Raw genomic sequence first — 72,089 nt, 5'->3', positions numbered from 1 at the left:
CACTAAGATGTCATCGATGAACACGATCACCGACCGGTCCAAAATAGGCTTGCACACCCGGTTCATGAGATCCATGAATGTTAACGGTGCGTTGGTGTGCCAAAAAGGCATCACCACAAACTCGCAATGCCCATAACGAGTTCTTAAGTCCGTCTTTTGTATATCCTCCTCGCATACTCTCATCTGATGATATCCAGATCTCAAATCAATCTTGGAAAACTAAGATGCCCCCTGCAGCTGATCGAACAAATCGTCGATCCTTAGAAGTGGATAATGGTTCTTGACCGTCAGCTTGTTCAACTCCTGGTAATCAATACACATCCGGTGTGAACCATCCTTTTTCTTGACAAAAAGGATTGGTGCTCCCCACAGCGAGCTACTCGGTCTGATAAATCCCTTCCACAGCAGCTCTTGGAGTTGAGAGGATAACTCTTGCATCTCTGGTGGCGCAAGGTGATAAGGTGCCTTGGCAATAGGCGCCGCGCCCGGAACTCCACCTGCCTCTCAAGAGGCACACCTGGTAACTCCTCTGGAAAAACATCTGGGAACTCACACACTATCGGAACCTTAGAGATAGAACTCGGCCTCTATAAAACAATCTGCGTATCCATCACGTATGCCAAGAATCCCATACAACCCTGCTGTAAACTCTACCTCGCCTTGGTAGCAGAGCAGAAGGCTGACCCAGATCTGGTACCCTCGCCATACACTTTAATAAATCCCCCACTGGAGTCTCGTATAGTCACCAACTGACGCTTGCAGTCGATCACGGCTCCAAAACGGCTCAACCAATCCATGCCCACGATGACACAAACATCCCCCATCGCAATCGGTACCAGATCAATTGGAAACTCGACACCAAAAATCTCCAGCACACATCCTCGGAACGCATCAGTAGCAAAAACCGCATGCTCGTCAGCTATAGAAACACTCAAAGGTTGACTCAATGCCTCACGTCGGATACTGATGTGATGACTAAAAGCTAAAGACACGAAGGATCGACTCGCACCCGAGTCAAATAACACTATAGCAGGTACATAACTCACAAGAAATGTACCTAAATATAGCACATAATAAGCACAATAAATCTCAAAGTAAATAAATAAATAAGGAAATACGTACCAGCCACGACATCAGGTGCTGTGCAGACCTCCTCTGATGTCAGCTGAAAAGCTCTACCACTTGCCCTCGGAACCACGACCTTCACTGGCCGACTATCAGTAACACGTAAAGCAGCAGGTGCAGATCCTTGATGAAGCTGGGGGCACTCAACCTTTCAGTGGCCGGTCTAGCTGCAGTTTAAGCAAACTGCAAACCCCTTGGGGTAATCCTTCCCCATATACCCTTCCTTGCCACATTTGTAGCAAATCCCCGATCATCAAGACCCATCATGACTCTTGCCGCACTTTCCACAAGTCCTCAAATTAGCGGGCTTAGCCTGCTTCGCTGTCGACTGCGACTACGCGGACCTTCGGTCTCTCCCCTGAGACTCAGTATCCTCCTAGGCCTGAGTCTCCAGCTCGATCTCCCTCCTCCTGGTATTTGCCTAAAGCTCAGCAAATGTCCAATAAAAAGATTTCGCCACAAACTCTCGGATATCCCTCCTCGGAATGCTCAAATACCGGCTCATGTGCGCCTACTCAGTCAACACATGCTCAAGGCAGAACAGTGCCCTCTTGTGAAACATCTCTGTAATGTTAGTCACCGACTCTGTCTTGTGCTTGAGATACAGAAACTCATGGTCCAAACGTTCCCTCTCCACCGGGGGAACATACTCATCTCATAACATCACAGTAAACCTCTCCCACGTCACTACAATGTGCTCTGTAGGAGTAAAACTGGCTGTCATAAACTTCCACCAGTCCTTCGCTCCCAAGCGAAGCTGGTTCAACGCGAACCGTACCCTCAAATGCTCTGGGTATGAACACCCCTCGATACCAGAGATCCATCTCATCATAGAAATCGAATCCTGAGTCCCATCAAACTCTGGTGGCTTCGTGTTGCTGAACTCCCAGTACAGCAACGAGTCACCTCCCTGTGGCCTGGCAGCAACAGCCGCCTCAAAAATTGCAGCATATCACTCATCAAACATCTCGATCAAAGTGGTCTTAATAGACCCAAACATCTCCGGAATAGCCTCTCGTATGGCTACGGCCAGCTCGCCGTGAATCATCCTGCGAATCGCATCATCATTAACTCCACTTCTCTCTAGGTTGTGACGTGTACCCACTATAATGTTTTTGTAAACACAACACAAAATCATCAGAGACTCGCTCGAGCATACTCACACTCGACTACTCATCCCTACTTGCTTCTTAGCATCCTAAGGATTCTTACTTGGATTGCAGAACATACCAGGTGCTTCAAGTAGTAGGGGCCCAATACTACCTTCCACACCCCACTTGTAGTCATCACAAGTCCTCCTCCTATGATTCTAATTCACAAATACTCTATATCTCACAAATCACATACTACTCTCTCAGTAGACCCCTCTCAATCTCATCTAAGTATCTCTTCCTAGATTATATCCCGACTCAGAACTCAGCACATACTCAAGCAAATAATATACAACACTGATCAAAAGCATCTCCTAGGCTAAGGCATCAAAAATAAGGCAACTCTATCCCTAGATTATGAAATACCTAGCCTACTCCCTAGCATGCAATTCTAATAAAATATCTCATAACACAAAAGTAAGGGTATTTTGGGAAATCATCATTTGGACTCTGGCTGATTGTACACACCGCTCAAACTCGTATTCTATTAAAACTCTTTCTCATTTTATAAAAATCATTTCTTTTTAAAAATTTTGTCAAATCCTCAGTTTGAGTTAAAACACACCCGGAGGTGTATCCGAATCCCTCAAACCAAAGATCTGATACCAACTTGTAACGACATAAATTTTCAACCAAATTTTCATTTTTAAACACAATAAAACACATGTCACATTTACTTAAAAATCTCAAGTATCAAATTTCAACATATATTTCAAAAATTGTTTCTTACAAATCCAGGATCCACCAAAAACATGTCTCCAATGAGGGTGTGTGTACAATCAAGCCGGTACCTTCCCGCGATCCTGAGAAGTACCTGGAACACATAAAACATAACACGGTAAGCACGAAGCTTAGTGAGTTCCCCAAGATACCACACACATCACATTAGGCACTCAAGGCTAACTCAATACGACCCTCCGGTCAATGTGTTCCAGTGGAGACCCTCCGATCCCACAACTCGGGTGGACCCTCTGGTCCTAACTCAATAAGCTCATAATAATAATGATACTCAGCATAAACCACCAGAAAAAATGCAGAATATCACAATACACAGATAAGCACATAAGAAACCTCGGTCACACAAAGTTACCACTCATGGTAAGTATAGTCAGAAGACTCACCTCGCAAGAAATTGGCTAATCTCGAACTCAAATCACCGGTCTAGCCTCCGCCTAACACATACAACAATTTTCCCTAATTAATCACGACTCTTAGTAAGCTAAACTAACCCTTCTACAAACTCAAAGAAGGGTAAAAGACCATTTTACCCCTCAATGGCCTTAATAGTCCACAAATTGACCAAACCCTAAAAGTCAACCAAAAGTCAACGGCAGAGAGTACGCTGTGCGTACCAGCTCTCTACGTTGGGCGTACTTTCCTGTCATGCATGCATCGGGGATGCTCGACCCCTACGTTGCGCGTACTGGGATTACGCCCAGCGTACGTCTCGGTTTCACTCTTCTAACTCATTTTGTATTAATCAGTTAAGATCTTGGCTCATATCACATATATGGACTCCATAATAGCTCTTACTTCGTAAAGTCAGTGACTTTAAGCCTTTGCATTGTTGGAATGGTCACAAACACACAAAACACTCACTCTCTTGTCTCAAAAGCCCATATCTTATGCATGGCTTGATTCCAACATCCAATATTGGATTTTTATGACACTACCCCACTAATTACACTCAAAGGGGGTTGATCATAGTCTTTGGAGCTCAATATCTCATAAAGTCTCCAAGTTTTGGGACAAAACCCTAAAATACTCTTCTATGATGCATAAATCAAATGATTGAGAAAGCTTTGAGCTTTATACCTCAAAATGAAGCTCCACACTCAAATAAGCTCAGATCCAAAGCCTAGAATCCCACTCCTTCTTCTTTAAGGCTCCTTCTTCACTCCAAAGAAATACAAGAATACTATCAAGGCTCTCAAAAGCACTCACAAGCTCTAAGAACGAAAACTAGGGTTTAGGAGGGTTGTTGTCTGAGAATGGTGGTCAGGAATGAAGCTATCATATCCTTTTAATAGGGATCTCACCTTAAATTAGGGTTTTCACTCTGGGCCTAGTACGCCCAACGTACCCTCTGGTACATCCAGCGTATTAGGTGGCTTCTGCGTCAAATGCACACATATGAGTACGCTCAGCGTATACTCGCGTACGCCCCGCGTACTCATTCACCACCTTTTCTGATAAAGGGACCAAAATGGACAAGTACTTAAAAGACCAAGGGTTACATGGTATACCTGGACTTGGGATGTTACATCAGGGAATTGCCAGCTAGCAGCTAGAGGATTATCCATGAGATTCAGCTTTGTGAGGTTGGTTTCCTTCTGTAGGAATGCGTCGTAGGCACCAATTACGACATGTGTATGTATGTCAGTATGTTCTGTACTAAGGATCAATGTCGGGCGGGGCCAGATGAATGTTTATATGTATGTTTCCAGACTATTGTTCGATGCTTGGTGGTACCCGAGGAAGGTATGCATGCTTAGTTATACTTGTTGTCTATGTGATACTTGTATGTGCTTGCTTAGGTAAGCAAGTGTGGGCAGGGGCCCGTATCTCACCACTAGCTAAGTATGGACGGGGTTCCATATCTCATCACAGTAGAGTAAGGGCGGGGCCCATGATAGGCAAGGCCTTAGGACTAGAATATATAGAAATTTGTATGATTCTTTATGTGATAGCATGATTAAGTGTTTGTTATTTTCTATATGTGTATAGCGGGCGAGGCCCAGAGAAAGGCGAGTCCTGGTAGAAACATATATGTATACCGAGCAGAGCTCGATGCCAGGTAAAATCTGGTTCCAGATACTGTCTGATTCCAGGCGGGGCCCGAGGAAGGGGCAGGTCCAGTTTATGTGATTATGTGTATGGTATATGGTAGCTTGGGGAAACTCACTAACCTTCATGCTTACAGTTTTAAGTTTTGCTTTTGGGTACTTCCGGTAGCAAGGGGAAGAGCTCGGGATGACTGAAGTGCACACACCATTATTTGGCTTGGGATGTTTTACTCTGATATGTTTTGACATATGTTTATGATACTTTGAGATACATGAATTATGATTTTTATGTGATGAATTGTTAACTATGGTTTTATTAATGTCTTAAAATGAAATTTTTTTGGACCGTATTTTTGGGATGTTTCAATAAAACTCCGGTACGATTCTAACTCGAGTGGGACGTCTAAGATGTAATGACTCGTCAATGGGTTCAACAGGAATATCTTCCTCAGGTTGAGCGCTAGTGTTAGAGGTTCCTTCACCGCTTTATTCTTGAATCTCTTCAAGATCAATTGTCCTCCCACTGTCCTCTTGGCATATGAGTTCCGTCTCGTGGAAAACTCCTCTCCTTGCTATGAAGACCACGTTATCACTAGGTCTGTAGAAAATATATCCAAAGGATTTATGTGGGTAGCCGATGAAAATATTGTTGGATATAGTGTCTAAGTCCGTAACTTTATTTGGTATGTACTTGACTCGACCCGGCCTGGTCCATTTGGGTTGAATGGCATTGCAATACTTGGATAGACAAAATGAGAGAAAGTACACTTGTGATTACTAATATTATAAGTTCTAATATATTAATAATAGTATTATTTAATTAGTATTGATCAAGTATTAATCTAGTATTAATTTGGTGATCAAAGTGAGACTAATTAAATATATAGGGTTGATTATGACAATCATCAATTCTTTTATGGTGGATTAATGATCCATGGTTTATGGGTTTGGTTATAACCATATGGAGCTCCATGGATAGTCCATGGGAGTTACAAACCCACGGTTCATGAGAAATGAAGAGTCATGACAATTAGGGTTTACATTTGTAACTCCTAATTATGACACGCTATAAAAGAAACCCTGTAGCATGCAAAATCGGCACTAAAAGTGTTTCTAGAGAGGGCATAACCGATTTTCAAGTGTAAGAAGTATTCTCTCAAGTTATTCCAATTTTTGTAGTGTTCTGTGAAGCATTTGAGGCACAACATTTGGGGTGCTAGGCTCACAAAGTCTTGAAGGAATCCAAGCAACAACAAGAGAAAACATAGATTCAAGGTTATTAGGGTTGCATGTACACTTAGGAAGTGTTAGAATGCTCAAAAACCATCAGTGGTATCAGAGCCAGATTTGTTTTCTGTATACTTGATGCAATTTGCAAGAAAAATCGTTTTTTTAATCTGCCAGTTTACCACAAGGTGGTAAATTTTACCACGAGGTGGTGACTGTTTAGTGAAAAAAAATTTGTTTTTGGCTTGTTTTGGAATAGAATCATTACCAGAAAGTGTTTTTGTTCTTCAAACTTGATTTTGATGTTATGGTAATGTTTATTCTAATCCAAATAAATGGTTATTATCAAAATTTCAAGTTTTATATGGTTTATTTATGATTCTTGAAATTGTTGATATGAATATTTGTTCTTATGAGTTTTAGAAGATCATAGGAATTGTTTGTAACTTGCATGGTTGATTAATTCATGATCTTAATGGCAATGATGGTGTCCATAACTTGTCCTCAAGTTATAGATAACCAAAATTCACTTCTTTAAATTGTGATTAAAGAACTAAAGAGGTTTCATAAAATGAAGAGTCTTCATTTTTATGAACCATTAAAACTCATATGTTACAAATTGAATAGACTTGGAATAGTTTCAAATCTTGCCCTCAAGTTTTGGAATTTGAAAAGTCTTACAATTTAATACTTTAATTCCAAACTAAACCTTAGATTTTTAAAAAAGTTTTAAAATCAACACTTATACTATTATTATAATTTTATTATATAGATATGTATAAGAATATGTCATTCTTACCATTAGTAGGCCTCATTCACGAAGCAGGTCTATAGGGGGGATAAGGTTGTTGCCTATAAAATGGGGACTTAATGGGTGTTCACTCTCACCCACCGCTTCCTTGATCGGTGGAGGGTCGTTAGCCGAATGGGTAGGATACGACTTTAAATACTCATTAAAAGTATATTAAATTATAAAGTAACTATACATTATAAATTTCCAATCTTAGTTACTTTAGGAAAATGTGAAGTTGGTGCTAGCCCATAAAATTACACTTTTTACCTTACCAAGTCATTAGTGGAGCGTGTGTGGATAACCGACACACTAACATGGACTAGTAAGAGTGGCAAAGGGTAACTTGACCTTATTATAGATCGGTGGAGCTGTGTGGCTAACCGGCACATCGATTAGGTGATAAATTTAAGGGTACCAAGTCAATTTGTATGGTTATTCACACCTTGTTTGTGATCCTCGGCATCCCAGTCACAAACTTGAGAGGGCACAATCGAGATTCAAACATGCCATTGAAAGTTCAATGTATCTCAAAAGATATAGGAGTTTCAAATCAAATTAAAAACTTAATTATATTTCGTTTTTATGGTGGAAATTGGTAAATCGTCATTTACCTACCTTCAACTATTTTATAATTTGGATTACGACATCCATCTTCCAGTTATAAATAGGTTGTTGGGTCCTAGCCTTAATATTTCATATTGGGTGTTATATTAAGGACTTTAAATCAACTAACTTGAATTTCTCGCATTATAGATGTCTAGTTTAGACAGTTATGGTCTTCCCAAATCTTTAGGAACAAGCTTCCTAATGAAGATGATATCCCAAATGGCAACCAAGGTGAATTATCAGTCCCTTTGTTGTGCATTGGTGGGACTGGAAATCATACTTCACTTCCTCCACCTCCTCCAATAAATCTCCCTATCCCACAAGTTTCAAGACCTGATAAGTTCTAAGTCAATCAATCCCTATTGGCAAACAAAGTCTATATGTGCTTAGGTGTTGGAGATTAAGTCCCATATTGAAAAGTCGGGAGAGTCGGGTGTCGAAGTCTCGAGGTAGCTGGAGGTTGACTTGGTTCTTCAGTCACTCCCTGATGACAGATCACGAAATGACCCTTAATGATCTTACCTATTTGCTTGATGATGCTGAATCAGTAATGATTTGGAGCATTGGTAAAGCAAAATTTAATTGGAAGATCAACTTCCCAAACTTCCATGTACATTGACAATGGTAACATTGGAAGTCCAGAAAAACTTTCTCTTCCCAATTGAAAGGGATTGGCCATAGTCAACTCGGTTGACCAAATGGTAAAGAGAAAGGCTAAGTCTGTGTACCATTTCCAAAGAGTCCATATGTTTCTGTTGCCAAAGGAAGGGCATTGGTTGCGAAGCTGCCAAATTTACCTAAAAGTCCATAAGGATAGTAAAGTCAAATGTGTGACTCTGCTTTAGGTAAAGTCCATTATCTAACTTTATTAAGTTTCTATTCTGAGATTCTTATTGCATGATGTGACTGGGTCACATATTGATGTTTTAAGAATCAAAGAAGAGTGAAGAAACTTAAAGGAAGTATATGTTGATTCTGATCGTGAAGATGGATTTCGATCGCATGGTTCGATGATCAGAATTTTGAGTTGTTACTTAAGAGTTATGATATATTTCTTAGGAATAGATAACAACAAGTTTTCCATATGGATTGTAAGGATAAGTTTTCCGCAAAGTTTTAAAATAAAAGAAAATGCATTTGATTTTATTTATTTTAAGTATCCTTACAATGGCATTTGTGAAAAAGATTGTTGCTTATATGTTTCCATTGATAAGCAATATGGGTAAATGGATTTGATTCTTTCATTAGTGGTAGTGTCATAATTTACCAAATAAGGAAAGATTCTCATCACCCAAGTTTCAGTTGGATAGAAACTTGGAATCATGCAAGTTGTATTGTGTGATGAATGAGAATTTTCATCTTTGGTAAATTAAGACTAATTCATTGTTCACATTTGCATGTGAGTCAAGCGTAGGACTACAGGATCGGGTACATTAAGTTATGCTCTGGTCGGGTCCACCACAAAGGTAGATAAGATTATTCGTTATGATTTACTAAAGTTTAGTAAATATGGTTATGCTTACGAGTTTAAGTGTAATTCTGAAAACATTGGAAAAGTTTCAATGTATGGCAGAATGAATAAGAAGAATCAAATAAGGCAGAAAGATAAAATTTTCTCCAATCTGAAGAGATGGGAGAGTACTTGTGTGTTTTGTTTTATGATTATCTTAGTGATTATGGAACCATATCACAATTGATCCTCTAAGGACACCATTGTGTGTTTGTTGCCTGAGGAGAGGAATCGTGAATTGTTGAAATGGTTAAATCAAAAGATAATTCATACTTCGTTCCAAAAACAAATCTTGGAGTTATAGTCCAAGATTGTAACTTGAGTGACATAGTCTTTAGAAAGTTCATAACACTTGTCAAATGTAGAGTAAGATGTTTCCTATTCTTGTACATTTGAGATTGGCAAGTTGTGATGTTTTGGATAAAACAAAGACCAGCTAAGACCAATAGTGAGAAGTGTTTAACTTGATAAGAATCTGCACTAGCTCTTGAATATTTGTATTGTCAAGGAATGGTTCTTGATAAAGAGAAGTCTTATATGTCAAGAGGACAGTGGGAGTCTAAAAGATTCTGAAATAGTTTCAAGAACTAATCAAGTGTTTTGTAAATCACTAGCCCACGACTTGAGTTTTGTAACCTATCGTGTTGACGTATTCTTATTTCTGTGTCTATTCCAGTTAAAAGTTGATTATGCTTGTCAGTTCTATGAGTTCTCAATTGTTTGCATAACAACCCGGAAGCAAAGGTGGGCATTGTGCTACCACGTGGCAAGAAAATTAAGATTGAACAAGTTCAGTCTGTATGAGTTTGGATTTGTCACTAACCTTGTCTTGTGATTATGGTTATGAAAAATTCACATGGATAGGAACACATACACCATAAAAATCTAAGTGTCATAAGGTTTCTCTTCGATTCATGAAAATGATGGTAAGGAAACTCTTTCACTAAGTAGATTTTGAGTAGATAGCAATTGTGAGAATAACAAAAGGTCTAAACATTATGATTACGACATCCCTCTTCCTAATTGTTTAGATTCACACGTGAGCTGTCTAATGAAAGGTGTATGGTTTTGATAAAGTCTTATCAAAGAAATTGTGTATCAGAAATCTGAACGTTGGTAGAAAAGTCAATAAAATGTTGGTTTCTAAAAGTCCAGCTGATCTCTGGATACATGTCAAAGCTAGTGGGAGCATAAGTGTTATGCTAGTAAGATAACAATCATTATGCTAGTGTTAAGTGTTGCAAGTCAGCAATATTAATTATAAAAAACAAAAGTTTCAATTTGCCTTGAAAAAGTTGTTTTGCTATAATTAAGGGAGAGGATTTTATACTTCACTCCAATTCTACAAGCTTAGATTGAGAGTTTAATCTACTTTAGTCAAGAATATATACGAATGTTATGCTGGAATGGTTCAACATAAGGAAATTCTATATGTGTTGCGTTCTCAAAATTCGATTACGATTATGACATCCCTCTTCATAGTTCGAATTATGAAAACATGGCAAATAAAATTTTTTATAGCATAAATCATGTCCCATATGCTTTGGGTATAGGTTTGATTACATGTGCTATAATATTCATCCATTCTAAATTTTCCAAATGCCTAGGGCATTAAGATGGAAAAAGGAATAGAATTGGAAATGACTAAAATGATTAAGCAAAATTGTCGAGGACAATCTGAGGTTTACCAAAGATTGGTTGCTCATGGACAATTAGAAGTATAGAGTAAGGACCATATTGACATATTTTGAAAAGAGGCAACTATTGTTCAGAAGTGATGGTTAAAATGGTAATATGGAATTGTCTCCATAGGTGGAAGTTATTCTTTGAATCTGTGTAAGATTAAAGAACTTAATGCTAAGAAGGATGTTCAAAGGAATGTACTTTGAATTTGAGACTTCATTTCCATGGAATTCTTTTCCATTGGAATACTTTGTAATGTCTGTTTCCAAGTCTTTGTGATTTCTGTGCATAGTCATTACAAGGGGATCATTGCATATAAGTTTAGAATCTAACATATTACAGTAAATGGCAAGAGTTTGGTATTCTTGCATTTACAACAAGGATTGGAATTTTGAAATGAGCATCATTGGAATATTGTCAATTGATCTATTTCACAAAGAGAGGACCATATGTAAACATAGTATGCATACTTGGAGTATGGCATAATTGTTGTTTGGAAAAACATAGTGTACATGCTTGGAGCATGGGACAACTAATGTTTTAATTCAAGCATAAAGTTGATTAATCGAAACATAAATAATGAGTAATCAATATGGTACTTAAATAAAAGTGTTTTTTATTTACACTCAAAGTGTTGGGGCCATATAAGATTAGTATTATTCTTGTGTTTCACTTTGCATGTTTTGACTTCCAGAATAATTATGTTATGGTATATATCATATTATTCAAACCATCCACAGTCAGTCATATGTTGGAAGTAGATATGAATCAAGTCTGTCATGAATTTGGCTTGTATGATTTGTCTAAAGTGCTTTAGACAATGCAATGGTTGCTACAACATTCATGAGTACTCATAAGGTCTGAGTATTGGATTCAACCCACGCTCACTTGCATCACTTCATGGAATTTATCTCGAGTGATCGTGAGACGGTAATATCATATGAATCTTCAAACCTAGAGATATGAGTTGTTGACTATGAGTTGGTTATTCATTGATTGTACGAAACCGCATTGGTAACTCGATGTTATAAAACGTGCCTTTGTGAATAATTCAACAAGTAGTTAGTACAAGCATATCAGTCGAAGTTAATCTGTTCCTTCTAGAAATAGAAGGGATATCTGGGCCCCTCGATGATTTGTTTTTGACCTATGTACCGGGCCCGGTCAGAACCTAATTGATGTGTTCAATTTAGTTCTATGTCGAAACAAATTAGAGATCGAGAAACAAATGCTGGAAAATAAGTAAGACCATGTTCCATGTGTTTGTCTGGCTGATATCATGAGAACAGAGGATTATATGATCACTTATCTTAAATGGCGTATCATCATCATCTCAGTTCCGAGAGACTTTGAAAGAGCTACGATTGCTAGTCGGATTTTGAAGTCATATTTGCAAATATAGTTATTAGACTTATCCAAGTGGGAGACTGTTGGATATAGTGTCTAAGTCCATAACTTTATTTAGTATGTACTTGACCCGACCCGGCATGGTCCATTAACTTTATTTGGTATGTACTTGACCCGAACCGGCAATACTTGGATAGACAAAATGAGAGAAAGTACACTTGTGATTATTAATATATTATAAGTACTAATATATTAATAATAGTATTATTTAATTAGTATTGATCAAGTATTAATCTAGTATTAATTTGGTGATCAAAGTGAGACTAATTAAATATATAGGGTTGATTATGACAATCATCAATTCTTTTATGGTGGATTAATGATCCATGGTTTATGGGTTTGGTTATAACCATATGGAGCTCCATGGATATTCCATGGGAGTTACTAACCCATGGGTCATGACGGAAGAGTCATGACAATTAGGGTTTACATTTGTAACTCCTAATTATGACACACTATAAAAGAAACCCTATAGCATGCAAAATCGGCACTAAGAGTGTTTCTAGAGAGGGCATAACCGATTTCAAGTGTAAGAAGTATTCTCTCAAGTTATTCCAAGTTTTGTAGTGTTGTGTGAAGCATTTGAGGCACAACATTTGGGGTGCTAGGCTCACAAAGTCTTGAAGGAATCCAAGCAACAACAAGAGAAAACATAGATTCAAGGTTATTAGAGTTGCATGTACACTTAGGAAGTGTTAGAATGCTCAAAACCCATCAAATACAATGTTCACTTTGAGTTTCAAGCTTGTCGTGAGTCTCTCATCTTACGACAACTTCATAACCCCAAACCTTAATATGTGCCAACAAGGGAACATTCCCTGTCCAGATCTCGTGAGGTGTTTTGGCAACCTTCTTAGTTGGGACTAGATTAAGGATATGGGCAGCATTATCTAATGCATACCCCCAGAATGAGATCTGTAGTGAAGCTCGACTCATCATGGATCGAACCATGTCCAACAAGGTTCGATTACGCCTCTCAGCCACACCATTAAGTTCTGGTGTCCTTGGTGGCGTTAATTGTGAAACAATTCCACATTCCTTAAGATAGTCGTGGAACTCGGTACTAAGATACTCAACATCTCTATCAGATCTAAGCATCTTTATCTTCCTACCCAATTGATTCTCCACTTCTTTCTTAAAGTCTTTGAACTTTTCAAAGGTTTCTGACTTATGCTTGATCAAGTATATATATATATATATATATATATATATATATATATATATCCATATATGCTCTAATCACCAATAAAAGTCACATAGAAGCGGTGTTTTCATCCCTTGTGGTGGATCTGAAGGGCCCAAACACATCTATGTGTATGAGATCCAACAATCCCTCACCTTTTTAACAAGTACCAGTGAAAGATGATTTAGTCATCTTCCCAAGCAAACACGATTCGCACATGTCATCTGACTTTAAGTCAAATGACTCCAACACTCCATCTTTTTGGAGTTGGGCGTTGCGCTTCTTGTTGACATGTCCAAGACAACAAAGCCACAACCATGCCTTGTCTAAATCAGTAGACGAATCAATATGAAATACATTATTTCCTAAGTTATCTACAACCATCACAGTTTCATATACACCATTACAAGGAAATGCTTCAAAATAAAAATTACCATTAAAATAAGCATTTATAGAACCACTTTCATATATTAAATGAATATCTAAAGCCTTGTCTCTACAAACCATGAAAAGTAATAATAGTCCTCGTCTTTTCTGACGAGTAGCAACAATCATTCAAATTTAAACCTAACCCACTACTAAGCACTAAAGTAAACTATGATCTTGGTAACAGGCGACGATTTCCTATTTCCCATTATCAGGTTTATCTTCCCATGCTCATCCCTATTTCTTCTTAGCCCCTGCAAATCAGAACAAATGTGAAAACGACATCCTGTATCAAGGACCCGAGAACTAGCATGTGATGAGTTATTAGAAAGAATAGTATAAATACCTACGAAGGTAGGATTTATCTTCCCATCCCTAATGTCATACAAGTACTTCAGGTAGCTTCACTTCCAATTCCCCTTTTCATGGTCGTAGAATCATGTTGCTTCTTTTGGATCAGAAGAGGGAGGTGCAGAACTGGTTTTACCTTCGGATCCACTAGAAGAAGATCCATCATGAGACTTTCCCTTCCAGTTCCTTGAGGGAGCTTTCCTCTTTTCCCCTTTACACGTCCAATTTCCAGGAATAGGGTAGCAGTAGGAGTGGAATCGGCAGCTTTGCTTTTTAATCCACTTTCAATAGTTCTTAACAAACCTTGAAGTTTGCTCAAGGTGACTTCCTCTTTGCTCATATGATAAGTCATCTTGAACTAATCATAGCAGGGAGGCAAAGAGTATAAGACTATTTCTATAGCCAAATCTTCATCAAATTTGACATTCAACTTGAGAAAATGATCCACATACCTCTGCATTCTTTGCGGGTGGATCGTGATGGACTCTACATCCTTCATTTTGGTTGTTATGAATCAGGTGACAATTTCGTACCTCTCTTAACGTGCTCTTTGATGGTACTTTTCTATCAAGTCTTGGCGTATCTCGTAAGACAAAAATCCTCATAGAACCGATGCAGCTCGGGAGTCATAGTGGCCACCATAATGCACAACATTTTGGTCGCTTCCTTGCAACTGACCCTATACCCAGCCATTTCTTTAGGAGTAGTAATTTCTTCATTTATCTCGACGAGTTCCTTCTTGAGAATGTGTTCCTTATCCTCGTAATGTAGGGCCATTCTGATGTTTCTAATCCAATCATTGAAATTCGATCCATCAAAAGTGACCCTCCCACAAATGTTTAAGAATGAGAGTGGGTTCGAGGAGTTGTTGTTATTGGAGGTGGAGCCAGAAGCGTTGATTGGGCCAGACATCTGAAAAAGAAGAAAGAAAAGTTTTTAAATAGATAGGAAATCCTTAATATAACACCCAAATAAAATATGAAGGCTAGGACCCAACACAATAACTCACAATTCATAAGAGGGATGTCGTAATCCAACTGTAAATTATTTGAAGGTAGGTAAATGACGATTTATCAATTCCACCTCGAAAAACGAAATTTAAATAAATCAGGTTTTTATTAAAAGAAATACCTAGATCTTTTGAGATTCATTGAACTTTCAATGGCATGTTTAATCTGGATTATGCCCTTCAAGTTTGTGACTGGGATATCAAGGATCACTAACAAGGTGTGAACAACCATGCAAATTAGCTTGGCACTCTCGATGTCATTTACCACCTAATCAATGTGCCGATTAACCACACATGCTCCATTGATCAATGATAATTTACGAGCTACCCATTGCCACCCTTTATTAGTCCAAGCTAGTGTGCCGGTTAACGACACATGCTCCACTAACGACTTGGCAAAGTGCAATGTCCAATTTCATGGATTAACATCAAATTCACATTTTCCTAAAGTAACTAAGATTGAGAATTTATAAAAAAAAACATTTAGTTACTTTATATTTATCATTATACTTATTAATGAGAGAATTAATGTCCTATCCTACCCATTTGGCTAACGACCCTCCACAAATCAAGGAAGTGGTGGATGAGAGTGGACACCCATTCAACCACCATTTTATTGACAGTTTCCTTATACCCCCTTATAAACCGGCTTCGTGAATGAGGCCTACTAACGGTAAGACTAACCCATCTTATACCTATAAATAAATTGAACTTTTAATGTTATAATAGTATAAGAGTTTATTTTAAACTTTTAAAAATACTAGGGTTTTAGAATTTAATATTTCAAAATTAAACTTTTAATTAAATTTTAAATTTCAAAACTTAAAGGTTGTAGTTTGAAACTTTTCACAATTACTAGATCAAATTTTAAATAATTAAATTAATCACATCATTTTGTCATTATCTTAAAATTGACCAAATCCATATATTTTGATAAAAAAATCAGATTACCATTCAACAAATTCAATTTATGGTGATAAAAACAAATTATGGTAATTATCCTAATCCAAAATAAATCTAGAATTCGAAAAATCAGCTAACCGACGAGTCAAATCGTCAAGTTAGGGCATGGAATCGCCGAGTTCATCCAACTCGTCGAGTTCATCAAGAAGATTTCGAATCTGCTTTGTTTCGTCGAGTTCATCAAGAAGATTTCGAATCTGCTTTGTTTCTGGTTTGGACAAATCACTATTACATCAAATACAACAGAAAAACATCCTAGAGCTCTGATACCACTAATGGGTTTTGAGCATAACAACATTCCTATGTGATCATGCAACCCTAATTGCTTTGGATCTAAGTTTTTCTCTAGTTATACATACAAATAGAAATTCCAAAGCCACAACCCTAATAATAACATAAATTTGAAATCAATATGAAAACTAGGGTTAGAAGAATACATTGCTTGCTATCTAGTAATAACAAGAGTTTCCTTGGATGATCTTGACTCTTGAAAGCTCTAGTGCCTCAAGTGTTTCACCTCTAATGGAGTCAAAACACTAATATCAAAGGATGAGAGGAGAGAGGTGATGAAGCACTACAATTTTTGGCCAGGGTTCTTTTAGAATGCATGGGGCTGAAAATCACATGCTAGGGGTCCTTTAAAAAGCTGAGGCTGCTAGGGTTTTCAGGTGAGACCCTAATTTTCTTGCTTAGGCCTTAAGTAGTCCATGGACCTCCACCTTAGAAATCTTGGATGAAATTCTATAGGGCCTTCTATAGATTTCGTCCACTCCCTTCTAAAGGAGTCCATCAACCCAACTATACAACTATCATTGATTTGCATAACCAGTCCCCGTCTTTTAATCAGTTCCTTTAATCCAAAAATTAATATCAAATTAATTCTATTAAAAACTAATTAAATAATATGATTTCCAATTAATATATTATTCTTAGAATATATTAATAAATCATTCATTAACCTATTTCTTCAAAAGTCATCCTGTCAAGATGCTATGGTGAAGGAAACCTAAAAAGGACTATGTTACTATCAAATCAAATACATACCAAATACAGTTATGGGCTTAGACACCTAATGCAACAATTCTGCCCCTCCCTCCTCTGATCCAAAAGAAGCAACGTGCTTCTACTTCCATGAAAAGGGGCATTGGAAATGAAGCTCCCTGAAGTACTTGCAGGACATCAAGGATGGGAAGATAAAGCCACCTTTGCAGGTATTTATACTATTCTGTTTAAAAAACTCATCACAATCTAGTTCTTGGGTCCTTGATACAGGACGTGGTTTTCACATTTGTTCTCACTTACAAGGACTAAGAAGAAGTAGGGATGTGGAGCATGGGAGGATGAACCTGATAATGGGAAATAGGAAATCGTCGCCTGTTACCAAGATCGGAGTTTAGTCTTTAGTGTTTAGTAGTGGGTGAAGTTTAGATTTGAATGATTGTTGCTACTCGTTAGAAATGATGAGGAGTATTATTTAAGTTCATGGTTTGTACAGACAAGGCTTTAGATATTCATTTAATAATGAAAGTGGTTCTATAAATGCTTATTATAATGGTATTTTTTTGAAACATTGCCTTTTAATGGTGTATATGAAACCGTGACGGTTGTAGATAACTTAGGAAATAATGTGTTGCATATTGATTCGTCTAATGGTTTATACAAGGCATGCTTGTGGCATTGTCGTCTTGGACATGTCAACAAGAAATGCATTGCCCAACTCGAAAAGGATGGAGTGTTAGAGTCATTTGATCTAAGGTCAGATGGCACGTGCGAGTGTTATTTGCTTGGAAAGATGACTAAATCACCTTTCACTGGTACTTGTGAAAGAGGCGATGGATTGTTGGATCTCATACACACAAATGTGTGCGGGCCTTCAGATCCATCACAAGGGATGCAAATCGCTTCTATGTGACTTTTACTGATGATTATAGCAGATATAGATATATCTACATAATCAAGCATAAGTTAGAGACCTTTGAAAGGTTCAAAGAGTTTAAGAAAGCAGTGGAAAATCAATTGGTCAAGAAGATCAAAATGTTCAGATCTAATAGAGGTGGTGAGTATCTTAATATTGAGTTCCACGACTATCTTAAGGAATGTGGAATTGTTTCACAATTAACACCTCCTAGGACACCATAATGTAATGGTGTGCTGAGAGGCATAATCAAACCTTGTTGGACATGGTTCGTTCCATGATGAGTCGAGTTTTGGTACCAATCTCATTCTGGGGGTATGCCTTAGAGACTGCCGAACATATCCTTAATCTAGTCCCAACTAAAAAGTTTGCCAAAACACCTCATGAGATGTGGACAGGGAAGGCTCCCTCGTTGGCACACATCAAATTTTGGGGTTGTGAAGCTTTCATAAGACGAGAGACTCATGAAAAGCTTGAACCTCGAAGTGAGTGGTGTATTTTCATCGGCTACCCACATAAATACTTTGGATATCTATTCTACAGACCGAGTGATAACATGGTCTTTGTATCAGGGATAGGATTTTTCTGCGAGAGGGAACTCATATGCCAAGAGGACAGTGGGAGGACAATTGATCTTGAAGAGATTCAAAAATCAAGCGATGATGGAACCTCAAACACTAGCGCTCAACCTAAGGAAGAGATTCCTTTTGAACCCATTGATGAGTCGTTACCTTTTAGACGTTACAATAGAGTTAGCGTTCCACCTGTATTATATGGTTTCCATATAAATACAGAAGGTTATACATTTATCAGTGATAGTACACTAATAAATTTGGATGAACCTAATAACTACAAGGAAGCCATGGCGGGCCCTGAGTCTGCAAAATGGAAAGAGGCAATGGACAGCGAGATCCAGTCCATTTATGACAATCAAGTTTGGAACTTGGTTGACAATGTACCAGGTCGAAAGATAGTTGGGTGCAAATAGATCTTCAAGAAGAAGACCGACAAGGATGGAAAGGTGCACACGTTCAAGGCACGGCTGGTTGTGAAAGGCTCTACTCAAAATCTGGGGGTTGACTATGATGAGACCTTTTCGCCAATGGCCAATATCAAGTCTATTAGGGTTTTGTTATCCATCGCTGCTTTTCATGATTATGAAATCTGGCAGATGGATGTCAAAACCGCTTTCCTTAATGGGAAGCTGGCTAAAGATGTTTACATGTGTCAGCCGGAAGGTTTTGTGGACACTAAATACCCCAATAGAGTGTGTAAGCTTGAGAAATCCATCTTGGATTGAATCAAGCTTATCACAGGTGGAATCTTTGCTTTGATGAGAATGAGTCATGTGTTTATGTCAAAGCTAGTGGGGGTATAGTTAGCTTTCAAGTATTGTATGTTGATGACATACTACTCAAAGGAAACAACGTTCCAACCTTGCAGGACGTTAAGTCCTAACTTGGGAAGTGTTTCGCTATGAAGGATCTAGGAGAAGCTGCTTATATTCTGGGGATAAGGATTTTGAGAAATATGAGTAAAAGACTAATTGGACTTAGTCAAAGCACTTACTTGGAAAAAGTGTTAAAGCATTTTAGCATGGAGAATTCCAAGAAAGCAAAGTTACCTATCCAAAGCAATACCAAGTTGAGTAAGACTCCGAGTCTGAGTACTGATGCTGAGATAGCAGAAGTAAGTCGGTTGTCATATGCTTTCGTCATTGGATCGATCATGTGATGGGTTTTGGTCCTAAGAACATCCTATGTGCTCATACAAACCCTAATGCTTGGATCTAGGTTTCTCTATTGTACATGCTTTGAATCCAAGACTATAAACCCTAATTCTACCATATAGAAATCGATATTAACATATAATTAGGTTTATGATATTACCTTGATTGTTGTGTAGCAATAACAATCCCAATTCCTCCTTGAATTGACTTTGGAAGACTTAGAGTCACAAGTGTCACTCCTCTAATGGCTTACAAACACCAAGAGCAAATGGAGAAGATATAAAGAGAGAGAAGAGGTATAGAATTCGTCCCTTAGAAGCCTTGGGAAGGTCTGGACGAAATCAAGAGCCAAAGGGGGTTTATATAGGTGTAGAGATAGGGTTTCAGTCCTTATCCTTATCTATTTGCTTGCTTACCAAGCAACCCATAAGATAAGCCTTGAATCCTTATCATAGTCAAATTCTAAGGTCCTTATCACCTCAAATTCGTCCAACCTATCCTTAAGATAATCCTTACCTTATTTTGTAACCATCACATAATTACAATTCAGCCCCTCTAGTTTAATTAATTACATTTGACCATAAAATTAATTCTTAATTAATTATTGACCAATATTAATTAAACAAATATGATTTCTCCTTTAATATATTATTCTTATAACATATTAATAAATCATAATAACCTCTCTCTCTCTCTCTAGTTATCTCTCCAATCAAGTTACTTTGGTGAAGGCAACCCAAAAGGACCATGCACCATCGGGTCAAGTACATACCAAAATAGTTATGGACTTAGACACTAATCCAACAGTCTCCTACTTGGATAAGTCTAATAACTATTCTGCGTATGACTTCAGATCCTGATCTGCAATCGTAGCTTTCCAAAGCCGATTTCAACTCTGATCATATCAGATACACGTGTCCTTAAGATAAGGGATCATATATTCCTCCATTCTAGATATCATATAAGATATGATTTCAGATCATTCTCTTTGTACTATATCTTGATTCCCGATTTATGACGACTGACTAATTGAACAAATCAAATTAGCCCTAGCCCGGCCGAGCATTTACGTTTGTCATCAAAAAATCATCGAGGGGACCAAAGATATCGCTTTTATCCTTCTTTGGATAAAAGGAACGGATAAACTTTGATACAATGCTTTCTTGCACTCACTTACCGAATTACACACAACAATATGTTTTATAACACCAAGTTACTAGTGCGTTTACATATTATCAATGTGCAACTGATTTGCAAGATACAACTCACACATCTCAGTTTCAAGAATATAAGATGTTATCGTCTCACCAATCACTCGTGATACAATTCATGGAGTGATCCAAGTGAGCGTGGGTTTAATCCAATGCTCAAATCACATTCATAAGCACTCATGAACGTTGCAGCAAATATTTGCTTATGTCTAATACTCTTTTAGACAATCCACACACCAATTCACGACAGTCTTCATTCATATCTACTTCCAACATATGAACGACTGTGGCCCGTTCGAATAATTCGATTATTCTTAATAAACTCAATTATTCTGGAAGTCAAAACATGCAAATGTGAAACACAAGAATAATACTAATCCAATATGGCCTCAAACCTTTGAGTATAAATAAAACGCCTTTTATTTATCACCATATTGATTACTCATTATTTGTCGTTTCGGGTAATCAACTTCTTACTTGAATTACAACACTTGTCCCATGCTCCTAGCATCCACACAATGTTTACCTATGGTTCTTACTTTGTGAAATAGATCACATTGAACACATTTCCAATCATTCTCATTTCACAACTCCAAATCCTTTTCATAAGTGAAAGAATATCAAATTCTTGCTACTTATAGAATATGCTAGATTCTAACATTCTATGCAACGATCCTTTCGTAATGTCACTGCACCAAAGTCACAAAGACTATTGCCAATGATATTACAAAGTTCTCTATTGGAGATTGTTACAATACAATTTCTTATATGTGATGTCTCTTATTCAAAGTAAATTCCTTTGAACATCCTTTTGCATAAAAGTTTCTAATCTAGTCATAGATTTTCAATATTCAATTCCCAATATGGATACATTTCCATATTTTCCATATGACAACTTATTCTTAATAGAATCTTATCTATTCCTAATAATGTCGATATGGTCCATCCAATATGAAAACATTTCCATATCTTCCAATACTATACTTCGAACTACTCACAAGCAACCAATCCTCATCGAACTTGGATTGTCCTTTGATAGTTGTTTAATTATTTTAGTCAAAACGGATTCTAGTCCCTTTTCCCTCTAAATGCGCTAGACATTTGGAAAATTTTAGAATGGTCAAATATTAAAGCATTTGCAATCGATCCTATACCCGAAGCGTATGGGACACGACGCATAATGTTTTATTTGCTATGTTCTCAAAATTCGAATTGTGAAGAGGAATGTCGTAATCATAATCGAAATTTTAAGAACACACTATGTACCCTTGACTAAATTTATTAACATTTCTCAACCTAAGCCTGTAGATTTGAAATGAAGCATAATATTCTCTCCCTTAATTATAGCAAAACAATTATTCCAACCTTACAACTTTGCAAAGAATGACTCTTGTTTTCTATAATTAATATTGCCAACTTGCAATATTTTCCTTAATAATCATACAATCATAACATTTATGCTCCCACTATCATGATGATTATTATAAAACATAACACTTATGCTCCCACTAGCTTTGACATGTATTCATAAACATCTTAACTTTCAGAAAAACAATACCTATTGAATTTCTTAAGTCCATGTTTCTAATACTTAGTGCTTTGATAATCTTTTATCAAGGCTTCTTGAACTTATACACCTTTGCCTTAGATAGTTCATATGTGTGTGTAAACAATTGCCAAACCTCACAATTCAAATTATGGAAATGGATTCCGTAACCATGATTGAATTCGAGAATGCAATTTTACAATTACTATCTTCTTAAAATCTTTCTTAGTGAAAGCATTTCCCTACAATCATTTTCATGAAGGAGGAAATATTATGACACTTAGATATTAAACGGTGTATGTGTTCCTATCCATGTGAATTTGTTAAAACCAAAGTTTACGACAAATTCAAACTCATATGGATCGAACTTTCTTAATCTTGATTTCTTGCCTTATGGTAACACAACTGCCCAACATGTCTTCCAAGTAGTTAAGCAGCTCACCCTTTCCTATCAATGTACCTTTCATTGATTAAGGTGCTTTGCCTTTTATGCGTTCAAAATGAGAACTCATAGAACTCACATGCATAATTAACTCGATTGGATTGGCACAGAAACAAAATAATGTCAACACGATAGGTTGTAAACCTCAACTCGTGTGCTAGTGATGATTGATAAGGTTGATTTGATTTGTTCTTGAAACCTTTCAAGACCATTAAGACTCCCACTTACTCCTTGACATATAAGATTCTCTTGTCAATAAACATTTCTTGACAAACAAATATCCAAGAATTAGTGTAGCTCATATTAAAAATACTTCATAAATTGGTCCTAGTTGGTCTTTGTCTTATCCAAGACATCACAACTTTCAACATTTGATGAATGTTATAAACCTTAATTTTTTTACTCGATGTCACAATCTTAACTTTAAGACTTGTTATTGGAACGAAGTATGATTGACTTATTGATTTAACCATTTCTTCAATCCTCGATTCCTGTTCTTAGACATACAATTGTACTAAGACTCACTTTGAGGATCAATTGAGATATGGTTCTTAATCATTAAGACCTATCATAAAGCATACAAGCTACTCTCCCTTCTTCTTAGAATGGAGAAACTTTTATCTTTCTGTCTACTTGATTCTTCTTATTCGTTTTGCTATTGATTTAAACTTTTTCAATCAATTCATAATTACACTTAATCTTGTAAGTATAATCATATTTATTAAACCTTTAGTAAATCATGACGAATATCATTGTTACTCTTATGGTGGACTTGATCAACACGCAACTTTGTGTGCTCGATCTCCTTCACTTGACACTTTGTCAATGAATTAGTCTATTTTCCAAATATGAAATTTCTCATTCATCGTGCAACCAAGTTGCATGATTCCAAGTTTCTGTCCAATTGAAACTTGGGCGATGAGAAACTCTCCCTATTTGGTAAATTCTCGACATTCCATAAATAACATAATAAGAACCAAATCCATTATAGAAACATTTTAACATCAATTTTTCATACACGCCATTGCAAGGATAAATAAATAAAATTTAAAATCAAAATTTATTTTATTGCGGAAAAAAATTGTCCTTACAATGCAATTCATTGAAAAACTATGCTAATACATCTTTCTTAGCAATCTAATTGTAACTCTCAATAGTAGCTCAAGAATCTAATCTTCGAGAAATGCGATCGAAATCCATTCCTTCACGGTTAGATTCTGCTCACTTCTTCCCTTAAGCTTCCTTTCTTTTCTTCGATCCTACAAAACATCAATTGTAATCTTATCACATTATGTATTAAGAATCTAGAATAGAAGCTTAAAAGAGTTAGTTAATGGATTTTACCTATATTAGAGCCATACGTTTCGACTCTCCCATCTCTTAGATCTCTTAGGTAAATGGGGCAGCTTCGTCTCCAATGCCCTTTCTCTTGGCAATAAAAGCAAATTGACTCTTTTGGAACATGACATGGAACTACTTCAGACATTGCCTTTCTCTTATGATCAAACTTTTCGATCATAGCATGTCTTTCGTTGTCATTTTCTATATCCATACAGGTCTTGAAGGCAGATTCACCAATCAATTTTGCTTTTCTATTGCGCCAAACCATTGCTGATTCAGCAGCAATAAGCATATAGGTGAGATCTATAAGGGTCACATCGCGGTTCATCATATAGTACTCTCTTACAAACTCACTATATGAGTTAGGAAGTGACTGAAGAACCCATTCAACAGCCATTTCCTCACAGACAACGGATCCCAACATTCTTAACCTATCAATGTGTGACTTCATCCCTAGGACGTGTGCACACACCGGCTTTCCTTCCTTATGTTTACTTGCCAAAAGGGCTTGAGTGATCTTGAACTTTTCAAGCCTTTGAACTTGTGGGTTAGGGAGAATAATTGGAGGAGGTGGAGGAAGTGAAACATGATTTCTTGTTCTTCGATCGAATCGTGGAATATCATCTTCATGTGGAAGGCTTGTTCCACGAGATTTGGGAAAACCATAGTTGTCGAACAGATTTGGGAAAACCATAGTTGTCGAACTCTGACATCTACAAAATTGGGAGAAAACGAATTCAAGTTAGTTGATAGATTGATTCCTTAGTAAATCACCCAAATGAAATACTAAGGCTAGGACCCAACACAATATTCTACAACTCGTAACCCTAATTGCAGAATATTTGAAGGTAAGTGAATGATGATTCACTAATTTCCACCACGAAAAAGAATTTAAGTTTTAAATCTATGAAAACTCCTAGATCCTTTGAGATTCATTGAACTTTCAATGGCATGTTTAAATCTCGATATGCCCCTCTTGTTTGTGACTGTGATGCCGAGGATCACAAAGCGGGTGTGAATAACCATGCAAACTTACATGGTGCCCTCACATGTTACAGTCACCTATTCGATGTGCCGGTAAACCACACACGCTCCACTGAACTATGACAAACATTGAGTCACCCTTTGCTACCTTTGCTTAGAACCATTTAGTGTGTCGGTAAACCATACACGCTCCACTAACGTCTTCGCAAGGGCACAAAGTGTAATTTCATGGAATTGCATCAATTCACTTTTTGCCTAAGTAACTAAGATTGGGAATTTTATGAAAACATTTAGTTACTTTAGTAATTCGTTATACTTATAATGGAAGGTTTTGTCCCATCCTACCCGTTCGGCTAACGACCCTCCACTAGTCAAGAGTGCGGTGGGTAAGAGTGGATACCCATTCAATCGCCATTTTATAGGCAATTTCCTTGAACACCCCTTATAGACTAGCTTCGTGAATGAGGCCTACTAACGGTAAGACTGACTTTTACTCATACATATATATAGTGTTAGACTTTTAATGTTATACATAGTATAGGGTGTATTTTACACTTTTAAAATATTAGGTAGTCAAATTTAACAATTATACTTTTAATTCAATTAAATTTTAAACCAAAAACTTTATGGATTTATTAAACCTCTTTTAATTATACACCTTAATTAATTAATAAAACCATAAGGGTGTGATTTGAACTTTTTCAAAACTATAATAAGGTTTTAGAATTTAACATTCCTAATTAAACTTTTAATCAACTTTTAAATTCCAAAACTTGAGGGCAAGTTTTGAAACATTTCAAAACATTAGGGTTTAGAATTTAAATATACATCAAAATTAAACAATTAATCAAAATTTAAATTCCAAAACATGAGGGCAAGTTTTGAAACTTTTCAAAACAATTTAGTTTTAATCTTTCTTAAAAAAATTCGAATTTATGACATTTAAAAAAAATTAAATATTAAAACTCTTGATTTAATAATTATCTTTAATTAGACTATTAATTTAATTATTAAATCATAAGGGATTATCTAAATCATGAGGATAATTACCATTTATACATTTAAGATATCCTAATCCTTTAAATATCTCTATAGATTCCGAAAATAAGGATAGGATAATGCAAAATCTATAATTACCATATTTAACAATTAGAAGATAATTACAAGATATGGGATAATCCAAATCCCTAAAATTTAGGATCTTATCTTGGGGAGGAGGCTAATTTCGAAAATCAAGGGATTAAAACAAACCCTAGATTTCGAAATTTAAGGGTTTAAGGAAAGGATTTGAAGATCTTATTCAAACTCTTGCAAATTAGGGTTTGCAAACCCTAATCTCGAAAAAACCCTAGCCTCCTAGGGTTTATTGGCAATAAACCCTAATATGTCAAGTTCATACAATTGAATTTTTCATACATATCAAGCATCAATACAATAGAAACCAGTCTAGGCTCTGATACCACTGATGGGTTTTGGTCCTAAGAACATCCTATGTGCTCATACAAACCCTAATGCTTGGATCTAGGTTTCTCTATTGTACATGCTTTGAATCTAAGACTATAAACCCTAATTCTAGCATATGGAAATCGATATTAACATATAATTAGGTTTATGATATTACCTTGATTGTTATGTAGAAATAACAATCTCAATTCCTCCTTGAATTGACTTTGGAAGGCTTAGAGTCACAAGTGTCACTCCTCTAATGGCTTACAAATACCAAGAGCAAATGGAGAAGATATAAAGAGAGAGAGGAGGTATAGAATTCATCCCTTAGAAGCCTTGGGAAGGTATGGACGAAATCAAGAGCCAAAGGGGGTTTATATAAGTGTAGAGATAGGGTTTCAGTCCTTATCCTTATCTAGTTGCTTGCTTACCAAGCAACCCATAAGATAAGCCTTGAATCCTTATCATAGTCGAATTCTAAGGTCCTTATCACCTCAAATTCGTCCAACCTATCCTTAAGATAATCCTTACCTTATTTTTGAACTATCACATAATTACAATTCAGCTCCTCTAGTTTAATTAATTACATTTGACCACAAAATTAATTCTTAATTAATTATTGACCAATATTAATTAAACAAATATGATTTCTCCTTTAATATATTATTCTTATAACATATTAATAAATCATAATAACCTCTCTCTCTAGTTATCTCTCCAATCAAGTTGCTTTGGTGAAGGCAACCCAAAAGGACCATGCACCATCGGGTCAAGTACATACCAAAATAGTTATTGACTTAGACACTAATCCAACATCATGTATGTAATGACATGTACTCGCCCTGATGTGGGTTTTTCTTTGAGCATGGTTAGTCGATATCAAGGGAACCCAAGTAAAGCTCACTGGATAGTAGTTAAGAACATTCTTAAGTATCTGCGAAGGACCTAGGACTGGGTCCTTGTACTTGGTGGTAGTGATGACTTAAGAGTGACAGGGTATAATGACACCAACTTTCAGACCGACCGAGACAACTTCCGTTCTCAGTTAGGCTGGGTGTTTACACTTAATGGAGGACCAATTACTTGGAAAAGTTCCAAGCAGGAGACCGTAGCTGATTCAACTTGTGAATCGGAGTATATAGCTACGAACGAAGCGTTAAAAGAGGCTATATGGTTAAAGGACTTCATTGGAGACCTTGGAGTTGTACTAGCCATAAAGGAGCCCATGGATCTTTTTTACGATAATGAAGGAGTGGTTGCCTTAACCAAGGAACCAAGGGATCATGGCAGATCCAGACATATTGATAGAAAATACCACTTCACAGACATCGGGTAGACGAATGACTCCTCGTCGTTAAGAGGGGATCATCATAAGAGAATCCTACAGATCCTCTCACAAAGGGTCTGAGTAGGATCAAGCATGTTCAGCATGTGAGGAGCATTGGTCTGAAGGACTATATTAGTTTTAGTGATTAGATAGAGATTTAGAAACTTGTAACAATATAAATGTAATTAACATTTGATGATTCAGTAATGGAAGATCTATTTATGAGTAAAGCTTACTATCTTTTTTAATTGTTTATTTTGTGTTTCACTTTTGCGTGTTTTACTTCCAGAATAATTGAATTATTCAAATTATCTACATTCGATTAGACTTTGGAAGTAAGTAGTGAATTAAGACGGTCATGAATTGGCTTGTAGATTGTCTAAGTGCTTAGGCATAGCGAACGTATGTTGCAACGTTCATGAGTACTTCTGAAATAGGATTTGATTATTGGAATAAACCCACACTCATTTAAATTACTTCATGGAATTTATCATGAGTAATTGTGAGATGATAATACCATATAATCTTTAAACCGAGATATATGAGTTGTTATTTACGAGTTGTTTGTGCATTGATAATGCATAAACGCATCAGTAACTTGGTGTTATAAAACGTATTATTGTGTATGATTTGATGATTAAAAATAGTACAAGCATATAAGTTAAATTTTATTTGTTCCTTTTATCCCAAGGGGTAAAGGCGATATCTTAGGCCCCTCAATGATTTTGTGTTAACTTATGTGTCGGGCCCAGTCATGACTAAATTGATGTGTTCAATTAAGTTCGTTGTCAAACAAATATGAAATCGGGAAACAAACTATTAGACATTGATAATGATTCTGTTCCATGTTCTTGTCCACACGATATCTTGTAGAATGGAGGATTATTTGATCCCATATCTATAGGACGCGTCATTGACTAGATCAGAGTTCGACATCGGCTTTTAAGAGCTACGTTTGCTAATCAAATTACGAAGTCGTACTTGTAATTTTAGGTATTAGATTTATCCAAGTGGGAGACTGTTGGATTAGGCGTCTAAGCCCATAACTGTAATTGGTATGTATTTGATTTGATAGTAGCACGGTCCTTTTGGGTTGCCTTCACCATAGCAACTTGACAGGATGACTTTTGGAGAAAGAGGTTAATAAATGATTCACTAATATATTATAAGAATAATATATGAATTAGAAACCATGTTATTTAATTAGTATTTAATCAAAAATTAATTTGGAATTAATTTTAGGATTAAAGGAACTGATTAAAAGAACGGGGAATGGTTTTGCAAATCAATGATAGTTGAAGAGTTGGGTTGATGGACTCCTTTAGAAGGGAGTGGAAGAAATCTATAGGAGGCCCTGTAGAATTTCATCCAAGGCTTCTATTGTGGAGGTCCATGGATTGCTTATGGCCTAAGCAAGGAAATTAGCATTTTCACTTGAAAACCCTAGCAGCCTCAGCTATATAAAGACCCCCTAGCATATGATTTTCGGCCTATGCTTTCTCAGAGAACCCTAGCGGATTTTCATAGTGTTTTACCTCCTCTTTCATTCATCCTTTGCTATTGGTGTTTATGACTCCATTAGAGGTGCAACACTTGATGCACTAAGCTTTCAAGAGTCAAGATCATCCAAGGAATTCTTGTTTTTACTAGATACCAAGCAAGGTAATCTTTTAACACTAGTTTTCATATGGATTTAGAAATGTATGCTAGTATTAGGGTTATTGCTTTGGAATTTCTATTTGCATGTATAACTACTGGAAAACTTAGATACAAAGCAATCAGATTTGCATGATCACATAGGAATGTAGATATGCTCAAAACCCATCAGAAAGTTCCAAAAGTAGTTGCATGGTGGATTGTGGTTGGTTGACACATGTAACAATTGGTTATTTTAGGTCAAAGTATGTCGACAGAATCACTGCAAACTTGGTTGTATTAAAACCTAATGTATGTAATCTGTAAGTCCCTAATCTGCCCGTGTATCAATCAGATCCGTTTGATGGTGCGGAATCCCAATCAAACGGATGATGTCAGATCAAATAGAAGAGAAGGAGAAGAAGTAGATGATGAATTTCAATGTATTAATGAATAGAATGATGATCCGGATACAAGAGATTCACACACACACACACACACACACACTAACACACAATAGTTCTTTTGTCTCTCTGGCCGTAAACTCTGTAGGGTTCATCAATATCTAATCCTCACCCTAACACCTATATTTATACTTGGAGAACATGGGCCGGATAACATGGGCCGTAAATGGGTTTACGGCCGTAAACTCCAGAAATATTACAGAAAAATATAATTGCCCAGAAAAGCAAAGTATAAACCATATTTTGACCCAACAATCTCCCCCTTGGTTTATAAGTTTCTTTTCTTAATTGATCCAACAAGCTCCCCCTAAAAGGTAGCTGGCTTTTCTTGTTGATCTTCATTGGAAGCGTGGGATCAACATTTATCTTCAAATTCTTCACAACTTCAAGATGTACTTGATGAATCTTCAATGAATGACTTCATCTTGAGCACTTGAACTTTTCTTCAAGATTTGACTCTGAACGCACATTGGGTGAGGAGACTTCTTGTACTGATTCTTGAAAGATGGCGCTTTCAGCTTGAGAATCTTCAGAGAGAACATCAGAGAGAACTGAACTTCTAGATCACTTCAGCAGGTACAAAGATAGCAGTAGACTGATTGAGGAGGCTTCAATGTAATCCGTCACATAATCTTCAGTTTCAGCTTCAGCTTGCTTCTGGGGTTGAAGGATTGAATGTTGAAAGAATGATCTTCATTTCTTGCTCCTTCGAATGAGAATTCTTCAATACTCACGGACGAATCCTTGGCTCTGAAATCGTCGACACAGTCTCCATGAGTCTTATCTATACCTGAAATCACTTTAAGACAAAACAGAACTAAAAGAAAACTTAGCACACAAATTAAAACACAAATATTTTTGGAATTTTCATATTTTCTGAAAAAGAAATAAAACTTTTTTTTTTTAATTTTCTGATTTTTGTTTTGGTTTTTAAATTTTTTAATTCTCCCCTAATATTTAAATCAGAAGAACACTATGAACAAAGTTAACAAAAATAAAATTAATAGCTAACTTTGAGAGTGATTTGGGATCAATGTTGTTGGACAGCCTTATTCCACTTGTCGGTACCCTTATCTTCACATCTTCGTCTGATCGATCGCTAGTATTGTGGTCCACTTAAACACGAAACATTTGTTACAAGATTTGGACAATTTACCAATGACATGATACATGCATATATCTAATTATAAGTTTATTATCATGATTGGCCCAAATTCATAAATAAATTTTCCTTATGACCATTTAACTGACTACAACCAGGGATATTGTTGTCCACCTAAATCGAGCAGCGAGATCTACAGACAATCTGTATGTGTTCAATTTTAAGTGTAATAGAACGTGTTTCCCACTTCCTGGCATGCCCCAACAATCAAGAACTTCCAGAGTATTCGTTACACCGGGTGGGCAGACAACCATTCAGAGAGAGGATAGATTCAGAATTCTATTACTTATTGTTTCAGAGGGGTTGAGAAGTAGAAGGTTTCATATGCTGTGTACCAGATCGGATTAGAAGTCATGCAAATGAGACATCATATGGCTAACAGATGAGAGGAATTTCATATATATATATATATATATATATATATATATATATATATATATATATATATATATATATATATATATATATAGCCTGCAGAGAAATAAAGTTGCATATGTTGTGTACCAGGTCGGATTGGAAGTCAACCAAAGGAGACAACATATGACTAACAGACGGAAAGAAAGAAAATGATATTCTACAGACCTAATTTATCGGAATTTACCAGTCGCCCTATCCAACCAGAATTAAGGACAAAATCCGCACATCGAGGAAAAGTGAATCCACAGTTCTAGATACGGGTTATTTAATGTGACCGGTAGATTCCCATGTATATCTCCCTGCTCAACCTATTCGAGCGTCATGAAATCAGGTTAAACGGATCTAACTAGGTCAAAGTTTGTCAAGTCCTTAAATTCATTAGGTTCAACTCTCCCTAGTCAAGTCCATTTAAAATCTTTTGTGCCTACAAGCGCATTGACCACAGAACGTAGACGATTCAACTTAGGTACGTTACGCCGATTCAGATTGCCCGTTATCACTTGCTAATTTCATTTCCCAAAACATCTCCTGCAAGCACTTTTCAAAACCAACATATATTTTTTTCATTTTCTAATTTTCTAATGTTTTTGGATGTTTTTTTAAAATTTTCTAATTTTTGATTTGTTTTTATTTCTCCCCCTAAATTTTTGCATAGGAGAGAAACGAAAGTAAATGCGCAAATTTAAACTATGCTAAAACAAAAATTAGTCTTTAAAGCGAATTAACTTAAGAAAAACCTAGGTGTATAGAGAAGAAAACGCAAACTGTAATTCACCAATTGAATCTGCATTCAGAAGGTCTGAGAACAACAAGCATAATCTCAAAACAGATCCGAAAATTCTTCATGTCATTAAGCACTAACCCCATGAGTGATCCCTTCCTTTCTTCCCTTCCCGCAAAGGACACATACTCTCAAATAATGTTCTGAGTGTTGTACAGTTGAGAGATGTCCCCAATCATATGCCAGGAGCAGCCACTACCAACAAACCGAAGTCTACTGATATGCCTCCATAGCTGCTCCGACACAGAGTGGGATCAATTGGTCTTTGGAACCCAGTCCATTTTGAAACTGGGTCGACCTTTGTCATCAACGCACGATACTCTCTCCCATGGCATATCCTGCTTATCACAAACAAAAGATGTAGAAAGATTAGAATCATTAATTGATTTGGGAGTTTTCACCTTTGGTACCCATCTATATTCAGGTTTAACCCATTTCTTGTTCGATCTGATGGGTGCCTCGGCACTTGATTTGGAACTTGAAGTCGGCTGCCTAGATAACTTTGACCTAACTGGTCTTAGCTTCACTGGAGCATCTCTTGAACTAGACTTCTGGGCCAGCATTCCCTTCTTGTTCTTGGGAGTTGGATGCTTGACCTTGGGAGTTGGATGCTTGGCCTTGGGAGTTGAATTCTTGGCCTTCATGGCATTCCAGTCGGCATTGTCTGAACGTGACTTTGAGGGGTTTCTTTTGAAAAATCTCCCTCTTGGCGCGTTCTGCCAGCCTTGTGCATAGTAGGGAACATATGCGCGATTAGGACAATTTCTGGCAATGTGTCCAGGTGTTCCACAGTGAAAGCAAGTCTTTTTCTTCACTATGAAGTTATCTCTTCCTGCCCCTGGTGGCGTGTCCTTGCCTTGTCTCTTATTGTTCCCAGATGCACTCTGTTGCGCTGGAATTGGAGGCCTATATTTCTCAACGGCAGGTTTGTTAGGAGTAACAGAATTCGAAGCAACAGATTCTGAGTTCAAGGAGTCATTGGTTTGTTCAGTAGTGCTCTCCTTGTTCTCATCTTCTGCTACTTTACCTGCACATGAAGTAGAAACATTAGTATTTTCAACATTAATAACTCTTCCTGACACAAATCCAGCTCGTTTGCCATATCAAAGATGTGGCTCCCTGTTAGTTTCGTCCTGTGTCATAGGGATGGATGTGTAGTTATGATTATAAGGAGGAGGTACACTATCATACCCTAGACCCTTGTTTTGATTTTCTTTGAATTTTAATTGGGTTTCATATAAGGACTCGACTGTCTGACTTGACGCAGTATAATTTTTGAAACTAACATTTGTTTTTCCATACTTAATTTTTAAAGCGTCAAGTTCTTCAGTTACAGCAGCAAGTTGTCTCTTAATATAATTGTAATTTTCACACTTGTTGCTATACTCTTCCTGAAGTTTCCTAAAGTCTTTGGTTTTTGCTTCTAATTCAGCCTTCATGGGGTTCTGTCCTTTCCTGAGTTGATATCCTTTATATCTCAGGTCCTCAACTTCCCTTTTTAATAAATCAATTTGTTCCTGAAGAAATTTAATCGTATCTTCACTAGATAGCGTACATGAAACTTCACATGATTGAGAACATGAAACTTCATTGACCGGGAGATTTGTGGAACTCATTGTTTTTCGACAATTCAAAGCGTTAAGTTCTTCAATTATATCAGCCAGACTAAGACGATTGAGATCTTTTGTCTTCTTGATGTCAGCCACATCCATATCCCACGATTTCGGAAGTGCATTTAGCAGCTTTTTGTTTATCTTAGATTTGGTCAAGACGATCCCAGCTATATTCATCTCAGTAGAGAGCGTGGTAAATCGCTGCAACTGAGCTTCCAGGGTTTCTCCAGGGATATAATCAAACATTTTGAAGTTTTGTCTTAACGTCTCCTGACGACTCTCTTTCAAGTTTTCAATTTCCTCGTAAACTTCAAAAAAACTATTAAAAGCACAACTAGAAGTCAAAAGTCAAACTTAAATTTAAAAATTCCCTTTGACTATAAACCTCAAAAGTCAACCTTAAAAGTCAAATTTAAAAAGTTAAACTCAAAAGTCAAACTTGAAAAGTCAAGCTTAAAAGTCAAATTTAAAAACTTAAACTTAAAAGTCAAACCAAAAAACTAAATTTTAAATTTTAAAAGTTAAACAAAAAAGTCAAAGTTTAAAATCAAAGGTCAAACTTGGAAGTCAAAGTCAAAATCAAAAATCAAAAATAAAAGTCAAAAAATAATTTTTTTTTTTATTTTTTATTATTATTATATTATTATTATCATTATTATTATTATTATTATTATTATTATTATTATTATTATTAATTTTAATTTTTTTAAAAGATGAAAAAGGAATTGAATTTTGGGTTAGAAGTGTCAAAATAGGAAAACTTGATGCGAGAAAGACGGGTTATGAATTAAATGGGGAAGGAATGTATCAACTTGTGGCCTAGAGGAGTTGGTAAGGCGCTGGACTTCTATGGAGGAGACCCGAGTTCGAATCCCCACACCCCAAAATCGCTTCACGCCCCTTTTTTTTAAGTGTATGCGTGCGAACTTCGGACCCTGATCGAAGTCTCGCACACGCTGCTGACCGAGGCTAACCGTGAACCTTGGGCCGCAAACTCCGGGCCGTGAACTCTTCGGAACCCTAGCCGCCGGCCGCAAACTCCTCGCAAAAAACACCGATTTTTTGACTTGTTTGCTCCAAAACTCGATCAAAAACCTTTTTTTATGAAAAACACGAAGAACGAACCCCCCTTATTTTTCAGATATCTATCCAAAAACGCAAGAATATTTCGAAAATAAGATCAAATAATGCCCCAAATCAGACAAAATTGACTGATACAACTTGGCTCTGATATCAATTGTAAGTCCCTAATCGGCCCGTGTATCAATCAGATCCGTTTGATGGTGCGGAATCCCAATCAAACGGATGATGTCAGATCAAATAGAAGAGAAGGAGAAGAAGTAGATGATGAATCTCAATGTATTAATGAATAGAATGATGATCCGGATACAAGAGATTCACACACACACACACACACTAACACACAATAGTTCTTCTGTCTCTCTGGCCGTAAACTCTCTAGGGTTCATCAATATCTACTCCTCACCCTAACACATATATTTATACTTCGAGAACATGGGCCGAATAACATGGGCCGTAAATGGGTTTACGGCCATAAGGTGTTTACGACCGTAAACTCAACCGTAAACATGACCGTAAACTCCAGAAATATTACAGAAAAATATAATTGTCCAGAAAATCAAAGTATAAACCATATTTTGACCCAACATAATCTTGTGTTAATAAAGTATCTTAAATATAAAATGCTCATAATTAATTTTAGAATGTCTCAAGTTGCTCAACAAACTGTCTATTGTTAAGGATCGAGACAAAAATCTCAAAAATTGACAATAATTGTGACGCTAAAAATAAATTTTGCGTCGAGAATACCTAGGACTAATCTATGATCAAATTGGATATATTATACTCTTAGGACTTCGTAGATATAAAGAACGTAAAAAACGGAGATCATCAGAAATTACATCCATTCTAAAATACCAAATCAATATAATACTGATTTTCAAAATAAACAAAAACCGAATTGATCCGTTGAGGTACTTGTATATCGCGTATGGAAATTCTGAGAACATTGTTGAACTCATACATAGGTCTAGTATTTTATTTCATAATCATAATATTTTTAATCTAAGCTACAAGTAAAGGCCAGCCTGTATCTCATCCATCCTAGCACAACTCAAATACTAACGACGAAAGAATCCTTGCTCCCCCTAACCTTAACCTATAAAGGGTTGCCATCATTACTCAGCTCAAAACCAGGAATCCAATACCTTGTATGACTTCCCAACATACAAAACCATTTTGAATCACAACCAATATGACTCCACTTTGCAATCTAATCCGAACGAAATCCTTGCGACCCTAAATTATCCTGTTCACCAACATTCACATTTTTTATCTATCCAAGATCCTTTGAGCTCCGAGCTAATCTACTGATTATCTAAAACGCTAGATTTCTGATCGGTTGTTCAAACCGACATCCTTTCAAATGTCTGCACCACGAGACTCTATCTGAGAGTTTGTCTGGAAAAGATACCCTAATCAACTTGTATATAAGGCTTCAACAACCCTCCTGTTCCAACCAGGGATATCATAACCAACCATCAAACCAATTTAACGTACCTTACTTTGCTCTGAATGAATGTTACACGCCCAACTGTAGTCTTACATCACGACCGATCCCATACCGCCCACAATCTTCCTTGATCCCATACCGCCCACATCCACTGTCTTACTACCCAGCCTACCATGGCCTAGTCCCACGTAGAGGTAACTACGAGCCAAATTGTAAATTCACCACACTCTCACAGCTGCTCATGGACCAGGTGAATGCTACAGGTCACCCAACAGTCTTACAACACCTCAATCACTATCTGCCAACCTAGTGAATGCTACGACCACCCTGCAATCTTACAACAATTTTATCACTACCTGCCAACCTAGTGAATGCTACGGCCACCCCACAGTATTACAACACTTCTATCACTACCTGCCAACCTAGTGAATGCTACGACCACTCCATAGTTTTAAAACACTTCTATCACTACCTTCCAACCTAGTAAATCATGGGTCGAAGCCTCATTTGACTATACTCCAATCAAGTATTTGGGTCATGCTTCAAGTCCTAAAGCCTTTTCAGACAAGAATTTACATAGAGGCTCTATCATAACCCTCAACCTGAACCTATTCACATACCCACCATGCGCCACCACTGATGCACAAGGTAACCTAAAATCTCATTCCTTGTGCAATCCATTAGTCCAAGCGGTTCTCCCCCATTTGGATTCAACTGCGATCTTGCAACAACAAAATTGATAGATTTCCAATCTATCTTGCAACCTTACTACTCGAAGTTGTCGACAACTTGAGCTTACAAGTACTAGCGTTTCATTACTATCCAATCCTAGCGAACACACACCTACCAAAATTGAATGAATAATCCCCTAAATCTCAACGAGCTAAATATTCTAAGCACTTTCCATTGAATCCACAATAATTCTTCGGTGACTTCATCGGATGCCGAAGAACAAAATCTCAACTATCGAAACGGGTACCCAACCAATTCAACGACCTACTTGAACTAGAGTACTTCCCATGCGAACCTATAATTGACCACACTTCGAAGGTATGAACTTGACACTTACCAATCTTACACCCATGATTAAATGAATTCCACATGGCGTCGTATCCACGAAAGACCCCAATAAATTTTACATTCAAACCTAACATGCCCACCTTGAGGATTCCTTGAGTTCCTTATTAATACCACCAAAGATTGAACCGGTTGCTAGTCTTCTCTCACTTGAAGCTTTCTTTGATGTTGGTCAGTGCCTCCTATATCAAAATCCAAATCTAGCTCACCCGAATATCCTCTAAGTATGCCTCTCGGTATGCAAAATGGCATATGAATATTTTCAAAATAAAGTGTATGAGACGTCAACTGGTGGAACTCGGATCTCCTCGACCTGTGACTGCAATGATCAACTCCTCACCATGGGAACATCCACCTTGCCCTCATGACCATCAATAATACTCAAAGTGGCTGGAGTAGGTACCCTCACTGCTTCCCTCATCAACTCCATACAATCGACCTTCTTGTGGCCCACTTGGTTATAGTGGAAACATAATGGACTCATCCCATGGGGACAATCTTTGCTGACATGACCAAGTCTGCCACACTTGTAGCAACCCGAACCCCCCAGATCAACAAACTTCATCATGCTGCTTCACGCACATGTTGCACTAACCTCGACTCTGTTGGCCTCTCACTCGCTGATCAGAAGTATTAGGTATCTTTGTAAGACCCCCAATTGTCTGCACCTATTCCGGATTCCTCTTCCCGAGGTGCTCCAAATTCATCTCCCGCTTTCTGGCTCTAGTAATCATATCATTCAGGATCTTACACGTTGACAAGCTCACAAACTCCCTAATGTCATCCCTCAACATATCATGATACCTCAGCTTCTTCATCTCCTTGTCTGCTGCATACTACATAGCCAACAAAGCCCTCTCTCGAAACTTGACAGTGATCTATGCCGCAGCCTCAGAAATCTGGCAAGCCCTGAAACCCCTTCGCCAACTGCTACACTTCAATTTCTTGTGCAAACTCCTCCTGGAATCTTGTGTCAAAATCTTCCTAAGATAAGGCCACTACGGCTACGAATCCCAATGCCCTACTGACCTCCTCCCACCAATCACGGGCGCGGTCCCTCAAAAGACAAGATGCAAAACCCACCTTCGCCCCCTTAGGGCAGAAGCTCGCCCGCTGAGCATTCTCCATGTTCCCATTTATTAAATGCATTTTACATGCATCTTTTAGCATAATTTCCTTGAAATTACTTTATATAAAGTTAACTAACTCCCGATTATTCTGATGTATTGTGTGTTTCGTGATTATTTTGTAGAATGCTCGTACTGCTCACATTTCTTATGAATTTCAAGGCAATTTAGAGCACATGGATGATTATGCGAGTTCGGGATGCAGTTGTGGACGCATTGGAGCTTAAATGGAGTCTAAAGGAAGGATGTTGAGGAATGATCAAAAACAACTTGGAAGGAGGAACGGCAATCAAAAAGAGACAAAAATAAATACATGTGATCACATGTCTTATCCTTGCGATCGCAAATTTGAACATGAGAGCGCATGTTTGGCTCGTAGCTTGACTTCGGAGATATTTTGTGCTAAAAATTCAAATGGAAGAGAAAAGACTGTTTATGCAATCACAACTACACTCCATGCGATCGCAAGTTAGCCAAAATGCTTTAAAACGGTGACGTACTTCATTTAAAAGGCCCGAGACGTGTTTTCCTAAAAACATGCGATCGTAACTTCCGTACAAGCGATTGCATGCATGACGTTTTTACTACTATACATATAAATACACCCGCATACTTGTCCAGTAACCCTAATTGGCGATTCTTGACGATTCCAAGGCGATTTTCAGAGACTTTCAAGTGAAAAACATAAATCTATGGGATACGATTTGATTTCTTTTCATAGTTTAGTAAGATTTATCGCTTAGATTCCGTTTCTACTATTTGTAATTGGTTTTTAGCCATGTTTTCCTAGATTTTGGAAAACTTGCAACTCTCACCCAAAAGTCGAAACTTTTTACAAATTGGAAATTATTTCGAAGATTTTTCGTGATTGTTTTTCCGTGAAAGTTTTTCGGGTGTTTCGTTTTTGGTACACATCAAGGGGGAGTTTTGTGAAGATTAATCATCGGGCGCTTCTGACCCTTAATGGGTTTTATAATCATTTTTTGATTATAAAAAGGGGGAGAATGAAGAGTGGGTATTCGAACCGGGGTTTTTAGGTATTCATTTGTGGATTTGAAGACTGGCGTTACATCGAGGGGAGTTTGGTCTTAATCGTACGAGCTCGTTGGATATTGAAGCCGAGATATCCAATCCTAACTTTGAGGGGGTGAATGTTGTGTACAAAGTTATCCATGTATGACTTTGTAAATGGTTTGACTTTTGTAGACCCACTTGCATATGGTAAGGTAGCCTTGTGACAGGAGATATATATATATATATATATATATATATATATAGAGAGAGAGAGAGAGAGAGAGAGAGAAAGAGAGATGTAAACACCTCTATATAAGGTGGGTTCATACCACTTGTAGAGGTGTGCTTGAGAGATGTAACATTGAGAGTGTTAGTGTGAGATATTTATTTGTCTAGATCTAGCTTACACTTTTTTGTAACACCGTTCATGATCGAATGCATCTCTTAAACAACGAAATCACCGTTTTCTTTGTGTGTTCTTTAATTCTGCATGCCAAATCAATGCTCATAATTCACATCACATGTCATGCTAAAAACTCAGATTTCAGTTTCGCAAGACGCAACCTTTTCATGTGATTAATCATTAGACACGATGTCTGACTGTGATTATTGTTTAGTTTGATCAATTCTATGTTTAATTGAATGTTTGATTTTCATTTCAATTTTTGTTGGCAACTTTAATTTTTTGTAAATCATTCTTGTTATCTGATTGATTAGATCCGTAACTGTCTAGAGTTATCATTAAAAATTAACAAGTATTGGATTAATTTCGTGTTTAGGAATAACTTAATATGAATTGATCAAACAAGTTTTTATGCCTCCGAGCTTATGAGAGATATTGGTCTTTACTAGGAAATTACATTGTGTTTAATGCTGCTTTTCTTTGTTAATCAAGAGCTTGTTTGGTTAATTTAGTAAAAAGTTAGATTTAATTCAAAGAGCTTATTTTGATTAAATGATTTTTGTAATAGAGGTTGTTAGAGCTTGTTAATGAACTTCAATAACATTTTAAACAAGTGTTCAGTCAATTATCGTGTTGAAAGTCTATTGCATGATTAGGGGAGTCACCGCAGAACTGAAATTGCTTTCTCTTATTGAATTTTTTGAATCCTTAAATTGAGTTATTTCTTTATAATTTTCTGTTTTTATTAATTTTAATTTTCAGAAAAGAAAAATCCCCTCCCCCTTTTACGTTTTATATACTTGTCAACAATTAGACCGTGCCTTACACAAAGAGGCATATACTTTAGGACATGTCCTTAAGGATCCGACCCTGCTTAGTTGTACTAACTGTTAGTGCAATAGAGCAGATTTCTATTTATTTTTATTTGTTTAAGTCATGCACAACATCGGTTTTAAAAAATTAGCGACGTTGTCGGGGACACGGTAAACATTAATAGTTTTATGCCAAAATCTTCACGTACAAGTGATCTAATTTTTGATCCAGAGATTGAGAAGATTGCTAGGAAGCTAAAGAAGGAGACAAAGTAGAAGGTAAGAACCTCAGCCTCCTCTCCCCCATCACACTATAAAGCACCCACACCACAAGGCACTCCCTTGTGGAACAAACCTGAAGCCTCATTCCATCCCTTTCCAAAAGCACCCCCTCCTTACCTTCCAACAGTCCATTTAAGAATTACTCACCTACCTCTTCCATCAAATCTGAAACACCTGAACCTTCTGATTCATATCCTAAAACATAACCAACTATGAGCGAAAATAGAGATGAAGTTGAAAAGACTCTTTGCGAATGGGAAACACAATAGGTTACCCAACAACCTCTATGTATCACCTTTCCAGAAGCTCAAAACTTTGAGCTCAAATCTGGTTTAATCCATTTGTTGCCCCCATTCTAAGGCCTTGAGAACGAAGACCCTCATAAATTTCTCAAGGAATTCCATGTTGTCAGTTTTGGAATGAAACCTCACACAGTTAGTGAAGACCATATCAAACTAAGGGCATTCCCCTTCTCAATTCAAGATACAGCAAATGAGTGGTTATATGACCTCTTGTTTGGTTCGATAACAAGCTGGAACGAGCTCGCCAAACTTTTTTTGGAGAAATATTTTCCTGAGGAAAAAGTGTCAAATTTGCGCATAGAAATTCTTGGTATAAATCAACGGAAAAGAGAAGCTCTCCACACTTATTGGGAGTGATTCAAGAAGTTGCTAGTCCGATGCCCACAACATGGCATTAGTTATTACCAGTTATATCAATGTTTCTACGAAGGCTTAGTATACATGTAAATTTGACTTATGAATGCATCAAGCGGAGGGTCGATTTCATACATGACACCTACAAAGATCCAAACATTAATCGAAAAGCTGGCCAATGAATCAAAATATTCAGTAACTGAAGAAGAGTGGTGCCCGGACCAGCCAAGAGGAGTCAAAGAGATAAGCAACGCCCACCTGGAATCTCAAATTTCAGAATTGACTAAGGTTGTCCTTCTACTCACAAAAGTAAAAGGTGTCAAACCAAAAGTCAAAACTCACGGGATTTGTTGCAAAACTGGGCACCTAACTGATATGTGCCCAATACTTTAAGAATATTCTCAATCTGTCCAAGCAATGAGAGTATTTGAGAATAGACAATTTGATCATCATCGCAACAACCAAGCTTGGGGGGTCCTCAAAACAACAATTTTCAGCCAAGGCCTCAACAGAATTTTCAGCAAAGAAATCAGTACCAGACTCCACCTGGCTTTTAACAACCCTTTCAGCAAAATCACCACCAGAGAAATTTTCAACAACCACATGTTCAACCACAAGCTAGTGGTTCCAACATATATTGGAGGTCATTGTTAAAAGTCTTGCTACCAATACCCAAGCTTTTCAAAATGAGACCAAGTCTAACATCAAAAATCTGGAACAGCAGGTATCACAACTCACGAACTCTTTGAGCAAACTGGAAACACAAACACAAGGAAAATTCCCATCTCTAATAGAGAAAAACCCGAAGCACAATGCTTGTGTTGTTACTCTCAGAAGTGGTAAAAACTACAAAGGACCAAATCAGTAAAAAGATGAGGAAAAAGAGATTGTAGTTGAGCAAGAATCTAAGGCAACCGAAGAGGCATAGAAAAAAGACAGACCTGTTGAAGTTGAGGTGAAAATTACTCCTCCTCCCTTTCCCTCAAGACTGAAAAATATGAAAAAAGAAAGGGTGGAGAGAGATCATGGACTTTTTTAGAAAAGTCGAGGTAAATATTCCCATTCTTGATGCTATTAAACAGTTACCCCGATACGCAAAATTTATGAAAGAATTGTGTACTTGAAAAAGAAAATTAAAGGGTAATGAAACAGTTAAAGTAAGCGAAAACGTTTTAGCTCTTTTACAAAAAAGGTTACCCCTAAAGTGCAATGACCCATGAGTATTTACTGTTCCTTGCAAGTTGGGGAACCTTTTAGTGCCACGAGCCATGTTGGACTTAGGAGCTTTTATAAATGTTTTTCCATACTTACTTTTTAAAACTATTAGGGTAGGGCCATTAAAAAGAACATAAGTTATCACTTATTTGGCTGATCGTTCTCTGGTACACCCAAAAGGTGTGCTGGAAGACGTTCTGGTTTAAGTGAATGAGCTGATATTTCCATCTGATTTCTACGTCTTAGATATGGTAGATGACGAGTCACCGAATTCCACTTCCATTCTTTTAGGGAGACCATTTCTAAAAACTACCAAAACCAAAATGGACGTCTATGATGGTACCCTTTCCATGGAATTCAATGGTGATTTCAACTTTAATATTTATGACGCCATGTGTTACCCTGATGATGTTTCAACCCTTAATTTCATTGATGTAATTGAACCATTAACTGTAGAATATTTTGAGATTGCTAACCGTGAGTCACTAGTATTAGTACTCTACAAAATATGTCTATTAATGCAGCTTAGGTTTTATCAGAAAATAATGTTATTGACAAACAAGTTCAGGAAATGGCAACTCATATGGACCAGCAGAGAAAGTTGAGGTATGGTACTTAAACTATTAAATTACCAGTTTCTAACTCCAAACCTCTTCCTTATATAGTGCAAGCACCCATCTTGGAGCCGAAGACACTTCCATAACACCTAAAAATATGCATACCTTGGAGAAAAAGAAACACTTACGGTCATCATATCCAACAAGTTGTCAGAAAAAGAAGAATCTAGATTGATTAGAATTTTGAAGCAATATAAAAGCGCAATTGGATGGACCATTGCAGACATCAGAGGACTCAACCCATCTCTCTACATGCATAAAATTCTGATGGAGGAAGATTTTAAGCCCTCAAGAGAAGCCCAACACAAACTGAACCCACCAATGATGGAGTTGCTTAAAAAAGAAATTATGAGGCTATTGGCTGCTGGAATGATATACCCAATATCTCACAACAAATGGTTCATTCTAGCTCAAGTCGTACCGAAAAAAGATGGAGTGACAGTGGTAGAGAACAAAGAAGGAGAGTTGGTTCCAACACAAGTTCAGAACGGATGACATGTTTGTATCGAGTACAGAAAGTTGAACGCAGCCACATGAAAATATCATTTTCCACTTCCATTTATTGATCAGATGTTAGAGAGACTTGCTGGAAAATCTCATTATTGCTGCTTAGATGGATTCTCGGGTTTCCATCAGATCCCATTTGCTCCAGAAGATCAAGAGAAAACAACCTTCACCTATCAATTCGATACCTTCTCATACAGACATATGCCATTCGGACTCTGCAACGCACACCCCAACTTCCAAAGGTGTATGGTAAGTATCTTTTCTGAATATGTCAAAAATACCATAGAAGTCTTTATAGACGATTTTACCATCTATGGAGACTCCTTTGATATTTGTCTGAAAAGCCTCAAAACTTTTGCAAAGATGTATTGAAATAGACTTGGTCTTAAATTTTGAAAAATGTCACTTTATGGTTGGTCAAGGTCTGATTTTGGGTCATATTGTTTCAAAAAGAGTTTTAGAAGTAGACAAAGAAAAAAATAGAAGTTATCAAAAGCTTTCCCTACCCGAGGAGTGTCCGGGAAGTGCTTTCTTTTCTTGGTCATGAAAGTTCTTACAGGAGGTTTATAAAAGACTTTTCGAAGATATCAATTCCCAAGTGCCAGTTGCTGCAAAAAGATGCAGACTTCGACTTCAATGAGGATTGCAAGAAAGCTTTTGACGTGCTGATAAGTCTTCTTACTTCTGCCCCGATTATTCAGCCACCTGACTGGAGTCTGCCATTCGAGAGAATGTGTGATGCAATTAAATTATGTTTTTGGAGTTGTGTTAGGATAGAGAAAAGACCGGGTTCCTCACGTTATATATTATACATGAGAAACTTTGGACAGGGCACAAGCAAATTACTCCACCACAGAAAAAGAGTTATTGGCAATTGTTTTGCGCTTTGGAAAAATTCAGATAATACTTTTTGGGGACGAAAGTTTTCATTTATTCTGATCATCCGTCCATTCAGTACCTTCACCCCAAAAAAGATTCAAAGCCAAGGCTGATCAGATGGATTTTGCTGCTTTAGGAATTCGATATAGAGATCAGAGACAAAAGTGGGAATAAAATATGGTGGCTGATCATCTGAGCCAACTCACCCTAACTAAAGACCCAACACCAATTCGCGAAACTTTTCCTGACGAGTATCTGTTCGTTGTTCAGAATCCTCCATGGTTTGCGGATATAGTGAAATACTTGGTCTCCAGAGAACTCCCTTCAGATCTTACCCGAGCTCAGAAAGATAAAATAAAAAATGAGGCAAAGAGATATGTATGGGACTCCCTATATTTGTGGAAACAATGTGTTGATCAAGTTATTAGAAGCTGCGTGCCCCCAAGAAGAAGTCAAATCAATTCTGAATTTCTGCAACTCAGAAGCTTGTGGGGGGCATTATGGTCTACAACGATCCAAAGGCAAAGTTTTGGACAACGGGCTTTATTTGCCTCATATTTTTCACGACTCGTTTCTATTTTGCAAAACTTGTGACAGGTGCTAGATGAATGGGTCTTTAACATCTCTGAATCAAATGCCACTCACTCCAATCTTAGTATGTGAAATCTTTGACGTTTGGGGTTTAGATTTCATGGGCCCATTTCCACCATCTTTTGGGTTTCTATATATTTGACTTGTTGTGGATTATGTGTCTAAATGGATCGAGGAAAAAAGCTACACGAACAGACGATGCCAAAGTTGTAGTTGATTTTTTTAAGACAAATATATTTGCTAGGTTTGGGACACCGAAATCCATTATTAGTGATCGGGGCATGCATTTCTGCAATCGCACCTTCGAAGCACTTCTTAAGAGCTATGGTGTCACACATCGGGTATCCACAGCATACCACCCGCAAACCAACAGGCAAGTAGAAGCTTCCAACATAAAAATCAAGGGCCTTATAGAGAAAACCATAAATTTGGTCAAGAAAGATTACAAAATTCGATTGGATGATGCATTTTGGGCTCACCGGACAGCATACAAGACTTCGATCGGTATGTCACCATATCGAATTGTTTTTGGCAAACCTTGTCGATTACCGATTGAATTGGAGCATCGAGCATACTGGGCTGTCATGAACTTGAATTTGAGCATGGATGAAGCTGTAAAGAAGAGGAAATTTGACATCCATGAACTAGAGGAAATCCGGAACGATGCTTATGAGAACGAAGTAATCGACAAGAAGAAGACGAAAGTTTTCACGACAAGATGATCTCGTGAAAGGTATTTACTACCGGTCAAAAGGTAATCTTATATCACTCTCGTTTCAAAATTATTTCCAGTAAATTAAGGTCTCCTTAAGTGGGACCTTTTGTTGTTACTAACGTGTTTGATCATGGTGTCATAGAAATCAAGAGTGAACAAACAGGAAAGATTTTTAAATTTAATGGTCACCGTCTCAAGCCTTTTTACGAAGGTTTTCAAGTTACGAATGAGGAGGTGGAGGCAGTAGAGTTCCCGACTTACCGCACTTGAGGAAATCTGGTAACAACGTCGAACCAACGACAGTAAAAACGGGCAGCTTACCGGGAGGCTACCCTGGCATTTGCTTTTGATTTTCGTTTTTGCAACTTATTTTTAATTTTTGTGTGTTTTTAGTTACCTAGGTCGTTTCCTTTTAATTGAATCGTGTTTTCGTACAAAAGGAACGCAGAGAGTTTGTGAAAGTTTTAAGGAATCAAATTTTTTTTTGGATATGCTATCCCAGGTCCAGTCCATGCGATCATAGCTTTTGTTTTTTATATCACATATAGCCTTCGAGGATTTTTGAGTCATTTTTTGACAAAAATTGAGTTGATACGATCGCAGTAGGGTCCCATGTGATTGCATGTTTTGATTTTTTTCAACATATAACACCTCGAAGCAGCTAGTGCCAAAAAAACCATTTTTACCAATACATGCGATCGCAACCAAGGAACATATGATCGCATGTTTCGAGATTTTGAGTCCAGACATCCTTTCGCTGCTTAAAACACCAATTTTCAAAAAAATTTAAAAACACGTGATCGTGGGGAGGGCCCCATGCGATTGCAGCTTCCGATTTCCCTATAAATACCAGTCGCAACTTTCATTTGGTATACCTCTCTACTTGCAACTCTCTTTGGTTCGCATTTCCTCTCGTTTTTCGCTAAAACTTGCACAAGTCACTCGTTTTTCATCCAAATCAAGAAAGTGAGGTATCAATCTCTTCTATTTTACTTCTACTACATTTCTTTGGTTAGAAAATCACGATTCCATGGTTGAAATTCTTTAGAAAACTCATTTTCTTCATTTGAAAATTTCAGTTTTTTGTGAGTTTCTTTTTCAGATCTATGCTCCGTTAGAGTTCCACAGGACGTGGAACTTGAAACATTTCCTCCGGACACAGTTTAGAAGAGGTTCATCTGGACGAAATTTCAAAACTCAAAAAATTTTCAGACATGATAAGTACATTGTTTCTCAGCGTGCAGTCAGGTATATTCGTTATGAAATTGAACTCTTTTATTTTTGTTATATATCTGTGTGGGCTTGCATATCCACTTGGGAGTAGTTAGAAACTTTAATTTTTCTTGATAATTATTTATTTGGAAATTGTACCTGACTTGTCTCAACTGTTGACCTGAACATGCCTCCTAGACATACCCATTCGCGCCGAAATGCTGGCACTAAGGACCAGTCATACATTGTCCAAGCGGATAATGTGATCTTAGATTTAGGATCCCTGGCTGCTTTTGACTGATATAACCAGCTTCTTGAGCAAGAGATTTTACCGTAGTCCTGGTCCCCAAGTCGCACGTTAATGCGGGACCTCCATATTTATGACGACGTTCATGCTCTTTTTTCCAATATTGGTTGGGAGCGTCTTCTAAGCGTAGGTTTCCCCACTTGTCCTCTATTGACAAGAGAGATCTTGGCCAACTTGAGTGAAGTCAACCAAAAGGGAAACTTTACTTTCTGCTGTTTTAGTAACCCCCCACTCTATCCATGTTGATCAGTTATGCACATTTTTCCATGCACCCATTACCAACCAGTCTCAGCCTATCGTTGGTTTCAACTTGCATGATTTTTGGCATTCCATCACAGGATTGGACCACTATGAGGCGTCCTAATCCCTTCAGACCAGCATTATCCACCCGATTTTAAAAATCGCGTTAAAAATTATCTGCAATATTATTTATGCTCAGGTCAATACCACTAAAGCCGGCAAAGCCAAGCTTTTAATTTTATGGTGCATGGTTACCGGATCGTACCGCCCTCATCTTAGTGATGTAATCATCAAGAGATTCCATAGAGTTATACACCTCAACACCATCGGTGCCATTCGTTGTGGTGGTCTGATGACGGTCATTGCTCACAACGTCTCGGAGCAGTTTCCCCCGAGTATACATTCTTTTCGGGTGACTCTTTACGCATGACCCTATAGAAACTTTGGGCCATGCATATGATACATCCTGTTGTGGGTGGGTTTGTTTCCATGTGAGGACTCTCGACCTATTTCAAAGTCACATACCCTGACGTCATCTCCCCCGCTAACCCCATTAGTGAGACTGAGTGGGTTCTCCAGTCGAACAGTCCACCACCTCTTCGCCCACGTCAATCATAGAAGGTCCCATGTGTTCCCATCCTACAGTACCATCTTCCACTCAGCACCCTGATAGACCATCCTCGTCCAATGTGCATCCTGATTACACAAAAGCCACATCACTCCGAGTTGTCCACCACAACTCTTATAACCAGCCTGATCCTATGCAGACTGACTTTCAGGGCGAGCCCCATCATACCCAGTCACCCCATCCTGATCCCGACCCCCGTCCTTCACTTATCAGCACTACCTTGACATTCGCTAGGATATCGTTGCTCTTCAGCAGAGTGTGACTGGTCTCTGCCTCGACCATCAGTTTTATAGCACTCAAACTTTCCGGGTTTCGAGACGAGGTTGTAGGTTATAGAGAGGATTTCACTGACTTCCGCGCCGAGTTTTTCCGTCGTTTTCCACACCCGCCACAGTAGTCGTTTTCCGCTCCTCCCTAAGCATTGAGGACAATGCTTAATTTTAAGCTTAGGGAGGGGATTTGTCATCTTTCCGTACAGAGTTTTTCTTATATACATACATAAATACATACATACATACATAGATACATACATACATACATACATACATACATACATATATATATATATATATATATATATATATATATATATATTTAAAAATCCAAAAAAAAATTCGTTTATGTCCTTGGTTTTCATTTTTTCTTCCTAGCTTCTTTAAAAAAAACAAAAATATTGTCACTTTCTGCATTTGAAAAAAAAAAAGATTTTATGTTTTTGTTAGTTTAGAATATATATATATATATATATATATATATATATATATATATATATATATATATATATATATATATATATATATATAAACGAGATGATGACACTCTTTACATACTATAGCCCCGCGAAGTCGGCAAATGAAAATCAGAATGAAAAACATCCGAAGAGACCAGATTGTTGTTGGAAGTGTAGAATCAGTTGTTATAACTAGGGGACCCAAACACTATAATTTGAGACCCCGACCTTAGAAAAAAAAATGGCATACTGAGATGTTTCTGTGGGAGGTAATAACAACTTTAGGATGATTTGTTTTTGAATGTTTAAAAAAAATCTTTATCGACAACTCTGGACCCACAGAACATGGCCCTATTTGTTGGCACGCGTTACCCTTGGGTAACTAAGGACCTTATATCAGATCCACACAGTCAAGAAGGAAGAAGGGTACAACTATTGTCACACCCCCGAACCAGACGGCGGAAACGTCCGAGGGCTCTTGTGACTTAAATTGAATACCATCACAATGAATATACATGAATCATAACATAAATCATCACCATGCATTGAAATAATACAACTGATATTGTTTACATCCAGCACATTGTTTTAAACATTACAATTTCATAACATAAACTGTCTGATAGATATCATAAGCAAAACATCCAGACATTACTTGATACTTATTCTTCGGTTTACCTGTTAGCTGAGAATACAAGTTAATTTTGAAAAATGTCAACATATGAAATGTTGGTGAGTTCATAAGCAATCTTGTGATAAAATGATTTGGTGTATTTTGTAGAACCCATAAAATCCGATATTTTCTGAAAAGATCAATGTTTTTTTTAAAAAAAAGTGTGAAGATCTGTAAATATATGCTTGTTGATTTTCAAAATATGTATACTTGTTGAACTTCTGTAATGATCACGCAAGTGAAAATGTTGAACTTCCCAGGAAAACCCGATGTTTTCCCATTACATAAACACAGTGAATTCTCAATTTTTTATACCGTCACGACGAATGATTTTTTATTACTCGGGTGGCTTTGGATTAATTAGGGTTTGTGAGTCGTTATAATCATGCATTTGAAAATGACTAGTTTATAACTACTGGTTTCGAACGATCCTTAAAGGTGTCGCCCGTTACTACTCACTTAATCCAACAACCATGATTACGTTTGATTAACGTCCTCAATCTGATTTCCTTGATTACTCGTAAGCCTAATAAACGAGGAAAAAGGGAGTATGAAGTCCCGTTATATTCCGTGAGTTTTTTAGGCTGTCGGGAATCCGAAAGGCACGTTGGCCCAACTCGAATTTGATTTCTTGACCTCAATAGCAATACTAATGGGCCACTAGGGCCCAATAGCACATTAAAGCCATTAAAAGTCCTTTTACATGAAATCGGGTCATAAGAGGCCCAATAGCACATAAGCATATTCTCTTTGGGCCCAAAGATCATGTTAATGGGCTAGCAAGGCCCAACAAGAATGATTTGAAACTTCCAAGCCCAAAGTTTGTAAGTTTGCTCATCGTAGTTATCGCGTATTTATTTAGATGGTTTGGTTTAACGCTTGTTGTTTTGTACTGATTCGAGACCGCATCACTTCGTTTGTAACGATATTTGTTGTTGAGGGTGTATTTGTTTTCCGTTTCGTCAGTAGTCGTGGATCTTGTATTTTTGTATTAATGAATTAATTTATTTAAAAGTAGAGTTTGACCTTTTCACCACCCTTCTTTTATAAAAATAACACTTTTGGTCCTTTTATATAAAAGAATTTCATTTTTAGTCCTTAAAACCTTTTCTTGACACTTTTGTATTATTTATTTGATGAAAACACAATTTTAACCCAAAATTTATTTTGTTGACAGCTTCAGCCCTTCCAGAATAGTGTTTCTCGGTTAGAGCCACATTTTTCACAACTTTTACAGTTTTGGCCCAAAATCTAAAAACTTTACATTTTTGGTCCTTTTTGATAGTGAAAAGCATGTTTGACTCATAAAATGATTTTGTCATGCTAATTACCCCTGTTTTAAAGAAACTTTCGTTTCAGCCCCTAAAATTTATCATTTTTCGCATTTTGAGGCTTATTGCGCCGAAAAGCCCAAAATTAGCCAATTAAGCTAAAAATTTACATTTTAAGTCCCTTGAAAATTCTAATGTTCAGAAAAGTGATTATAGAAACTGTTTTACCCTTTTGACCTTCAAGAAATCGTGACTTGTCGGTTTGTATCCCAAGTTTTGTATTTTTGACAATTTAAGCCCAAAAATGGGTTTTATGTTAGAATATGTTCATCATGACCTTATAAGCTATTATTCTTGACTTGTTTAGTGTAAAATAGCTTAGATTATGTTTGTTTCCTTTCTCATGTCATAGATCTCGGGTTTACTCCCTTTTTGGTAACATATTCATCACAAAACACATGAAATCACACACATACATGCATCAAATCACACATAGCATACACATACACATAGATCTACACATTTTCTTGTATTCTCCCCCATAAAACTCATAAAAATCAAAATGAAAGGGGTATGAAGCTCACCTTGAGTTGTGGTTTCAGTTTTGAAGAAGATTGGGAGAAGTTTGGTGCTATTTTCGGTCCTAGCAAGTTCCTTGGATGGATCTCGAACTTAGTGGGTTCTAAGATGCAAGATTGTAAATTTGAATGGATTAAGAGATGATTTTTGATGAAAAGAAGTGAGTTAAAGCATGGATCAAACATCAACTTACCTTGGATGATGATTTTTGTGGAAGAATGTCTTTGAAAGCCTCTTAGATCTCGAAAATTTGGAGAGAAATAGAGAGAGTTTCTTGAGAGAATTTTGAGTGAAGTGTGTGTGTGTTTGTTTGGGTTCGGCCGAGAGGAAGAGAGGGAGAAGAAGAGAGAAGGGTGATGGGATTGTTGCATGGAAGTATGAGAGCATGCATGGAAATCCACTAAATAAAAACGAGTTGGCACCACAAAGTCAACTCTTTCTTTCTTTGTGGGCTTGGGCCAAAAATGGAGAGGGAAAGAGAAGATTTTTGGGCTATGAATGATTAAGCCCATTTTGTGGTTAAGTTAGGTGATTTTTGGCCCAAATAAATAAAAATATGATTTTTATGACCTATTAGGGCTAAATTAGGTTAGTTATGGCCCAATAAGGTCCATTTGGGTATTTTATTTCATTCTAGGCACAATATGGCCCAAAATATTTAAAATATATGGAAGTGGGTCCAATTAGAGCCCATTTAAGAGTTCTAAGCCCACGATAGTCAAATTGGAAGCTTATTGGCCCATTGGGCCCAATAAGGAAATCCTAGTCCAGAATGGACTTAAACCGGGATTTCTAGGGTTTCCAATTCTTTGTTGACTATTTGCAGTGCTTGTATGAAGTGTTTGATTGAAATTCTGTTGTTATTGAATAAGCATCCTACATGTTTTCACATTGTTGGTTCACATTTGTTATCATTGTTCAATGTTTACAAGGCATCAAAATTCCTAGTTTTGACAACTATCATATCCAGTACCCAAATCAAAAATTTCAAGCACTTAATCGAAGAAATCTTAAGAAATTCAAAAGATGATTGAAGAACTCAAACTGAAGACAATATACAAATTCAAGTTCAATCAAATCAAGAGCCACAACGAAGACAAATTTGGCGCAATAACTGTGTGATATGATATTCGTTTTCCTCTAGCAAGTGGAAGCATAGAGCTTTGGGCTCCTACGAGGGTTCGCCCATTGTTGCTTCGGCGAAAGCTAATTTGGTCATGTCCGGTTCTTAAGGATGCGTCGATTCTGATTCTTGACTATCTAGTCTTAAGAACATGTGATCCTGGACTGTGTTATTTTCGCTCACAAAGCGAATTATGGTATAAAGTTTAAATAAAACTATGGTTCGACTATTGGGTTACACCATTTCGTGGTCTTCCTCACTTTGGGAGTCTGTGATACATGAAAGGTAGCAGGATGGTTGCTTAGGTGTTAGTAATTGGAGCCCCTTTCGATGTAAAGTCTGATCGTGTAAAAAAAGAAAAAAGAAGTATGTTTTTATTTTTAGTTGTTTGTTTCTCTTTTCCATATCATTGCCGTTCATTTATCATTTTGTTTTGTTTTTTCATGCATATTTTATTCCTTGTTTTGTTTATTTTCTGTTATTCTTGCTTGTTAGGCTTCCCTTTTTAGTTGTTTGTGTGTCTAGGTTATTTCTTTATTACACTTACCCTCTATTCCATTTCCAAATTTATCATTTCCTTACTCAAGGACAAGTAAGGTCTAAGCTTGGGGAGGTTTGTTTGATGCATTTTACATGCATCTTTTAGCACAATTTCCTCGATATTTCATTAAAAAAAAGTAAACTAACTCTAGATTATTCTTATGTATTGTGTGCTTCGTTATTATTTTGTAGAATGCCCGTACTTCTCATGTTTGTTATGAATTTCAGGGCAATTTGGAGCACATGGATGATTACGCTAGTTCGGGATGCGTTAGTGGATGCTTTGGCTCTTAACTAGAGTCTAAACTAAGGAAGGATGCCAAGGAATGATCGAGAACAGCTTAGAAGGAGGAGCGACGATCAAAAAGATACACAAATGAATACATGCAATCCCATGTCTTATCCTTGCAATCGCAACTTTGAACATGCGATCGCATGTTTGGCTCGCAACTTGACTTTAGAGATTTTTCATGCCAGAAATTCAAATGGAAGAGAAAAGACTGTTGATGCGAACGCAACTACACTCCATGCAATCTCAAGTTGGCTAAAATGCCTCAAAATGGCAACATACTTCATTTAAAAGGCCCTAGACGCTTTTTCCCAAAAACATGTGATCGTAACTTTCGTACATGTGATCGCATGCATTACGTTTTTACTGCTAGACGTATAAATAGACCCGCATACTTTTCCAGTAACCCTAATTGGCGATTCCTGGCGATTCCAAGGTATTTTTCAGAGATTTTCAAGTTAAAAACGCAGATCTAGGGGATACGATTCGATTTCGTTTCATTGTTTAGCAAGATTTATCGCTTAGATTCCGTTTCTACTATTTGTAATTCGTTTTATCCATGTCAGGCTAAAAACTCATACTTCAGTTTCGCAAGACGCAACCTTTTCATGTGATTAATCATTAGACACGATGTTTGACTATGATTACTATTTAGTTTGGTCATTTCTATGTTTAATCAAATGTTTGATTTTGATTTTGATTTCTATTGGCCACTTTAATTGTTTGTAATTCATTCTTCTTATCTGGTTGTTTAGATTCGAAACTGTTTAGAGTAATCAGTAAAAAGTAACAAGTATTGGATTAATTCTGTGTTTAGGATTAACTCTAATATGAATTGATCAAACAAGATTTTACACCTCCGAGCTTATGAGAGGTATTGGACTTTACTAGGAAATTAAACTGTGTTTAATGCTACTTTTCTTTGTTAATCAAGAGCTTGTTTGGTTAAATTAGTAAAAAGTTAGATTGATGAGCAGATGGGGTCCTTATCCCTAAAGAACTGTGGAGCTCCATAAACCTTAAACTCCCGAAATAAGAGAGTTCGCGCTTCCAACTATCCTGCCACGATCTCAGCCCGAAAAGCCTTGAGTTTCTCATCCAGCAACTCCATAATCCCATAACGGTATGCGTCTAAACACTCCTACATAATCTCCATGATCCCCTCCTTGATCGTACCAAAGATCACAGGAGTCTGCTACAAAATACCGCGGGTGATCTCCGACGAGATGAACTCCCACATCTGCTCATCAATCGGCTCAGTGCCAACACCTCAGTCTGAACCATATCCTTCGCCACGAGTGTTGACGACCATACTCCAAAGCAACCATAAAATAATATGAACATACTCAAAGAATATCCATCCACCAGGCTTCCTAGATCCTCTATTACTCACCTTGATTCAAGTATGGATCATGTGCTTTCAGTAGTATGGGCGCAATACTACCTTCCTCACATATCCTTACTTTCCTCAAGAGTTATCCCGAATCCTCTAAGTCACCTTCTCAAATTGGTAATCCAAGCACCGGCTAAATAACGTAACCAAACCCACTAAAGCACTTCCTAGGCTCTCCTAGGTTCCGACCACACCCTGCCATCAACTGCTGAAGAACTCCCAATAATGTTAGTTAACTACTTCTTGAATACAATCACATGCAACAAATCTTAAATAATCCTTTGAGTAAATGACTCAAACCTACAATGGTTGGACTCAGACAATAGCTGGACAATAGGGTCAAATCCATCACTCTGAGATTATTTAACCCTTGCAGCATGTGACTTAACTCATTCACTTAGTAGTTAACTCACATCACTAAGGGTTCCACAAAGCACAAAGCAAGTAGCATTCGTGTAGTACACTCCAATCCACATAACAGACTAGAACATCCTAAGCTCACTTACTACAACCCATATTAGGAACTTCCACTATCATTGTCGATTGCCTTATGCATGCAAATTATACACAATATAGGATCAAATACACTATCGAATGAAAGACTCTACCCTAGAACCACAACCAGACAAGGAATAGGAAATAAGGCCAAATCAGACATTCTAGGGCTATATGATCCTAACCGTATACAATTTTTAAAGCATACACATACCAATTAATGTTACCATTACGTATTCCCAATCTAGCATAACATCCAATGCTTCCTAGGCTACACGGCATCACATATCAGGCCAATCTATCATGCAGTTCCTGAAAGTATCCCTAGCCTTATCCTAGCATCCAAACATTCATATCATATAACATATCAACATGTATGGGTATATTGGGAATCACTTACTTGAGCTCGGTTGATTGCACACACCACACCCCATTTTTCTTTAAAAGAGTCTTTTAAGAAATTTATTTTCTTTTAAAAGATTAAAAACTCCTCGGTTTGAGTTTAGTTACACCCGAGAGTGTGCCCAAATCCCTCAAACCAAGGCTCTGATACCTATTTGTATCGACCCAAAAATCATAAGGTAAAAAATTCATTTTTAATTCAACATAAAAACACCATTTCTTCTTATCAACCATTTAGAAGCATGTCATTGTGAAAATAGTTATCAGAGTACAATCTGTTAAAGCAAAAAGTGACCCTCTTAAACTTAGTCATCCACAATCCTTTCTGTCTACCGCAATTTGCTTCTTCACTATCGCAATTCTTGTCTCTACCACAATCTCTCCCCTGCTACCGCAATCCAGATGTGAACCAAAGTGAACCGCAATGAATACTTAGCTTTTATACTGACTTTGATAACATCTGTTTATCCACTAGAGATTGTATGGTCTTTTTAGTCGGTAGTTTATTAATAGTTTATCTTGATTGTAAGTCTTCGAGGCTCTATGAATAGAGTGCTCTCACTTTGTATTAAACACCACTTCTATAATTTCTAATCACATCTGAATTCTCTTCTCTACTTCTTATCACTTCTCATATCCCATATCTCCATCTTACTTACTGATTATGATCAAAGATCTTCACTTTAAACTGATCTCACTTACTAACTTGTATTTGAATGCAAACCGTTTTCGTATCAGTTTGGTGTTTACTTTATATAACTTGTCATTTACATTTCCTTTACATTTCAGCACTTTACATTTCCGCAACTAACAAATCTAACAAATCTAACTTATCATTGTTGAGCTGTCATGATCCTTTGAGATTAGCTTATCCCGCAAGTATCAACTTGTACTAGCGTTTGTTCAAGTGTTTTCCAAAGTTCTTCTCTCAATAATTACTATTAGAGCCAGAGTGGTTGCTTTTTAAAAAAAAACTCTGATCTAAATCAGAGCCAAAGTTCTTCTCTCAATAATTTGTTCAAGTGTTTTCCAACTTAATCCACTAAGCCCAAGACTCAAACCTTTAGATCTGAATGAATATGATGTTTAGATGGGTAAAGTTTCCAACTTTATCCATAACAACACAAACTTTCAAGATCTAAACTTTATTCACTAAAGTAACCAAAAGCTCATACCACCCAAAACTAGCTATATCTAACAAAGGCATCATCAAGATTCAAGCTTTATACCTCAAGAAGAAAGATCAAGGTGAACAAAGTCTAGATCTACAAGCTCCAATGCAACCAACACTTCTCCAAAGAGTTCCTTCTTCTCCAAGATGCACCAAGAACACTCCAAAGCACTCAAGAACATCTTCTTTTGCTCAAAAGGCTCAAACTAGGGTTACGGTTTTCAAGGGAGGGAGTTGGGGAGGTGGAGACTGAGAATGTAATGGGTTTGGGGAAGTTAATGAACCTAAATAGGGCTCAAACCATGAAAATAGGGTTTATGCACTAATCGTGCACGCCCATCGTACTCCTAGTACGCCTAGCGTACTCAGGGATGCCCGAATACGCCCAACGTACTTCATGTACGCCCAGCGTACTAGACTAAGCCTAAAATCTTCCTAAATTCTAACGGTCATAACTTCTTCGTTCCAACTCCGTTTTCCATGATCTTTATATCCACGGAAAGGTATTGAGGAGCTCTACAACCCTATCTAATTACTTTTGACTTAAAATACATTGAAGTAAAATCCTTAATTCATAAGAGAATTCTAAAACACCACTTTTCCCATTTACCATTTGACTCCAAAGCAAAAACCGAACTATTGGATCACATAATCTACATTACCCACATCCAAATGGGTCTAAACCTCTATTTCCCAAATCCCGAAGCCTTTTTGATACTTGATATTCGGGTCACGGCCCAGAATGATGAAACGACTCGAAACAGGGTGTTACGACCCGAGACTATCATTCTCCGCCTTCAGAAAAATTATTAGATGCCTGGAATTGGGCACATGAATAGAGAAAGCTATGTTAGGACATTTTTAATGTCATAAGTGTGACATCAACTTGTCATACCTTTAAAACATGCTTAATAGACTTAAATGGCCAGCTAGTCATCCTACACACTCATTCCTTCTTCTTATCCCACGTTTCAATACCTTCCCTCACAAACTCTCACATAGTACATACATGATTGTAGCTAGCTCTTGGTTCCAAATTTCCCTCGAAGAAATGTCATATTTGACTTTAAAAGTCCAACCATCATGCAAATAGCTTCATACACTCTTTCTTCCCATCCCTCATGTACTATCCTCCTCTTTTTCCCAAACAATCTATCTTATACAATAAATAATGCAAGATAATTACTTGTTAGATCTTTAAAAACCCATGGATTTTCTCATTTTGCTGCAAACATGAACCATTCCACTCAAACTCGCTCAAACACTCACTTCCATTTCTCTATCTTTTTCTTTTTCGTAGACAGCCAAGAACACCTCCATCGGGGGTGTTATTTTCTTGATAAACAATAAGAGGCAACAGCCTCTCGTTCCTCTCCTTCATGTTGATTAAGCTAACCAAACACCCTATGATCATCGTTGCCTCTCTTGTCCTCCTTCTCCTTTGCATTTCCTGCCAAAACATATAAGTAGAAGCAATGGAGAAGTTGCCGAAGCAGCCCCTCGCCACTTCCTATCGATGACAGCCTCATTAGCTATCTTTTTGGTTCTTTTTCCTTATCTTTTTGAATCTGATCAGCCACAAATCCACCCTCTTCTCGTTGGTTTTCAAGAGCCAAAACAGTCCCGAGTTTCTCAAGTGTTGATTTTGCGGTTTCTCATGCCAAGCTTCACAAAAATGAACTAACTTCGAACCTAGATCGAGATCACGCATCAAGAGTGAGTCTTTATGGCACCATTTTATGTTTTCATTGATATTGGGGGAAGATACATACCTATTTTAGTAATATGAAAGTTTGATGCTATTATGGATTAATTCCATGTTATGGTTATACGACTAAGTTCTTGAAATGTTGTTTTGATCATTTTGGGTTACCTATACTTAATAGTTATGTTAAAATGCAAATAAACATGTTAGGAATCATATAAGCAAAATATGTGTCGTGTTATGTGTACATTAAGTCATAATATGTTAATAGATAAGTTGTTAGTGAAATGACTAGCATAAAAATGTTTACATGTCTCTTTTATGTCATTTTATGCAAAATGATTTGTTATATATATCTATATATGTTATAAATATACAAATTTTTGTAAAACATATGTTAGACACATAATGACAACCTAGAATGCTTATTTATGTTTCATGTGAAAAATAGACAAAAAAATGCTTCTGGCTAAATTAAATGAAATCCAACATGTAAATACATGTATATTTGCTAAACATATATATTTTATGTATTTATATAAAAAAATTTGCACAAAAATGGTCAAAATATGGTTTTTATATAAAAATGGGTTATGATTTTATATAAAAATGGGTTTTATATAAAAAGAGGTCCATAAATATCTTAAAGGAGTTTTTATACAAAATAATAACAAATTATGTTCATAAAAGTTTTTATATAAAAATGGAACATTAGTGATGTTTAACATTTGTTATAATGATGTATATGTATATATTGACATTTTTGCTCAAATGTGTATTATATATGTAGATAGTAGAATGCTTAGCAAAATTAAGCCAAAAATAAAAAATATAAAAATAAAGTTTATACATGAAGAGATGCTTTCAGTAGATATTTATATATTAATAATTATATAAATATGTATTTTAGAATTTCTCAAATCTATATATATATATATATATATATATATATATATATATATATATATATATATATATATATATATATATATATATATATATATATATATATATATAAAAGACACTATTTCGTGAACACATATTATTTAACGACATCTGAAACGAAATATAGTAGAAGTGAGTTTATTATGGTTTTCGATTAATAACTACTTTATTCATATATTTGTGTTTCAAATTCTGTATTTATTGGTTGATTTCATATTGGTTGAAATTTGGATTTATTCAAAACGTAACTATTACGCTGCCTAGATTTTGGCAGAAAATCGTTATAAAGCTTAAAAACTCTAAGTATAGAAAACTTAATAACTTAAGTTTTAAAGCCTGATTTCTTTTTTTTAAATGATTTGAACTAATTAGTCGATTAAAGTTTAGGACTTAAACATATGCACACAATTTTAGACTTGTTAAATGCAGGAATTATTATATGAGAAATACTTCATTCACTAAGAACATAAAAGTTAGTACCTGCTCTCTATGTAGTAACTGTTAATCCGTAAGGAACGTGAAACTTATTGATATTGACCTATAGGGGTTGACAGTCTCGCCTATAGTTGCTAGCTATGATCCTCATTTGGCGAGTTAATACGGGTGTAATTTTTCATTCTTTTCTTATTTCACGACGTTGATGAAGCATTAGTGAGGATCGCAACAAATCAATTTAATGTGCTTTACAGAGACTTTTTCGTCCATAGTTTGGTTATAGGCTCATATTTGATCCCGAAAATTCATTCTAGAATGTGCAGGAATAAAATGAGAACGATTTATTTAAATGGTTAAGTGTTGAATATTTATTTACATAATTAATGTTTTATAAAGATTTAACATGACACACTTATTTAATTATAGCCTATGTTTAATAAGTTGTACTTGATAAGTAAAACTCTTTTACTTGTATGTGATTACAAGTGTAAACAAATTGCAAAACTTTTCTTTTATAATTCACTAGGTGTAAGATCCATGTATTACATGAGTTCATTTTAAAGGAAAAAAAATGAAATTCTATATATTTGAGAAGTTTGAATTTATAAGAAAAAAATAGAAAAATATTGAATTGTTAAAATTAAATTGTTTTTTTTTAAATTAAACAAATAATTTAGATAAATAAACAAAGGAAACTAACGAAACTTTAATTTAGAAAATTTAAAATTAGAAGGAAGTCAATTAATGAAATTGATATGTATTTATTATTACATTTAAATATTATGTGGAATTTAATAAAATGAAAAAAAACCACAAAATGTCATGTGGAAAAATATTAATTGAAAATAACCAAAAAATGACATGTGGTCAAATCAATGAGAGGGTGACATGTGACAAAAAGTTCTTTATTTATTAGGGAGGATTGGTTTTTAACACACGTTTGATTATAAAAATGCATCAAGTCAAAACCTATAAAGTTCACCAACAAAGGGATCCAATTAATCCATCTACAACCGGATGTTGAAACTAAACCAATATCATCAATAACTTTTCTCATAGATTTCATGGAAAACACCCCGACGAATCACCACTCCATAGCCATTTATCCTGACCCTGTTGAACTGAAAATTTTCAATCATATTAGAAATTCTAGACCCCCGATTTTCCCTTCATCTCTAACTGGCGAGACTAACCCCAACACCCTTGATGCGTCGAATCAACCTCCTTCCACACATATCCATTACCTGACAATATTTATTTTCTTCAACTGTGTATAACTTTAGAAAAAGCCATTTCAAAGGAATATCGTTGCACCACTTATCTTTCGAGAAAATAGTTTTATCCCCAATGCTAACTACCCTTTTGAACAAATTAGAAAAAGAAATACCTTTATCCATCAACTCGAACTCAAACCGAGAGATATTGAGTCAACCACCCTTAATGGAACATTTTGCAATCGACTTATCATCTATAATATTAAGATTATGAATCAATTTAATACAAGAAACCCAAAATGAATTATGATCACATTTGAGTCTCTACCACCATTTGACAAAGAAAGTTAAATTGATGGACTCAAGATATCCCACACCAAGACCCCTTTTGCTCTTTGGTTTTTCCAAGCTACCCAATGAATCTTCCTTTGACTATCATCACCATCCCAAAGAAACCTCCGACTAATGCAATCAAGGATATTTATAATTTTCTGATGGGTTCTAAATAAGGAAAAGAAATATAAAGGAAGACTATTAACCACCGAGTTAACTAGAGTGAGATAACCTCCAAACGAAAGAGCTTTGGTTTTCCATTTAGAAAATTTGGCTCTAAACTTATCCACCACCGGACGCGGGTGCATAACAGGCTTCATATTGGCCCCGACGGAAGACCAAAATACGAGAACGGGAAGTAAGAGGGTTCGCAATTTAAGATGCTAGCCAACCTATTCACCTCCAAATCATTAACACCAACACCAGAAACTTTGCTTTTATGCAAATTCACCTTCGAACTCTTGGTTTTAATTAATCTAAAATTTGGCCTCATGGATATTAATTGAAAAGTATTGTTCTGAAATTTATATTCTTTGACATTTCAAGAATTATAATCCTCTCTAATAAATAAAGAACTTTTTTGCCACATGACATGTTCTCCTTCAATTTGACAAATATCAATTTATGGTACTTTTGAATTAATTTTTTTCCACATGTTATTTTATGGGTTTTCCTATTCTATTAAATTCCATATAATATTTTAATGTAATAATTGCAATAAATCTACTCTAATAAATGAAGGTTTTTTTTTCACATGTCATCTTCTCCTTCATTTGGACACATGGCATTTTCTAAAAATTTTAAAATTTCTATTTTCCACTTGTCATTTTATTGTATTTTTCATTTTATTAAATTAAAATTCCACATTTAATATATAAGGTAATATATATGTAAGGTATTTATTAGAAAATGGTTTATATATGTAATGTATCCAATACATTAAAGTCTCATTAATTTTAATAATTCAAAAAATTTCTCATTTTTCTTATAAATTCAAACTTTTCAAATTGTTAAAATTTTATATTTAATTTTTTTTAAATAGACTCATGTAATACATGGGTCTCACACCTAGTCTACTATAATAAATAAAGATAATTTTGCCACATGTCAATCTCTAATGAGTTTTGACACTTTTCATTTTATGATTTTTTTTAAATAAATAATATTCACATGTCAACTTATGGTTTTTTTCAATTTTTAAAATTAAAAAGCCACATAATACTTATGCTTATATATGTAAACTATTAAATGTAATAAATGTATTGCAATTAATATGTTTCTTATTTCAAAATTTGATTTCTTATTTCAACCCGTATAATACGCTGGTTTTATATCTAGTATAATAATAAATGGATATCAATTTCATTAATCTTCTATTATAATAAATAAATATAATTTTGCCACATGTCAATCTCTAATGAGTTTTGACACTTGTCATTTTGTGATTTTTTTTTAAATAAATAATATTCACATGTCAATTTATGGTTTTTTTCAAATTTTAAAATTATAAAGCCACATAATACTTATATTTATATATGTAAACTATTAAATATAATAAATATTATACCAAATTGCAATTAATATGTTTCTTATTTCAAAATTTAATTTCTTATTTCAACCCGTATAATACACGGGTTTTATATCTAGTATAATAATAAATTGATATCAATTTCATTAATAAACTTACATTCTACTTTCAAAAAATTTAAATTAAAGTTTATTGGTTTATTTTGTTTATTTATTTAAATTATTTGTTTAAATTTAAAAGATAAAAAACATTTCAATTTTAATAATTTATTATTTTTTTAATTTCTTTTAAATTCAAAGTTCTCAATTATTTAGACTTTTATATTTAATTTTTTTTAAATAACTCATATGATAAATGAGTCTCACAATTAGTGTTCTAACATACAAGATAAAAGTCATAACAAAAACCGTAAAATTTTAAACTCGTAAATTATGGATGCACAAGTGTTGAATTATATTCTAAATCAATACTAAATATAAAATTTGGAATAAAATGTATAAATATAAAGCTGCTGCAAAAGAACATAAGGTAGCAACAGGCCTTGCTCTAGAAAAACGTTTGATAACCTACAAAACGTTTAAAATATTTTAATAAAACAAAACAAATATGTCTTGTCTATTTATCATACTAACGAAATTATATTTGTATGATTCTAAGATAAAATATAATAGAAATTTGAAAGGATATATACCTTCCAAGTATTAGTCATAAAACTAAGAAAAATATTTTGGTAGATGTTATCACTTTTTTTTTTACTTGAGTTATCACTTTTTTTTTCTATTGGATTTAAATGTTTAGTTTTGGAGCTAAACCTAGAGCCTTCGTATTAAACTCACGCAATTAAGATATTAATAAATACATATCATTAATATTTAGGTTAAGTATGTTATGTTTGACAGGGCTAGGTTATAATATGGATGGATAACTATTGTGCGGACGTGTGAACAATAGTATTGTATGAGAATTACTAAGAGAATAGATTGTTTAGTAATTTAACTACGTTCAATCTTATACAACTATCGTCATTTTCATACATTCTCACTAATTCTTATTCATTTTTATTACTACACATCGTTTTTTCCCTCATTTTCATTTTTACAGAATAGGACTCAATAAATATTAAGACAACAACATTCAAACAGAATGTGAATGATAATAAAAAAAACTCTATAATAATCTTATAGATGATTTTATTAGTGAAAATGCGTGAAAATGAAAATAGTTATGTAAGATTGAACGTATTTATATTATTAAACAACATATTTTCTTTGTCATTCTCACAGAATAATATTGTTCACACATCCGCGCAATAGATGTCAATCCACATTTGAACCTAGCTCATGTTTGACAAACTAAAAAATAGTTTATAAACGTATAAGATATTCAGACTAGCGTTCAACTAGTTTATCTAAATTTTATAAAATTCTTGTAAATATATATATTTTATTAATTATAAAAAAAATTCATATATATATATATATATATATATATATATATATATATATATATACACACACACACACACATTGTTGTGCTCATGTGAGACCACCATATTTTGTGAGACATGGGGACATAATCATAACCATTAGTTTTGAGGATAAAAAATATTTTAAAAATGCAAAATAAATGAAAATTTTTAAATTTTTTTAAATATTATTTTCGTCATTTATTTTATCCAAAAAAATAAAAAATATCATCGTTTTTTTTTTAAATATACTTAAAATATTCTAATACAATATTATACTATAAATATTCAAATCGAATTTTTAAAATGTTTGAATATTCTACTAGAATATTAAAGAGAAAATGACATATATGCCCTATTATGTTTCTAGTATTGACCCATTTAGTCATTTAACTTATTTTTTTGCCTTTATAAGGGACCAAATTACGCTTTGTCGGGTCGATTAAGTCCTTATTTCATTTGTTTAGGGGTCAGCAGGTCATTTTTAGTCCATCTCCCTCTAATAACACCACGTAGGATGCTGATTGTGTCTTCCGTGTAACGCCATGTCATTAATTAGTCGCTTCCTTCTTACTGTTGGTATATGCTTTATAAAAGAGCCCTTTTAACCTCAACTGTTCATCACTTTATCGATAAACTCTTTGTTGTTTTCTGCTCTTGAAACCTCAAACATGGAACACGTATTCTTACAAGTACATGTGCACTTCCAAGGAATCTTCACCAAATACCTCATACGCTACACCGACGGAATTACTCAGAGGCTTTCGGACTTTAATTTCATAGGCATGGACAAGGACGGGTGATATGCGTTTATCGAAAGGTTCACTGGGGAAAATGTAACACCGTAAAATTAAAGCAATTTTTCACATTTTCAAACACATTGTTCATTCACAATTATTAATAAAATCTCATCGTATCATATCTTTGTTCCACAAAACATTTCCCAAGATCGAAATACATAAAACTCCATGTGTGTGTACGAATCATGTCGGCGCCTTCCCGCGCTCCTCACTAGTACCTGAAACACATAACACAAAACACTGTAAGCACGAAGCTTAGTGAGTTCCCCAAAATACCACTCTGGCATATATTAGCCACTCAAGGCTATAACTCAGCTGACCCTCTGGTCAGTGTGTCTCAGTGGGACCCTCCAGTCCCAACTCTCTCTGTGGGCCCTCTAGCCCCAACTCTATGGACCCACTGGTCCTAACTCTGGAAACTCTGAATCATGCATATCACATATCACAATAACATATAAATAGCATATAATACACTAGCACATAACTCTGTTACCACTCTAGGTAATGTATAATGAGAAGACTCATCTCAGATGTCTCGGTAAATCTCTGACTCAGTAGAAATATGGTGTAGCCTCCGCTTAATCACATAAAGTAAATACTTTCATAAATATAACTCTCGAGACTAGACTCAACCCTCTCTTGGCATCCTCAGAAGGGTAAAATACCATTTTACCCCTCTCTTGACACAAAGACCCCATTGTTGACCAAACCCTCAAAGTCAACAAAGTCAACAGTCAAACTTTGACCCGACTCGCCGAGTGCACTTGGGTGACTCGGCGAGTCTACGCGTGTCCATTATCCCTCTAGTCTCGCATGACACATCGAGTCTTTCCCCTGCTCGACGGGTTACACCTGGCATGAATCGCGGGGCCACCCCGACTCAACTCGCCGAGTTCCGCCTTGAACTCCAGTCCTCTATTTCCCTCTGACTCACCGAGTCATTCCCCCAACTCGGCAAGTTACTCACTGAGTGAACTATGGGAAACCCTAGCCTTACTCATCGAGTCTGTTCTTGGGACTCGGCGAGTTCATGCCATGCTCTATCTCAAATGACCTCTTGAGGTCAGATTCGTTCCTCTAACCCATAGATCTAGCCTCCTTAAGCAATATAAACACGTAAAGTCTGGATCTTGATGCCCATGCAAAGATCCAATGGCTCTATTTGAAGAAATGGCCTCAATATGTCACCCTAAGCTCATATTACCCTATGTCACCCCATAAAGATCAGGGAGTTAAGGTCTCTGGACCTCTTTGGATCCAGATCCGAAGACTCAACACAAAAAGGGACCAATTGCACCATCATTCACACTTTAAATGGGCTAGAAACCCTAACTCTCAAGTATTAACACCCAAAACTGAAGAAAGATCGAATATATACCTCAATATGAAGTTCTTAGGCTCTGAAATCCATAGAATAGCGCCCCCTTCAGCTCCTTCTTGCCTTGGTCACCGTCTTGCAAAAACACCCACAAAAGGATCAAAAATGGCCTCTCCTTCCTCACAAACGCTCTAGATCGCTTAGGGTTTCATGCAGGGGTCTGGTAGCCGCAATTGGTGGCTATAAGCCCCTTTAAATAGGCCTCAAACCCAGGGGATTAGGGTTTCATTAAACAGCACGGACTCACCGAGTCCGGTCATTAACCCATATGGAATTCGCGACTCTACTCAGCGAGTCTAAGCATCAACTCGCCGAGTCCCTCCAAAATCTCCAAAATAAATGAATAAATAATGTACCTGGAAATCCGGATGTTACAATTCTCCCCCACTAGAATCAGACTTCGCCCTCGAAGTCTCTTTCCACAAATAACTCTAGATACTGCTCATGCATCTCTAACTCCGGCTCCCAGGTCAGCTCGGAACCCTTCCGATGTTGCCACTGGACCAGAACCAATGACACCTCCTTGTTTCTCAAAACCTTGATCCGTCTATCCCATATCGCGATCGGCCTCTCAACATAGTTCAGGCTCGCACCCACCTGAATGTCCTCTAATGGAACCACTGCCGACTCATCAGCGATACACTTCCTCAACTAAGACACGTGGAAGGTATCATGAATCTGACTCAACTCCGCAGGTAGCTCCAAACGGTATGCTACCCTGCCCACCCTGGCGGTCACCCTGAAAGGACCAATATACCGAGGCCCCAACTTGCCTCTCTTTCTGAATCGGATCACTCCTTTCCAAGGAGATACTTTCAGGAGTACGAAGTCACCAACTTGGAACTCGAGCTCCGAGCGATGACTGTTTGCGTAGCTCTTCTAACGACTCTGAGCCGTCAGTAACCTCTACCTGACCTGTTGAATCTGCTCAGTCGTCTGAAGTACTATCTCTGTACTACCCATCACACGCTGACCGACCTCACCCCAGCAAATGGGAGTCTGACACCTCCTCCCATACAACAGCTCAAAGGGTGGCATACCGAAGCTCGAAAGATGGCTGTTGTTATAGGAAAACTCAGCCAAAGGCAAATATGTGTCCCAATTCCCTCTGAAGTCCAGTACACATGCCCGAAGCATGTCCTCGAGCGTCTGAATCGTCCACTCGCTCTGCACGTCGGTCTGTGGGTGGTATACGGTGCTAGAACGCAGCCTCGTACCCAACTCCTCGTGAAATTTCTTCTAGAACCTGGAAGTGAAACGCACATCTCGATCTGAAACGATCGAGATCGGCACTCCATGTCGTGATCCCACCTCCTTCATGTACAACTCTGCCAACCTCTCAACATAAGAGCTCTCACTGATAGCAAGGAAGTGAGCGCTCTTCATCAGCCTGTCCACAATCACCCAAATTGCATCGATGCCCCTAGTAGTCCTCGGCAATTTGGTGGTAAAATCCATGGAAATCTATTCCCACTTCCACTCGGGAACCTCCAACGGCTGCAACTTACCATGCGGTCTCTGGTGCTCGGCCTTAACCCTGCGACAGGTCAAACACCTCTCAACGAACCATGCAACATCCCTCTTCATACAGGGCCACCAATACTCTCTTTTCAGGTCTAAATACATCTTAGTGGCCCCAGGATGGATCGAAAACCTCGATCTATGCGCCTCCTCCATCAAGATGGTACGCGTTCCGCCCACAAACGGTACCCAAATCTGACCCGGAAAGGTCATAAGCCCTCGGCTATCGGTGATGAACTTCGATACCTGCCCGATAACCCGCTCTCTCTTCCGGTTCTCTGGTCTCACGGCCTCAGCCTGGGCCCCTCGAATGGCGTCAAACACTAGGGTCATCACTATCAGCCTCATACAAACATCTCGTATTGGGGCGCCCTCCTCCCTACGACTCACGACATCGACTACAATGTTAGCCTTGCCCAGGTGGTACAGGATCTCACAATCATAATCCTTCACCACATCCAACCATCTCCTCTGGCGCATGTTCAGGTTGGGTTGATCCATTAAATACTTCAAGCTCTTGTGGTCAGTGTATATGGTACACTAAACCCCATATAGATAGTGACGCCAGATCTTGAGGGCGAACACCACTGCCCCCAACTCCAGATCGTGAGTGGGATACCTCATCTCATGAGGCTTCAGCTTCCTCGATGCGTATGCTATCACATGCCCCCTCTGCATAAGCACCACTTCCAACCCCGATATCGACGCGTCACAATACACTACGAAGTCCTCCATCCCCTCCGGAAGGGCTAACACCGGGGCTTCGCCTAGTCTCTGGCGAAGTGTCTCGAAGGAGGCCTGCTGCACTGGCCCCATAAAAAAGAGACACCCTTTCCGGGTCAACTTGGTGAGTGGCACGGCGATCTTGGAGAAATCCCTGATAAATCTCCGGTAATAGCCTGCCAATCCTAAGAAACTCCTGATCTCGGTGGGGGATCTCAGCACCTCCCAACTCATCACTACCTCAATCTTGGCCGGATCGACCAATATCCCATTCTAGTTAATGAGGTGCCCAAGGAACTGGACCTCTCGTAACCAGAAATCACACTTGCAGAATTTGGTGTAAAGCCTCTCCGATCTCAAAACTCCAAGGATCTCCCTCAAATGATCCTTATGCTGCTATCTGGATTTCGAATACACCAATATATCGTCGATGAACATGATCACCGAGCGGTCCAACATCGGCCTGCACACTCTATTCATGAGATCCATGAACGCCGCCGGTGCATTGGTGAGCCCGGAAGTCATCACCACGAACTCGTAATGCCAGTAACGAGTCATGAACGCTTTCTTCTGGATATCCTCATCTCGCACCCTCATCTGATGATATCCAGACCTCAAGTCAATCTTGGAGAACCAAGATGCTCCCTGTAACTGATCGAACAAATCGTCGATCCTTGGCAACGGGTAACGATTCTTGACCGTCAACTTGTTCAACTCCTGGTAATCAATGCACATCCGGTGTGAACCATCCTTTTTCCTGACAAAGAGGATAGGCACTCCCCATGACGAACTGCTCGGCCGAATAAACCCCTTCCCCAGCAGCTCCTGAAGCTGCGAGGATAACTCCTGCATCTCTGGAGGTGCAAGGCGATAGGGCGCCTTGGTGATAGGTGCTGCCCCCGGAACCAAATCGATACGAAACTCTACCTGCCTCTTAGGAGTCACGCCCGAAAACTCCTCTGGGAAAACATTCGGGAACTCCCGCACTATCGAAACCTCATCAACTGACCTCGGCTTCCCTGAATCAACCCTTGTATCCATCACATATGCCAAAAACCCACTACAGCCCTGCTATAGACTCTGTCTCGCTCTAGCGGCTGAACAAAATGCTGACCCATAACGTGTACCCTCGCCGTACACCGTAAAAACTCCCCCACTATGGTCTCGTATGGTCACCAGCTGTCTCTCGCAGTTGATAACCGCTCCAAATTTTCTCAACCAGTCCATGCCCACGATGACACAGACATCTCCCATCGCAATAGGAACTAAATCAATCAGAAACTCAACGCCGAAGATCTCGAGTACACACCCTCGGATCACCTCGGTGGCATACACCGCCCTCTCGTCAGCTATGGAAAATCTTAGAGGTCGACTCAACGCCTCTCGGCTAATACTGATGTGCTGACTAAAAGCCAAAGATACAAAAGACCGACTCGCACTTGAGTCAAATAACACCAAGGCAGATACAAAACTCACAAGAAAAGTACCTACGCATAACATAATATAAACACAATATCTCAAACATAAAAATAAATATATGGAAGAATACATACCAGCCACGACATCGGGCGCTACGTAGACCTCCTCCGCGGTCAACTGGAAGGCTCTCCCTCGCACCTTCGGTGCCTCGGCCTTTACGGGCCGACTGTCTGTAGCTCTCACTGCAGCAGGGGCAGATCCCTGAGATGCTCCCTAAGCTGTCCCTCGCAATTATGGACACTCTGCCTTCCGGTGTCCGGTCTGGTTGCAGTGAAAACATACTGCAAACCCCTTGGGGAAATCCTTGGCCATATGCCCCTCCTTGCCACATTTGTAGCAAGACCCCGCCCTGCACACCCCATCGTGGCTCTTTCCGCACTTGCCACAAGTGCGGCCCCTCTGACTCCCAGATCTCGAATCAGCGGGCTTGGCCCGCTTGGCTGCCGGTTGAGACTGTGCCGGTCGCCGATCTCTCCCCTAAGACTCAGCCTCCTCCCTAGCCTGGGTATCCAACTCTATCTCAGAATGTAGCAGTGAACCTCTCCCAGGTCACTGCAGCAAGCTCAGCATGTGAATAATGCGTTGTCACAAACTTCCACCAGTCATTCGCTCCCAAAAGAAGCTAGTTCAACGCAAACCAGACTCTCAAATGCTCTGGAGATGAGCAAGTAAAGAAACACCCCTTGATGTATGAAATCCACCTCATCGCTGCAATCGGGTCTTTGGTCCCATCAAACTCCGATGGTTTTGTGTTGCGGAACTCCCGGAACAGAAACGCATCACCACCCTGCAGCCTAGTCACAGCTATGGCTGCAGTGGCCGCAGCAACCGTAGCCTCAGAAAGAGCAA

Source organism: Lactuca sativa, chromosome 3 (genome assembly GCF_002870075.4).
Source record: "Lactuca sativa cultivar Salinas chromosome 3, Lsat_Salinas_v11, whole genome shotgun sequence".
Classification (NCBI taxonomy): domain Eukaryota; kingdom Viridiplantae; phylum Streptophyta; class Magnoliopsida; order Asterales; family Asteraceae; genus Lactuca; species Lactuca sativa.
This window is presented reverse-complemented; position numbering follows the sequence as displayed.